This window comes from Salmo salar, chromosome 07 (genome assembly GCF_965601325.2).
Source record: "Salmo salar chromosome 07, fSalSal1, whole genome shotgun sequence".
In the NCBI taxonomy this organism is placed as follows: Eukaryota; Metazoa; Chordata; class Actinopteri; order Salmoniformes; family Salmonidae; genus Salmo; species Salmo salar.
In genome coordinates this window covers 7,505,985-7,574,975 of record NC_138297.1, presented here as the reverse complement: position 1 = coordinate 7,574,975, position 68,991 = coordinate 7,505,985, and the positions used below count along the sequence as shown (strand labels likewise).

General features: G+C 41.6%; 2 protein-coding genes and 21 non-coding genes across 24 annotated transcripts; 21 read left to right on the top strand and 2 right to left on the bottom strand.

The window, feature by feature from the left end:
- Positions 1–534: 534 nt before the first annotated feature.
- On the top strand, positions 535–607 carry trnar-ucu (transfer RNA arginine (anticodon UCU)). Its single transcript has one exon. It is a non-coding gene; the product is annotated as a tRNA-Arg (tRNA).
- Positions 608–1,414: 807 nt separating this feature from the next.
- trnar-ccu (transfer RNA arginine (anticodon CCU)) lies at positions 1,415–1,487 on the top strand. Its single transcript has one exon. It is a non-coding gene; the product is annotated as a tRNA-Arg (tRNA).
- Positions 1,488–2,201: 714 nt separating this feature from the next.
- On the top strand, positions 2,202–2,274 carry trnar-ucu (transfer RNA arginine (anticodon UCU)). The gene has a single exon. It is a non-coding gene; the product is annotated as a tRNA-Arg (tRNA).
- An 807-nt stretch (positions 2,275–3,081) lies between these two features.
- On the top strand, positions 3,082–3,154 carry trnar-ccu (transfer RNA arginine (anticodon CCU)). Its single transcript has one exon. It is a non-coding gene; the product is annotated as a tRNA-Arg (tRNA).
- A 714-nt stretch (positions 3,155–3,868) lies between these two features.
- trnar-ucu (transfer RNA arginine (anticodon UCU)) lies at positions 3,869–3,941 on the top strand. Its single transcript has one exon. It is a non-coding gene; the product is annotated as a tRNA-Arg (tRNA).
- An 807-nt stretch (positions 3,942–4,748) lies between these two features.
- On the top strand, positions 4,749–4,821 carry trnar-ccu (transfer RNA arginine (anticodon CCU)). Its single transcript has one exon. It is a non-coding gene; the product is annotated as a tRNA-Arg (tRNA).
- Positions 4,822–5,535: 714 nt separating this feature from the next.
- trnar-ucu (transfer RNA arginine (anticodon UCU)) lies at positions 5,536–5,608 on the top strand. The gene has a single exon. It is a non-coding gene; the product is annotated as a tRNA-Arg (tRNA).
- Positions 5,609–6,415: 807 nt separating this feature from the next.
- trnar-ccu (transfer RNA arginine (anticodon CCU)) lies at positions 6,416–6,488 on the top strand. The gene has a single exon. It is a non-coding gene; the product is annotated as a tRNA-Arg (tRNA).
- A 714-nt stretch (positions 6,489–7,202) lies between these two features.
- trnar-ucu (transfer RNA arginine (anticodon UCU)) lies at positions 7,203–7,275 on the top strand. Its single transcript has one exon. It is a non-coding gene; the product is annotated as a tRNA-Arg (tRNA).
- Positions 7,276–8,082: 807 nt separating this feature from the next.
- trnar-ccu (transfer RNA arginine (anticodon CCU)) lies at positions 8,083–8,155 on the top strand. Its single transcript has one exon. It is a non-coding gene; the product is annotated as a tRNA-Arg (tRNA).
- Positions 8,156–8,869: 714 nt separating this feature from the next.
- trnar-ucu (transfer RNA arginine (anticodon UCU)) lies at positions 8,870–8,942 on the top strand. The gene has a single exon. It is a non-coding gene; the product is annotated as a tRNA-Arg (tRNA).
- An 807-nt stretch (positions 8,943–9,749) lies between these two features.
- On the top strand, positions 9,750–9,822 carry trnar-ccu (transfer RNA arginine (anticodon CCU)). Its single transcript has one exon. It is a non-coding gene; the product is annotated as a tRNA-Arg (tRNA).
- A 714-nt stretch (positions 9,823–10,536) lies between these two features.
- On the top strand, positions 10,537–10,609 carry trnar-ucu (transfer RNA arginine (anticodon UCU)). The gene has a single exon. It is a non-coding gene; the product is annotated as a tRNA-Arg (tRNA).
- An 807-nt stretch (positions 10,610–11,416) lies between these two features.
- On the top strand, positions 11,417–11,489 carry trnar-ccu (transfer RNA arginine (anticodon CCU)). Its single transcript has one exon. It is a non-coding gene; the product is annotated as a tRNA-Arg (tRNA).
- A 714-nt stretch (positions 11,490–12,203) lies between these two features.
- Positions 12,204–12,276, top strand: trnar-ucu (transfer RNA arginine (anticodon UCU)). Its single transcript has one exon. It is a non-coding gene; the product is annotated as a tRNA-Arg (tRNA).
- Positions 12,277–13,083: 807 nt separating this feature from the next.
- trnar-ccu (transfer RNA arginine (anticodon CCU)) lies at positions 13,084–13,156 on the top strand. The gene has a single exon. It is a non-coding gene; the product is annotated as a tRNA-Arg (tRNA).
- Positions 13,157–13,870: 714 nt separating this feature from the next.
- Positions 13,871–13,943, top strand: trnar-ucu (transfer RNA arginine (anticodon UCU)). The gene has a single exon. It is a non-coding gene; the product is annotated as a tRNA-Arg (tRNA).
- An 807-nt stretch (positions 13,944–14,750) lies between these two features.
- On the top strand, positions 14,751–14,823 carry trnar-ccu (transfer RNA arginine (anticodon CCU)). Its single transcript has one exon. It is a non-coding gene; the product is annotated as a tRNA-Arg (tRNA).
- A 714-nt stretch (positions 14,824–15,537) lies between these two features.
- trnar-ucu (transfer RNA arginine (anticodon UCU)) lies at positions 15,538–15,610 on the top strand. Its single transcript has one exon. It is a non-coding gene; the product is annotated as a tRNA-Arg (tRNA).
- Positions 15,611–16,417: 807 nt separating this feature from the next.
- trnar-ccu (transfer RNA arginine (anticodon CCU)) lies at positions 16,418–16,490 on the top strand. Its single transcript has one exon. It is a non-coding gene; the product is annotated as a tRNA-Arg (tRNA).
- A 4,548-nt stretch (positions 16,491–21,038) lies between these two features.
- Positions 21,039–21,111, top strand: trnar-ccu (transfer RNA arginine (anticodon CCU)). The gene has a single exon. It is a non-coding gene; the product is annotated as a tRNA-Arg (tRNA).
- Positions 21,112–34,304: 13,193 nt separating this feature from the next.
- On the bottom strand, positions 34,305–45,711 carry LOC106608484 (uncharacterized). Of its 2 annotated transcripts, XM_045721463.2 has the most exons (18): positions 45,516–45,711; positions 45,209–45,231; positions 44,595–44,652; positions 43,911–44,104; positions 43,719–43,799; positions 43,503–43,571; positions 43,176–43,346; positions 41,371–41,526; positions 39,043–39,097; positions 38,767–38,857; positions 38,390–38,531; positions 37,994–38,098; positions 37,682–37,772; positions 37,356–37,554; positions 37,143–37,217; positions 36,196–36,295; positions 35,715–35,827; positions 34,305–35,472 (listed from the first exon to the last, which is right to left on the bottom strand). In XM_045721463.2, the coding sequence occupies exons 1-18, from the start codon at positions 45,556–45,558 to the stop codon at positions 35,355–35,357; spliced, it is 1,884 nt and encodes a 627-aa protein (XP_045577419.2). In that variant the 5' UTR covers positions 45,559–45,711; the 3' UTR covers positions 34,305–35,354. The 2 variants fall into 2 exon arrangements, with proteins under 2 accessions (XP_045577419.2, XP_082833471.1); XM_082977345.1 differs by lacking the exons at positions 34,305–35,472; positions 35,715–35,827; positions 36,196–36,295 and adding an exon at positions 36,546–36,600.
- Positions 45,712–56,264: 10,553 nt separating this feature from the next.
- On the bottom strand, positions 56,265–68,643 carry mfsd8 (major facilitator superfamily domain containing 8). The gene is made up of 12 exons (XM_014206421.3): positions 68,221–68,643; positions 67,996–68,078; positions 67,701–67,744; positions 66,969–67,209; positions 66,300–66,413; positions 65,296–65,440; positions 65,050–65,108; positions 64,688–64,796; positions 64,328–64,462; positions 63,259–63,362; positions 61,495–61,721; positions 56,265–58,212 (listed from the first exon to the last, which is right to left on the bottom strand). Exons 1-12 carry the CDS (start codon positions 68,277–68,279, stop codon positions 58,006–58,008), a joined length of 1,527 nt encoding a protein of 508 aa, XP_014061896.3. The 5' UTR covers positions 68,280–68,643; the 3' UTR covers positions 56,265–58,005.
- Positions 68,644–68,991: the final 348 nt, after the last annotated feature.

Genomic DNA, 68,991 nt, shown 5'->3' with positions numbered 1-68,991 from the left:
GGTCATGCTATAACACCATGCCCCAGATGCCTAAAAAACTGGCCTCCCATGCCAGGGATTGTGAGTTTAATTCTTGTCAGGGGTGGCTGAAAACAGAGTGTCCCAGCGGAAGCGTGCTGGGCCCATAACCCAGAGGCCTATAGATTGAAACCATCCTCTGCAATCCATTTTTATTTTCAGAAGTGAACTGCAACCAGGGATAAAAAAAAGCATAATATCAATGGCATGTCTCAGTGCCCTCCGTGGGTTGAAGCAGAGTGGCGCTGCGGAAACGTGATGGGCCCAGAGGTTGATGGATGAAACCATCCTCTGCAATCCATTTTTATTTTTAGAAATTAATTGCAACCATAAATAAAAAATAGCATAATTTCATGGGCATGTCTCAGTGCCCTCTGTGATTCTTTGTTTGACTGCTTCTGTCAGTTTGTATAGGTCACACTGATTACAGAGGTGCAGCGGTAGCGTGATGGCCCCGTAACCCAGAGGTCGATGGATCGAAACCACTCTCTGCTATCAAGATAGATTTTGGCAAGTACCCTAGTGGCCTAATGGATAAGGCACTGGCCTTCTAAGCCAGGGATTGTGGGTTCGAGTCCCATCTGGGGTGGATGAAGGCAGTTTGGGAAAGAAGAAGAGAGTTCATGTAACAAAGATGTTGAAGCTATTGAATTTTTAGAAAGGAAGTGCAAATAGAGATTAACAAAAAGTATACTTTCATGGGCATGTCTCTCTGCCCTTCGTGATTCTTTTTTTGAATCTGCTTCTATCAGTTCGTAGAGGTCATGCTGATCACACAGTGCCACAGTGGCCTAAGAAACTGGCCTCCTAATCCATGTATTGTGAGTTCAAGTATTATTTTGGGGTGCCTGAAAGTGGAGTGATGAAGTGCAAGTATGCTGAGCAGTTAACCCAGTGATTTATGGATCGAAACCATCCTCTTCTATCCAGTTTGTTTTCAGCAAACAGAAATATAAAAACTGCTAACAATCTTTCTTTTTACAAATTAATTGCAACCAGCGTTCAAAAAAAGCAAAATATCATGGGCATGTCTCAGTGCCCTACGTGATTCTTTTTTTTACTGTTTCTATAAGTTCGTATAGGTCATGCTATAACACCATGCCCCAGATGCCTAAAAAACTGGCCTCCCATGCCAGGGATTGTGAGTTTAATTCTTGTCAGGGGCGGCTGCAGAGTTTCCCAGCGGAAGCGTGCTGGGCCCATAACCCAGAGGTCGATGGATGGAAACCATCCTCTGCTATCCAGTTTTATTTTTAGCAATGAAGTGCAACCATAAATCAAAAAAAGCATAATTTCATGGGCAAAGCATAATTTCATGGGCATTTCTCATTGCCTTCCATTATATATTTTCCTTACTGCTTCTATCAGTTCGTATAGGTCATTCTATCTTCGCAGTGCCCCAGTGGCCTAATGGATAAGGCACTGGCCTCCTAAGCCAGGGATTGAGGGTTCGAGTCCCTTCTGGGGTGGGTTGTGGCGCTGTGGAAACGTGCTGGGCCCAGAGGTCGATGAACTGAAGCCATCCTCAGCTAACAATTTTTATTTTTAGAAATTAATTGCAACCAGCGATCAAAAAAAGCATAATATCTTCGGCATGTCTCATTGCCCTTGGTGATTCTTTTTTTTTACTGTTTCTATCAGTTCGTATAGGTCATGCTATAACACCATGCCCCAGATGCCTAAAAAACTGGCCTCCCATGCCAGGGATTGTGAGTTTAATTCTTGTCAGGGGTGGCTGAAAACAGAGTGTCCCAGCGGAAGCGTGCTGGGCCCATAACCCAGAGGCCTATAGATTGAAACCATCCTCTGCAATCCATTTTTATTTTCAGAAGTGAACTGCAACCAGGGATAAAAAAAAGCATAATATCAATGGCATGTCTCAGTGCCCTCCGTGGGTTGAAGCAGAGTGGCGCTGCGGAAACGTGATGGGCCCAGAGGTTGATGGATGAAACCATCCTCTGCAATCCATTTTTATTTTTAGAAATTAATTGCAACCATAAATAAAAAATAGCATAATTTCATGGGCATGTCTCAGTGCCCTCTGTGATTCTTTGTTTGACTGCTTCTGTCAGTTTGTATAGGTCACACTGATTACAGAGGTGCAGCGGTAGCGTGATGGCCCCGTAACCCAGAGGTCGATGGATCGAAACCACTCTCTGCTATCAAGATAGATTTTGGCAAGTACCCTAGTGGCCTAATGGATAAGGCACTGGCCTTCTAAGCCAGGGATTGTGGGTTCGAGTCCCATCTGGGGTGGATGAAGGCAGTTTGGGAAAGAAGAAGAGAGTTCATGTAACAAAGATGTTGAAGCTATTGAATTTTTAGAAAGGAAGTGCAAATAGAGATTAACAAAAAGTATACTTTCATGGGCATGTCTCTCTGCCCTTCGTGATTCTTTTTTTGAATCTGCTTCTATCAGTTCGTAGAGGTCATGCTGATCACACAGTGCCACAGTGGCCTAAGAAACTGGCCTCCTAATCCATGTATTGTGAGTTCAAGTATTATTTTGGGGTGCCTGAAAGTGGAGTGATGAAGTGCAAGTATGCTGAGCAGTTAACCCAGTGATTTATGGATCGAAACCATCCTCTTCTATCCAGTTTGTTTTCAGCAAACAGAAATATAAAAACTGCTAACAATCTTTCTTTTTACAAATTAATTGCAACCAGCGTTCAAAAAAAGCAAAATATCATGGGCATGTCTCAGTGCCCTACGTGATTCTTTTTTTTACTGTTTCTATAAGTTCGTATAGGTCATGCTATAACACCATGCCCCAGATGCCTAAAAAACTGGCCTCCCATGCCAGGGATTGTGAGTTTAATTCTTGTCAGGGGCGGCTGCAGAGTTTCCCAGCGGAAGCGTGCTGGGCCCATAACCCAGAGGTCGATGGATGGAAACCATCCTCTGCTATCCAGTTTTATTTTTAGCAATGAAGTGCAACCATAAATCAAAAAAAGCATAATTTCATGGGCAAAGCATAATTTCATGGGCATTTCTCATTGCCTTCCATTATATATTTTCCTTACTGCTTCTATCAGTTCGTATAGGTCATTCTATCTTCGCAGTGCCCCAGTGGCCTAATGGATAAGGCACTGGCCTCCTAAGCCAGGGATTGAGGGTTCGAGTCCCTTCTGGGGTGGGTTGTGGCGCTGTGGAAACGTGCTGGGCCCAGAGGTCGATGAACTGAAGCCATCCTCAGCTAACAATTTTTATTTTTAGAAATTAATTGCAACCAGCGATCAAAAAAAGCATAATATCTTCGGCATGTCTCATTGCCCTTGGTGATTCTTTTTTTTTACTGTTTCTATCAGTTCGTATAGGTCATGCTATAACACCATGCCCCAGATGCCTAAAAAACTGGCCTCCCATGCCAGGGATTGTGAGTTTAATTCTTGTCAGGGGTGGCTGAAAACAGAGTGTCCCAGCGGAAGCGTGCTGGGCCCATAACCCAGAGGCCTATAGATTGAAACCATCCTCTGCAATCCATTTTTATTTTCAGAAGTGAACTGCAACCAGGGATAAAAAAAAGCATAATATCAATGGCATGTCTCAGTGCCCTCCGTGGGTTGAAGCAGAGTGGCGCTGCGGAAACGTGATGGGCCCAGAGGTTGATGGATGAAACCATCCTCTGCAATCCATTTTTATTTTTAGAAATTAATTGCAACCATAAATAAAAAATAGCATAATTTCATGGGCATGTCTCAGTGCCCTCTGTGATTCTTTGTTTGACTGCTTCTGTCAGTTTGTATAGGTCACACTGATTACAGAGGTGCAGCGGTAGCGTGATGGCCCCGTAACCCAGAGGTCGATGGATCGAAACCACTCTCTGCTATCAAGATAGATTTTGGCAAGTACCCTAGTGGCCTAATGGATAAGGCACTGGCCTTCTAAGCCAGGGATTGTGGGTTCGAGTCCCATCTGGGGTGGATGAAGGCAGTTTGGGAAAGAAGAAGAGAGTTCATGTAACAAAGATGTTGAAGCTATTGAATTTTTAGAAAGGAAGTGCAAATAGAGATTAACAAAAAGTATACTTTCATGGGCATGTCTCTCTGCCCTTCGTGATTCTTTTTTTGAATCTGCTTCTATCAGTTCGTAGAGGTCATGCTGATCACACAGTGCCACAGTGGCCTAAGAAACTGGCCTCCTAATCCATGTATTGTGAGTTCAAGTATTATTTTGGGGTGCCTGAAAGTGGAGTGATGAAGTGCAAGTATGCTGAGCAGTTAACCCAGTGATTTATGGATCGAAACCATCCTCTTCTATCCAGTTTGTTTTCAGCAAACAGAAATATAAAAACTGCTAACAATCTTTCTTTTTACAAATTAATTGCAACCAGCGTTCAAAAAAAGCAAAATATCATGGGCATGTCTCAGTGCCCTACGTGATTCTTTTTTTTACTGTTTCTATAAGTTCGTATAGGTCATGCTATAACACCATGCCCCAGATGCCTAAAAAACTGGCCTCCCATGCCAGGGATTGTGAGTTTAATTCTTGTCAGGGGCGGCTGCAGAGTTTCCCAGCGGAAGCGTGCTGGGCCCATAACCCAGAGGTCGATGGATGGAAACCATCCTCTGCTATCCAGTTTTATTTTTAGCAATGAAGTGCAACCATAAATCAAAAAAAGCATAATTTCATGGGCAAAGCATAATTTCATGGGCATTTCTCATTGCCTTCCATTATATATTTTCCTTACTGCTTCTATCAGTTCGTATAGGTCATTCTATCTTCGCAGTGCCCCAGTGGCCTAATGGATAAGGCACTGGCCTCCTAAGCCAGGGATTGAGGGTTCGAGTCCCTTCTGGGGTGGGTTGTGGCGCTGTGGAAACGTGCTGGGCCCAGAGGTCGATGAACTGAAGCCATCCTCAGCTAACAATTTTTATTTTTAGAAATTAATTGCAACCAGCGATCAAAAAAAGCATAATATCTTCGGCATGTCTCATTGCCCTTGGTGATTCTTTTTTTTTACTGTTTCTATCAGTTCGTATAGGTCATGCTATAACACCATGCCCCAGATGCCTAAAAAACTGGCCTCCCATGCCAGGGATTGTGAGTTTAATTCTTGTCAGGGGTGGCTGAAAACAGAGTGTCCCAGCGGAAGCGTGCTGGGCCCATAACCCAGAGGCCTATAGATTGAAACCATCCTCTGCAATCCATTTTTATTTTCAGAAGTGAACTGCAACCAGGGATAAAAAAAAGCATAATATCAATGGCATGTCTCAGTGCCCTCCGTGGGTTGAAGCAGAGTGGCGCTGCGGAAACGTGATGGGCCCAGAGGTTGATGGATGAAACCATCCTCTGCAATCCATTTTTATTTTTAGAAATTAATTGCAACCATAAATAAAAAATAGCATAATTTCATGGGCATGTCTCAGTGCCCTCTGTGATTCTTTGTTTGACTGCTTCTGTCAGTTTGTATAGGTCACACTGATTACAGAGGTGCAGCGGTAGCGTGATGGCCCCGTAACCCAGAGGTCGATGGATCGAAACCACTCTCTGCTATCAAGATAGATTTTGGCAAGTACCCTAGTGGCCTAATGGATAAGGCACTGGCCTTCTAAGCCAGGGATTGTGGGTTCGAGTCCCATCTGGGGTGGATGAAGGCAGTTTGGGAAAGAAGAAGAGAGTTCATGTAACAAAGATGTTGAAGCTATTGAATTTTTAGAAAGGAAGTGCAAATAGAGATTAACAAAAAGTATACTTTCATGGGCATGTCTCTCTGCCCTTCGTGATTCTTTTTTTGAATCTGCTTCTATCAGTTCGTAGAGGTCATGCTGATCACACAGTGCCACAGTGGCCTAAGAAACTGGCCTCCTAATCCATGTATTGTGAGTTCAAGTATTATTTTGGGGTGCCTGAAAGTGGAGTGATGAAGTGCAAGTATGCTGAGCAGTTAACCCAGTGATTTATGGATCGAAACCATCCTCTTCTATCCAGTTTGTTTTCAGCAAACAGAAATATAAAAACTGCTAACAATCTTTCTTTTTACAAATTAATTGCAACCAGCGTTCAAAAAAAGCAAAATATCATGGGCATGTCTCAGTGCCCTACGTGATTCTTTTTTTTACTGTTTCTATAAGTTCGTATAGGTCATGCTATAACACCATGCCCCAGATGCCTAAAAAACTGGCCTCCCATGCCAGGGATTGTGAGTTTAATTCTTGTCAGGGGCGGCTGCAGAGTTTCCCAGCGGAAGCGTGCTGGGCCCATAACCCAGAGGTCGATGGATGGAAACCATCCTCTGCTATCCAGTTTTATTTTTAGCAATGAAGTGCAACCATAAATCAAAAAAAGCATAATTTCATGGGCAAAGCATAATTTCATGGGCATTTCTCATTGCCTTCCATTATATATTTTCCTTACTGCTTCTATCAGTTCGTATAGGTCATTCTATCTTCGCAGTGCCCCAGTGGCCTAATGGATAAGGCACTGGCCTCCTAAGCCAGGGATTGAGGGTTCGAGTCCCTTCTGGGGTGGGTTGTGGCGCTGTGGAAACGTGCTGGGCCCAGAGGTCGATGAACTGAAGCCATCCTCAGCTAACAATTTTTATTTTTAGAAATTAATTGCAACCAGCGATCAAAAAAAGCATAATATCTTCGGCATGTCTCATTGCCCTTGGTGATTCTTTTTTTTTACTGTTTCTATCAGTTCGTATAGGTCATGCTATAACACCATGCCCCAGATGCCTAAAAAACTGGCCTCCCATGCCAGGGATTGTGAGTTTAATTCTTGTCAGGGGTGGCTGAAAACAGAGTGTCCCAGCGGAAGCGTGCTGGGCCCATAACCCAGAGGCCTATAGATTGAAACCATCCTCTGCAATCCATTTTTATTTTCAGAAGTGAACTGCAACCAGGGATAAAAAAAAGCATAATATCAATGGCATGTCTCAGTGCCCTCCGTGGGTTGAAGCAGAGTGGCGCTGCGGAAACGTGATGGGCCCAGAGGTTGATGGATGAAACCATCCTCTGCAATCCATTTTTATTTTTAGAAATTAATTGCAACCATAAATAAAAAATAGCATAATTTCATGGGCATGTCTCAGTGCCCTCTGTGATTCTTTGTTTGACTGCTTCTGTCAGTTTGTATAGGTCACACTGATTACAGAGGTGCAGCGGTAGCGTGATGGCCCCGTAACCCAGAGGTCGATGGATCGAAACCACTCTCTGCTATCAAGATAGATTTTGGCAAGTACCCTAGTGGCCTAATGGATAAGGCACTGGCCTTCTAAGCCAGGGATTGTGGGTTCGAGTCCCATCTGGGGTGGATGAAGGCAGTTTGGGAAAGAAGAAGAGAGTTCATGTAACAAAGATGTTGAAGCTATTGAATTTTTAGAAAGGAAGTGCAAATAGAGATTAACAAAAAGTATACTTTCATGGGCATGTCTCTCTGCCCTTCGTGATTCTTTTTTTGAATCTGCTTCTATCAGTTCGTAGAGGTCATGCTGATCACACAGTGCCACAGTGGCCTAAGAAACTGGCCTCCTAATCCATGTATTGTGAGTTCAAGTATTATTTTGGGGTGCCTGAAAGTGGAGTGATGAAGTGCAAGTATGCTGAGCAGTTAACCCAGTGATTTATGGATCGAAACCATCCTCTTCTATCCAGTTTGTTTTCAGCAAACAGAAATATAAAAACTGCTAACAATCTTTCTTTTTACAAATTAATTGCAACCAGCGTTCAAAAAAAGCAAAATATCATGGGCATGTCTCAGTGCCCTACGTGATTCTTTTTTTTACTGTTTCTATAAGTTCGTATAGGTCATGCTATAACACCATGCCCCAGATGCCTAAAAAACTGGCCTCCCATGCCAGGGATTGTGAGTTTAATTCTTGTCAGGGGCGGCTGCAGAGTTTCCCAGCGGAAGCGTGCTGGGCCCATAACCCAGAGGTCGATGGATGGAAACCATCCTCTGCTATCCAGTTTTATTTTTAGCAATGAAGTGCAACCATAAATCAAAAAAAGCATAATTTCATGGGCAAAGCATAATTTCATGGGCATTTCTCATTGCCTTCCATTATATATTTTCCTTACTGCTTCTATCAGTTCGTATAGGTCATTCTATCTTCGCAGTGCCCCAGTGGCCTAATGGATAAGGCACTGGCCTCCTAAGCCAGGGATTGAGGGTTCGAGTCCCTTCTGGGGTGGGTTGTGGCGCTGTGGAAACGTGCTGGGCCCAGAGGTCGATGAACTGAAGCCATCCTCAGCTAACAATTTTTATTTTTAGAAATTAATTGCAACCAGCGATCAAAAAAAGCATAATATCTTCGGCATGTCTCATTGCCCTTGGTGATTCTTTTTTTTTACTGTTTCTATCAGTTCGTATAGGTCATGCTATAACACCATGCCCCAGATGCCTAAAAAACTGGCCTCCCATGCCAGGGATTGTGAGTTTAATTCTTGTCAGGGGTGGCTGAAAACAGAGTGTCCCAGCGGAAGCGTGCTGGGCCCATAACCCAGAGGCCTATAGATTGAAACCATCCTCTGCAATCCATTTTTATTTTCAGAAGTGAACTGCAACCAGGGATAAAAAAAAGCATAATATCAATGGCATGTCTCAGTGCCCTCCGTGGGTTGAAGCAGAGTGGCGCTGCGGAAACGTGATGGGCCCAGAGGTTGATGGATGAAACCATCCTCTGCAATCCATTTTTATTTTTAGAAATTAATTGCAACCATAAATAAAAAATAGCATAATTTCATGGGCATGTCTCAGTGCCCTCTGTGATTCTTTGTTTGACTGCTTCTGTCAGTTTGTATAGGTCACACTGATTACAGAGGTGCAGCGGTAGCGTGATGGCCCCGTAACCCAGAGGTCGATGGATCGAAACCACTCTCTGCTATCAAGATAGATTTTGGCAAGTACCCTAGTGGCCTAATGGATAAGGCACTGGCCTTCTAAGCCAGGGATTGTGGGTTCGAGTCCCATCTGGGGTGGATGAAGGCAGTTTGGGAAAGAAGAAGAGAGTTCATGTAACAAAGATGTTGAAGCTATTGAATTTTTAGAAAGGAAGTGCAAATAGAGATTAACAAAAAGTATACTTTCATGGGCATGTCTCTCTGCCCTTCGTGATTCTTTTTTTGAATCTGCTTCTATCAGTTCGTAGAGGTCATGCTGATCACACAGTGCCACAGTGGCCTAAGAAACTGGCCTCCTAATCCATGTATTGTGAGTTCAAGTATTATTTTGGGGTGCCTGAAAGTGGAGTGATGAAGTGCAAGTATGCTGAGCAGTTAACCCAGTGATTTATGGATCGAAACCATCCTCTTCTATCCAGTTTGTTTTCAGCAAACAGAAATATAAAAACTGCTAACAATCTTTCTTTTTACAAATTAATTGCAACCAGCGTTCAAAAAAAGCAAAATATCATGGGCATGTCTCAGTGCCCTACGTGATTCTTTTTTTTACTGTTTCTATAAGTTCGTATAGGTCATGCTATAACACCATGCCCCAGATGCCTAAAAAACTGGCCTCCCATGCCAGGGATTGTGAGTTTAATTCTTGTCAGGGGCGGCTGCAGAGTTTCCCAGCGGAAGCGTGCTGGGCCCATAACCCAGAGGTCGATGGATGGAAACCATCCTCTGCTATCCAGTTTTATTTTTAGCAATGAAGTGCAACCATAAATCAAAAAAAGCATAATTTCATGGGCAAAGCATAATTTCATGGGCATTTCTCATTGCCTTCCATTATATATTTTCCTTACTGCTTCTATCAGTTCGTATAGGTCATTCTATCTTCGCAGTGCCCCAGTGGCCTAATGGATAAGGCACTGGCCTCCTAAGCCAGGGATTGAGGGTTCGAGTCCCTTCTGGGGTGGGTTGTGGCGCTGTGGAAACGTGCTGGGCCCAGAGGTCGATGAACTGAAGCCATCCTCAGCTAACAATTTTTATTTTTAGAAATTAATTGCAACCAGCGATCAAAAAAAGCATAATATCTTCGGCATGTCTCATTGCCCTTGGTGATTCTTTTTTTTTACTGTTTCTATCAGTTCGTATAGGTCATGCTATAACACCATGCCCCAGATGCCTAAAAAACTGGCCTCCCATGCCAGGGATTGTGAGTTTAATTCTTGTCAGGGGTGGCTGAAAACAGAGTGTCCCAGCGGAAGCGTGCTGGGCCCATAACCCAGAGGCCTATAGATTGAAACCATCCTCTGCAATCCATTTTTATTTTCAGAAGTGAACTGCAACCAGGGATAAAAAAAAGCATAATATCAATGGCATGTCTCAGTGCCCTCCGTGGGTTGAAGCAGAGTGGCGCTGCGGAAACGTGATGGGCCCAGAGGTTGATGGATGAAACCATCCTCTGCAATCCATTTTTATTTTTAGAAATTAATTGCAACCATAAATAAAAAATAGCATAATTTCATGGGCATGTCTCAGTGCCCTCTGTGATTCTTTGTTTGACTGCTTCTGTCAGTTTGTATAGGTCACACTGATTACAGAGGTGCAGCGGTAGCGTGATGGCCCCGTAACCCAGAGGTCGATGGATCGAAACCACTCTCTGCTATCAAGATAGATTTTGGCAAGTACCCTAGTGGCCTAATGGATAAGGCACTGGCCTTCTAAGCCAGGGATTGTGGGTTCGAGTCCCATCTGGGGTGGATGAAGGCAGTTTGGGAAAGAAGAAGAGAGTTCATGTAACAAAGATGTTGAAGCTATTGAATTTTTAGAAAGGAAGTGCAAATAGAGATTAACAAAAAGTATACTTTCATGGGCATGTCTCTCTGCCCTTCGTGATTCTTTTTTTGAATCTGCTTCTATCAGTTCGTAGAGGTCATGCTGATCACACAGTGCCACAGTGGCCTAAGAAACTGGCCTCCTAATCCATGTATTGTGAGTTCAAGTATTATTTTGGGGTGCCTGAAAGTGGAGTGATGAAGTGCAAGTATGCTGAGCAGTTAACCCAGTGATTTATGGATCGAAACCATCCTCTTCTATCCAGTTTGTTTTCAGCAAACAGAAATATAAAAACTGCTAACAATCTTTCTTTTTACAAATTAATTGCAACCAGCGTTCAAAAAAAGCAAAATATCATGGGCATGTCTCAGTGCCCTACGTGATTCTTTTTTTTACTGTTTCTATAAGTTCGTATAGGTCATGCTATAACACCATGCCCCAGATGCCTAAAAAACTGGCCTCCCATGCCAGGGATTGTGAGTTTAATTCTTGTCAGGGGCGGCTGCAGAGTTTCCCAGCGGAAGCGTGCTGGGCCCATAACCCAGAGGTCGATGGATGGAAACCATCCTCTGCTATCCAGTTTTATTTTTAGCAATGAAGTGCAACCATAAATCAAAAAAAGCATAATTTCATGGGCAAAGCATAATTTCATGGGCATTTCTCATTGCCTTCCATTATATATTTTCCTTACTGCTTCTATCAGTTCGTATAGGTCATTCTATCTTCGCAGTGCCCCAGTGGCCTAATGGATAAGGCACTGGCCTCCTAAGCCAGGGATTGAGGGTTCGAGTCCCTTCTGGGGTGGGTTGTGGCGCTGTGGAAACGTGCTGGGCCCAGAGGTCGATGAACTGAAGCCATCCTCAGCTAACAATTTTTATTTTTAGAAATTAATTGCAACCAGCGATCAAAAAAAGCATAATATCTTCGGCATGTCTCATTGCCCTTGGTGATTCTTTTTTTTTACTGTTTCTATCAGTTCGTATAGGTCATGCTATAACACCATGCCCCAGATGCCTAAAAAACTGGCCTCCCATGCCAGGGATTGTGAGTTTAATTCTTGTCAGGGGTGGCTGAAAACAGAGTGTCCCAGCGGAAGCGTGCTGGGCCCATAACCCAGAGGCCTATAGATTGAAACCATCCTCTGCAATCCATTTTTATTTTCAGAAGTGAACTGCAACCAGGGATAAAAAAAAGCATAATATCAATGGCATGTCTCAGTGCCCTCCGTGGGTTGAAGCAGAGTGGCGCTGCGGAAACGTGATGGGCCCAGAGGTTGATGGATGAAACCATCCTCTGCAATCCATTTTTATTTTTAGAAATTAATTGCAACCATAAATAAAAAATAGCATAATTTCATGGGCATGTCTCAGTGCCCTCTGTGATTCTTTGTTTGACTGCTTCTGTCAGTTTGTATAGGTCACACTGATTACAGAGGTGCAGCGGTAGCGTGATGGCCCCGTAACCCAGAGGTCGATGGATCGAAACCACTCTCTGCTATCAAGATAGATTTTGGCAAGTACCCTAGTGGCCTAATGGATAAGGCACTGGCCTTCTAAGCCAGGGATTGTGGGTTCGAGTCCCATCTGGGGTGGATGAAGGCAGTTTGGGAAAGAAGAAGAGAGTTCATGTAACAAAGATGTTGAAGCTATTGAATTTTTAGAAAGGAAGTGCAAATAGAGATTAACAAAAAGTATACTTTCATGGGCATGTCTCTCTGCCCTTCGTGATTCTTTTTTTGAATCTGCTTCTATCAGTTCGTAGAGGTCATGCTGATCACACAGTGCCACAGTGGCCTAAGAAACTGGCCTCCTAATCCATGTATTGTGAGTTCAAGTATTATTTTGGGGTGCCTGAAAGTGGAGTGATGAAGTGCAAGTATGCTGAGCAGTTAACCCAGTGATTTATGGATCGAAACCATCCTCTTCTATCCAGTTTGTTTTCAGCAAACAGAAATATAAAAACTGCTAACAATCTTTCTTTTTACAAATTAATTGCAACCAGCGTTCAAAAAAAGCAAAATATCATGGGCATGTCTCAGTGCCCTACGTGATTCTTTTTTTTACTGTTTCTATAAGTTCGTATAGGTCATGCTATAACACCATGCCCCAGATGCCTAAAAAACTGGCCTCCCATGCCAGGGATTGTGAGTTTAATTCTTGTCAGGGGCGGCTGCAGAGTTTCCCAGCGGAAGCGTGCTGGGCCCATAACCCAGAGGTCGATGGATGGAAACCATCCTCTGCTATCCAGTTTTATTTTTAGCAATGAAGTGCAACCATAAATCAAAAAAAGCATAATTTCATGGGCAAAGCATAATTTCATGGGCATTTCTCATTGCCTTCCATTATATATTTTCCTTACTGCTTCTATCAGTTCGTATAGGTCATTCTATCTTCGCAGTGCCCCAGTGGCCTAATGGATAAGGCACTGGCCTCCTAAGCCAGGGATTGAGGGTTCGAGTCCCTTCTGGGGTGGGTTGTGGCGCTGTGGAAACGTGCTGGGCCCAGAGGTCGATGAACTGAAGCCATCCTCAGCTAACAATTTTTATTTTTAGAAATTAATTGCAACCAGCGATCAAAAAAAGCATAATATCTTCGGCATGTCTCATTGCCCTTGGTGATTCTTTTTTTTTACTGTTTCTATCAGTTCGTATAGGTCATGCTATAACACCATGCCCCAGATGCCTAAAAAACTGGCCTCCCATGCCAGGGATTGTGAGTTTAATTCTTGTCAGGGGTGGCTGAAAACAGAGTGTCCCAGCGGAAGCGTGCTGGGCCCATAACCCAGAGGCCTATAGATTGAAACCATCCTCTGCAATCCATTTTTATTTTCAGAAGTGAACTGCAACCAGGGATAAAAAAAAGCATAATATCAATGGCATGTCTCAGTGCCCTCCGTGGGTTGAAGCAGAGTGGCGCTGCGGAAACGTGATGGGCCCAGAGGTTGATGGATGAAACCATCCTCTGCAATCCATTTTTATTTTTAGAAATTAATTGCAACCATAAATAAAAAATAGCATAATTTCATGGGCATGTCTCAGTGCCCTCTGTGATTCTTTGTTTGACTGCTTCTGTCAGTTTGTATAGGTCACACTGATTACAGAGGTGCAGCGGTAGCGTGATGGCCCCGTAACCCAGAGGTCGATGGATCGAAACCACTCTCTGCTATCAAGATAGATTTTGGCAAGTACCCTAGTGGCCTAATGGATAAGGCACTGGCCTTCTAAGCCAGGGATTGTGGGTTCGAGTCCCATCTGGGGTGGATGAAGGCAGTTTGGGAAAGAAGAAGAGAGTTCATGTAACAAAGATGTTGAAGCTATTGAATTTTTAGAAAGGAAGTGCAAATAGAGATTAACAAAAAGTATACTTTCATGGGCATGTCTCTCTGCCCTTCGTGATTCTTTTTTTGAATCTGCTTCTATCAGTTCGTAGAGGTCATGCTGATCACACAGTGCCACAGTGGCCTAAGAAACTGGCCTCCTAATCCATGTATTGTGAGTTCAAGTATTATTTTGGGGTGCCTGAAAGTGGAGTGATGAAGTGCAAGTATGCTGAGCAGTTAACCCAGTGATTTATGGATCGAAACCATCCTCTTCTATCCAGTTTGTTTTCAGCAAACAGAAATATAAAAACTGCTAACAATCTTTCTTTTTACAAATTAATTGCAACCAGCGTTCAAAAAAAGCAAAATATCATGGGCATGTCTCAGTGCCCTACGTGATTCTTTTTTTTACTGTTTCTATAAGTTCGTATAGGTCATGCTATAACACCATGCCCCAGATGCCTAAAAAACTGGCCTCCCATGCCAGGGATTGTGAGTTTAATTCTTGTCAGGGGCGGCTGCAGAGTTTCCCAGCGGAAGCGTGCTGGGCCCATAACCCAGAGGTCGATGGATGGAAACCATCCTCTGCTATCCAGTTTTATTTTTAGCAATGAAGTGCAACCATAAATCAAAAAAAGCATAATTTCATGGGCAAAGCATAATTTCATGGGCATTTCTCATTGCCTTCCATTATATATTTTCCTTACTGCTTCTATCAGTTCGTATAGGTCATTCTATCTTCGCAGTGCCCCAGTGGCCTAATGGATAAGGCACTGGCCTCCTAAGCCAGGGATTGAGGGTTCGAGTCCCTTCTGGGGTGGGTTGTGGCGCTGTGGAAACGTGCTGGGCCCAGAGGTCGATGAACTGAAGCCATCCTCAGCTAACAATTTTTATTTTTAGAAATTAATTGCAACCAGCGATCAAAAAAAGCATAATATCTTCGGCATGTCTCATTGCCCTTGGTGATTCTTTTTTTTTACTGTTTCTATCAGTTCGTATAGGTCATGCTATAACACCATGCCCCAGATGCCTAAAAAACTGGCCTCCCATGCCAGGGATTGTGAGTTTAATTCTTGTCAGGGGTGGCTGAAAACAGAGTGTCCCAGCGGAAGCGTGCTGGGCCCATAACCCAGAGGCCTATAGATTGAAACCATCCTCTGCAATCCATTTTTATTTTCAGAAGTGAACTGCAACCAGGGATAAAAAAAAGCATAATAGCAATGGCATGTCTCAGTGCCCTCCGTGGGTTGAAGCAGAGTGGCGCTGCGGAAACGTGATGGGCCCAGAGGTTGATGGATGAAACCATCCTCTGCAATCCATTTTTATTTTTAGAAATTGATTGCAACCATAAATAAAAAATAGCATAATTTCATGGGCATGTCTCAGTGCCCTCTGTGATTCTTTGTTTGACTGCTTCTGTCAGTTTGTATAGGACACACTGATTACAGAGGTGCAGCGGTAGCGTGATGGCCCCGTAACCCAGAGGTCGATGGATCGAAACCACTCTCTGCTATCAAGATAGATTTTGGCAAGTACCCTAGTGGCCTAATGGATAAGGCACTGGCCTTCTAAGCCAGGGATTGTGGGTTCGAGTCCCATCTGGGGTGGATGAAGGCAGTTTGGGAAAGAAGAAGAGAGTTCATGTAACAAAGATGTTGAAGCTATTGAATTTTTAGAAAGGAAGTGCAAATAGAGATTAACAAAAAGTATACTTTCATGGGCATGTCTCTCTGCCCTTCGTGATTCTTTTTTTGAATCTGCTTCTATCAGTTCGTAGAGGTCATGCTGATCACACAGTGCCACAGTGGCCTAAGAAACTGGCCTCCTAATCCATGTATTGTGAGTTCAAGTATTATTTTGGGGTGCCTGAAAGTGGAGTGATGAAGTGCAAGTATGCTGAGCAGTTAACCCAGTGATTTATGGATCGAAACCATCCTCTTCTATCCAGTTTGTTTTCAGCAAACAGAAATATAAAAACTGCTAACAATCTTTCTTTTTACAAATTAATTGCAACCAGCGTTCAAAAAAAGCAAAATATCATGGGCATGTCTCAGTGCCCTACGTGATTCTTTTTTTTACTGTTTCTATAAGTTCGTATAGGTCATGCTATAACACCATGCCCCAGATGCCTAAAAAACTGGCCTCCCATGCCAGGGATTGTGAGTTTAATTCTTGTCAGGGGCGGCTGCAGAGTTTCCCAGCGGAAGCGTGCTGGGCCCATAACCCAGAGGTCGATGGATGGAAACCATCCTCTGCTATCCAGTTTTATTTTTAGCAATGAAGTGCAACCATAAATCAAAAAAAGCATAATTTCATGGGCAAAGCATAATTTCATGGGCATTTCTCATTGCCTTCCATTATATATTTTCCTTACTGCTTCTATCAGTTCGTATAGGTCATTCTATCTTCGCAGTGCCCCAGTGGCCTAATGGATAAGGCACTGGCCTCCTAAGCCAGGGATTGAGGGTTCGAGTCCCTTCTGGGGTGGGTTGTGGCGCTGTGGAAACGTGTTTGGCCCAGAGGTCGATGAACTGAAGCCATCCTCAGCTAACAATTTTTATTTTTAGAAATTAATTGCAACCAGCGATCAAAAAAAGCATAATATCTTCGGCATGTCTCATTGCCCTTGGTGATTCTTTTTTTTTACTGTTTCTATCAGTTCGTATAGGTCATGCTATAACACCATGCCCCAGATGCCTAAAAAACTGGCCTCCCATGCCAGGGATTGTGAGTTTAATTCTTGTCAGGGGTGGCTGAAAACAGAGTGTCCCAGCGGAAGCGTGCTGGGCCCATAACCCAGAGGCCTATAGATTGAAACCATCCTCTGCAATCCATTTTTATTTTCAGAAATGAACTGCAACCAGGGATAAAAAAAAGCATAATAGCAATGGCATGTCTCAGTGCCCTCCGTGGGTTGAAGCAGAGTGGCGCTGCGGAAACGTGATGGGCCCAGAGGTTGATGGATGAAACCATCCTCTGCAATCCATTTTTATTTTTAGAAATTGATTGCAACCATAAATAAAAAATAGCATAATTTCATGGGCATGTCTCAGTGCCCTCTGTGATTCTTTGTTTGACTGCTTCTGTCAGTTTGTATAGGACACACTGATTACAGAGGTGCAGCGGTAGCGTGATGGCCCCCGTAACCCAGAGGTCGATGGATCGAAACCACTCTCTGCTATCAAGATAGTTTTTGGCAAGTACCCTAGTGGCCAAATGGATAAGGCCCTGGCCTTCTAAGCCAGGTATTGTGGGTTCGAGTCCCATCTGGGGTGGATGAAGGCAGTTTGGGAAAGAAGAAGAGAGTTCATGTAACAAAGATGTTTAAGCTATTGAATTTTTAGAAAGGAAGTGCAAATAGAGATTAACAAAAAGTATACTTTCATGGGCATGTCTCTCTGCCCTTCGTGATTCTTTTTTTGAATCTGCTTCTATCAGTTCGTATAGGTCATGCTGATCACACAGTGCCACAGTGGCCTAAGAAACTGGCCTCCTAATCCATGTATTGTGAGTTCAAGTATTATTTTGGGGTGCCTGAAAGTGGAGTGATGAAGTGCAAGTATGCTGAGCAGTTAACCCAGTGATTTATGGATCGAAACCATCCTCTTCTATCCAGTTTGTTTTCAGCAAACAGAAATATAAAAACTGCTAACAATCTTTCTTTTTACAAATTAATTGCAACCAGCGTTCAAAAAAAGCAAAATATCATGGGCATGTCTCAGTGCCCTACGTGATTCTTTTTTTTACTGTTTCTATAAGTTCGTATAGGTCATGCTATAACACCATGCCCCAGATGCCTAAAAAACTGGCCTCCCATGCCAGGGATTGTGAGTTTAATTCTTGTCAGGGGCGGCTGCAGAGTTTCCCAGCGGAAGCGTGCTGGGCCCATAACCCAGAGGTCGATGGATGGAAACCATCCTCTGCTATCCAGTTTTATTTTTAGCAATGAAGTGCAACCATAAATCAAAAAAAGCATAATTTCATGGGCAAAGCATAATTTCATGGGCATTTCTCATTGCCTTCCATTATATATTTTCCTTACTGCTTCTATCAGTTCGTATAGGTCATTCTATCTTCGCAGTGCCCCAGTGGCCTAATGGATAAGGCACTGGCCTCCTAAGCCAGGGATTGAGGGTTTGAGTCCCTTCTGAGGTGGATGAAGGCAGTTTGGGAAAGAAGAAGAGAGTTCATGTAACAAAGATGTAGAAGCTATTGAATTTTTAGAAAGGAAGTGCAAATAGAGATTAACAAAAAGTATACTTTCATGGGCATGTCTCTCTGCCCTTCGTGATTCTTTTTTTGAATCTGCTTCTATCAGTTCGTAGAGGTCATGCTGATCACACAGTGCCACAGTGGCCTAAGAAACTGGCCTCCTAATCCATGTATTGTGAGTTCAAGTATTATTTTGGGGTGCCTGAAAGTGGAGTGATGAAGTGCAAGTATGCTGAGCAGTTAACCCAGTGATTTATGGATCGAAACCATCCTCTTCTATCCAGTTTGTTTTCAGCAAACAGAAATATAAAAACTGCTAACAATCTTTCTTTTTACAAATTAATTGCAACCAGCGTTCAAAAAAAGCAAAATATCATGGGCATGTCTCAGTGCCCTACGTGATTCTTTTTTTTACTGTTTCTATAAGTTCGTATAGGTCATGCTATAACACCATGCCCCAGATGCCTAAAAAACTGGCCTCCCATGCCAGGGATTGTGAGTTTAATTCTTGTCAGGGGCGGCTGCAGAGTTTCCCAGCGGAAGCGTGCTGGGCCCATAACCCAGAGGTCGATGGATGGAAACCATCCTCTGCTATCCAGTTTTATTTTTAGCAATGAAGTGCAACCATAAATCAAAAAAAGCATAATTTCATGGGCAAAGCATAATTTCATGGGCATTTCTCATTGCCTTCCATTATATATTTTCCTTACTGCTTCTATCAGTTCGTATAGGTCATTCTATCTTCGCAGTGCCCCAGTGGCCTAATGGATAAGGCACTGGCCTCCTAAGCCAGGGATTGAGTGTTCGAGTCCCTTCTGAGGTGGGTTGTGGCGCTGTGGAAACGTGTTTGGCCCAGAGGTCGATGAACTGAAGCCATCCTCAGCTAACAATTTTTATTTTTAGAAATTAATTGCAACCAGCGATCAAAAAAAGCATAATATCTTCGGCATGTCTCATTGCCCTTGGTGATTCTTTTTTTTTACTGTTTCTATCAGTTCGTATAGGTCATGCTATAACACCATGCCCCAGATGCCTAAAAAACTGGCCTCCCATGCCAGGGATTGTGAGTTTAATTCTTGTCAGGGGTGGCTGAAAACAGAGTGTCCCAGCGGAAGCGTGCTGGGCCCATAACCCAGAGGCCTATAGATTGAAACCATCCTCTGCAATCCATTTTTATTTTCAGAAATGAACTGCAACCAGGGATAAAAAAAAGCATAATAGCAATGGCATGTCTCAGTGCCCTCCGTGGGTTGAAGCAGAGTGGCGCTGCGGAAACGTGATGGGCCCAGAGGTTGATGGATGAAACCATCCTCTGCAATCCATTTTTATTTTTAGAAATTGATTGCAACCATAAATAAAAAATAGCATAATTTCATGGGCATGTCTCAGTGCCCTCTGTGATTCTTTGTTTGACTGCTTCTGTCAGTTTGTATAGGACACACTGATTACAGAGGTGCAGCGGTAGCGTGATGGCCCCGTAACCCAGAGGTCGATGGATCGAAACCACTCTCTGCTATCAAGATAGCTTTTGGCAAGTACCCTAGTGGCCTAATCGATAAGGCCCTGGCCTTCTAAACCAGGGATTGTGGGTTCGAGTTCCATCTGGGGTGGATGAAGGCAGTTTGGGAAAGAAGAAGAGAGTTCATGTAACAAAGATGTTGAAGCTATTGAATTTTTCGAAAGGAAGTGCAAATAGAGATGAACAAAAAGTATACTTTCATGGGCATGTCTCTCTGCCCTTCGTGATTCTTTTTTTAAATCTGCTTCTATCAGTTCTTATAGGTCATGCTGATCACACAGTGCCACAGTGGCCTAAGAAACTGGCCTCCTAATCCATGTATTGTGAGTTCAAGTATTATTTTGGGGTGCCTGAAAGTGGAGTGATGAAGTGCAAGTATGCTGAGCAGTTAACCCAGTGATTTATGGATCGAAACCATCCTCTTCTATCCAGTTTGTTTTCAGCAAACAGAAATATAAAAACTGCTAACAATCTTTATTTTTACAAATTAATTGCAACCAGCGTTCAAAAAAAGCTAGAAGAAGAGAATTCATGTAACAAAGATGTTGAAACTATTGAATTTTTAGAAATGAAGTGCAAATAGGGATTAACAAAAAGTATACTTTCATGGGCATGTCTCTCTGCCCTTCGTGAATCTTTTTTTTAATCTGCTTCTATCAGTTCGTATAGGTCATGCTGATCACACAGTGCCACAGTGGCCTAAGAAACTGGCCTCCTAATCCATGTATTGTGAGTTCAAGTATTATTTTGGGGTGCCTGAAAGTGGAGTGATGAAGTGCAAGTATGCTGAGCAGTTAACCCAGTAATTTATTGATCGAAACCATCCTCTTCTATCCAGTTTGTTTTCAGCAAACAGAAATATAAAAACTGCTAACAATCTTTATTTTTACAAATTAATTGCAACCAGCGTTCAAAAAAAGCAAAATATCATGGGCATGTCTCAGTGCCCTACGTGATTCTTTTTTTTACTGTTTCTATAAGTTCGTATAGGTCATGCTATAACACCATGCCCCAGATGCCTAAAAAACTGGCCTCCCATGCCAGGGATTGTGAGTTTAATTCTTGTCAGGGGCGGCTGCAGAGTTTCCCAGCGGAAGCGTGCTGGGCCCATAACCCAGAGGTCGATGGATGGAAACCATCCTCTGCTATCCAGTTTTATTTTTAGCAATGAAGTGCAACCATAAATGAAAAAAAGCATAATTTCATGGGCAAAGCATAATTTCATGGGCATTTCTCATTGCCTTCCATTATATATTTTCCTTACTGCTTCTATCAGTTCGTATAGGTCACTCTATCTTCGCAGTGCCCCAGTGGCCTAATGGATAAGGCACTGACCTCCTAAGCCAGGGATTGAGGGTTCGAGTCCCTTCTGGGGTGGGTTGTGGTGCTGTGGAAATGTGCTGGGCCCAGAGGTCGATGAACTGAAACCATCCTCAGCTAAGAATTTTTATTTTTAGAAATTAATTGCAACCAGCGATCAAAAAAAGCGTAATATCTTCGGCATGTCTCATTGCCCTTGGTGATTCTTTTTTTTTACTGTTTCTATCAGTTCGTATAGGTCATGCTATTACACCATGCCCCAGATGCATAAAAAAACTGGCCTCCCAAGCCAGAGATTGTGAGTTTAAGTCTTGTCAGGGGTGGCTGAAAACAGAGTGTCCCAGCGGAAGCGTGCTGGGCCCATAACCCAGAGGCCTATAGATTGAAACCATCCTCTGCAATCCATTTTTATTTTCAGAAATGAACTGCAACCAGGGATAAAAAAAAGCATAATAGCAATGGCATGTCTCAGTGCCCTCCGTGGGTTGAAGCAGAGTGGCGCTGCGGAAACGTGATGGGCCCAGAGGTTGATGGATGAAACCATCCTCTGCAATCCATTTTTATTTTTAGAAATTGATTGCAACCATAAATAAAAAATAGCATAATTTCATGGGCATGTCTCAGTGCCCTCTGTGATTCTTTGTTTGACTGCTTCTGTCAGTTTGTATAGGACACACTGATTACAGAGGTGCAGCGGTAGCGTGATGGCCCCGTAACCCAGAGGTCGATGGATCGAAACCACTCTCTGCTATCAAGATAGCTTTCGGCAAGTACCCTAGTGGCCTAATCGATAAGGCCCTGGCCTTCTAAGCCAGGGATTGTGGGTTCGAGTTCCATCTGGGGTGGATGAAGGCAGTTTGGGAAAGAAGAAGAGAGTTCATGTAACAAAGATGTTGAAGCTATTGAATTTTTCGAAAGGAAGTGCAAATAGAGATGAACAAAAAGTATACTTTCATGGGCATGTCTCTCTGCCCTTCGTGATTCTTTTTTTAAATCTGCTTCTATCAGTTCTTATAGGTCATGCTGATCACACAGTGCCACAGTGGCCTAAGAAACTGGCCTCCTAATCCATGTATTGTGAGTTCAAGTATTATTTTGGGGTGCCTGAAAGTGGAGTGATGAAGTGCAAGTATGCTGAGCAGTTAACCCAGTGATTTATGGATCGAAACCATCCTCTTCTATCCAGTTTGTTTTCAGCAAACAGAAATATAAAAACTGCTAACAATCTTTATTTTTACAAATTAATTGCAACCAGCGTTCAAAAAAAGCAAAATATCATGGGCATGTCTCAGTGCCCTATGTGATTATTTTTTTTACTGTTTCTATCAGTTCGTATAGGTCATGCTATTACACCATGCCCCAGATGCCTAAAAAACTGGCCTCCCAAGCCAGAGATTGTGAGTTTAAGTCTTGTCAGGGGTGGCTGAAAACAGAGTGTCCCAGCAGAAGCGTGCTGGGCCCATAACCCAGAGGCCTATAGATTGAAACCATCCTCTGCAATCCATTTTTATTTTCAGAAATTAACTGCAACCAGGGATAAAAAAAGCATAATATCAATGGCATGTCTCAGTGCCCTCCGTGGGTTGAAGCAGAGTGGCGCTGCGGAAACGTGATGGGCCCAGAGGTTGATGGATGAAACCATCCTCTGCAATCCATTTTTATTTTTAGAAATTAATTGCAACCATAAATAAAAAATAGCATAATTTCATGGGCATGTCCCAGTGCCCTCTGTGATTCTTTGTTTGACTGCTTCTGTCAGTTTGTATAGGTCACACTGATTACTGGCCTCCCATGCCAGGGATTGTGAGTTTAATTCTTGTCAGGGGCGGCTTAAAGCAGAGTGGCGCAGCTGAAGTGTGCTGGGTCCATATCCCAGAGGTTGATGTATTGAAGCTATCCATTTTTATTTTTAGAAATTAATTGCAACCAGAAATTTTTTTAAATCATTAATTTCATTGTTATTTCTGTCATGACGTTGGCCTGTTGGGGAGGTTTATGACCCCCATAAATACCTTTCCCCTTTTTCCTCTCTCTACTCTAACGATGTAACTATTGAAAATCCCTTTGTTATCATAGAGTCTGGTAACATCAAAAGGTGGGAAACTGATCCAAATTTCGGTACTCCAACCAGTTGAAAAATAGCTTTGGTAGTTAATGTTGTCAGATCAGTTGGCGTCTGAGACATTATTACTGATGATAGGATGACATAAACTCTATCTTGGAAAGTCTACACATTCTAGTTATCAAATTCACATGGAATTGTTGTGCAATTTAAATGTTTAAATATGAAACTGTATGAGAAAAGATTAAATGTAATTTTAGCTTCTTTAAATGAGAGAACGGTTTGTCATAGAGAAACTCTGCTCACTCAGAGGCCCCGCCCAAGTGAACAGACACTGGTTGTAAACTATGAAACATGCCCTTCTTTCACCACTATATAAACCCGTTGACAAAATTTCAACTTCCGGTTCCGAGGACGTGAGGACGACGGTCCTACGTGAAAAGGGCTCAGATAATAACCTAACGAAATTAGCATCGTGTTCAGTGTGAAGGTGACAATCGACACACCGAAAGGATGAATTTTGACTATACCAGCTAGAATATAGCACGAGCTTAAAAGTATGGCAACTTGGTATGAACTTTGAACTCTTTACTCCAAAAGTGATCCTTCCTAGCTGTTGAGTTAGCAGCAGTCGCTGTAAACCTGGGCTAGGAAAGGACGGATGACGTGTCCAGTCTAACACACACAACGATACTACAACGTATCCAGTTTACCACCAGAGACATTCTTCAAAGGACAAGAGATCCCTGCTGGGCATCCCAGCCTTCCATATACGACCAACCTATTGAAGCACAGCTCAGAGTAAATATTTATTGCATTTTCCTTTTTCCAAATGGGCGGTTATTTAGAATGCATAAGATTCTGTATTTACGATAGCATAGCTTCTCCCTTTGTTACTCAGTCTTGCCGCTCTCATTCAAAACCCAACCCCCTTTCTTTGTGTAACCAGCCGTCATATCTGTTCCATCCGCTAGGGACCTTTTCCTTTATGACATCATTTGTAATCAATGGATGATCCATTCTGTGCAGATGTAATTCTGTGTGATTATTTAGGTATTTAGTAAATAAATAATTAAACCAAATTTTGTATTGCTGATTCAACTCGTTAGCCAGGGTTCGTGAAGATAACCAAGAATTTACAACTTTCAGATGAGACTAAATAAGGTGACGATTAAATATTGACTGCTATTGAGGTAAAAGCTGATCAGGTCTTTAAGAGTTTATTCGAAAGATAACAGCTCTATAAACATTATTTTGTGCTGCCCCGACTTTCTAGTTAATTACATTTACATGATTAGCTTAATCAGGTAATATTAATTACAGAGAAATTATTTTATAGAATAACATGTCATATCACTTAATCCGGTATAGCCAAAGACACTACATTTCTCAGTGCCTTCCATTGTATATTTTTCTTACTGCTTCTATCAGTTCGCATAGGTCATGCTGATTTCACAGTGCCCTAGTGGCCTAATGGACAAAGAACAGGCAACCAAAGCCAGGGATTGTGTATTTGAGTCCCATCCGGTGTGGTTGAAAGCAGAGTGGCATAGTGGAAGCGTGCTAGGCCCATAACCCAGAGTTTGATGCATCAAAACCATCCTCTGCTATGCAGTTTTATTTAGAGAAATGAAGTGCAAACAGGGCTAAAAAAAAAAAAAAACATAATTTCATGGGCATGTCTCAGTGCCCTATGTGATTCTTTTTTTTTTACTGCTTCAATCAGTTCGTATAGGTCATGCTGATTATACAGTTCCCTGGTGGCCTAATGGAAAGGGCACTGTCCTCTTAACAGGTATTGTCTTCAAGTCCCATCTGTGGAGAGTGGTGCAGTGGATGTGTGCTGGCCCAGAACGCAGTGGTCAATGGATTGAAACCATCCTCTGCTAAAAGAGATTGGTTTTAGCTAGCTTACTTAAACTGGCATTGAAGCCATTGAACATTAAAAACCCACTTTCCCTGCTATTTTCCTCATTCCTCAGCTGAAGATGTGGAAAGCAGCAGAAGCGTACTGGGCCCAAAACCCAGAGGTCTGTCACAAATACAGCCGTCGTGCTGAAGGGAGGACCAATATGCAGCGAGAATGTCGATGCTCATCTTTATATTTATTAAATAAAGAGACCACGAAAAAACAACAAAACAGTTAGAACGACGAAGGACAGTTTCACAGGCTAAATGAATACTAGCAGTGCAAAATACAACTACCCACAAAACCCAAACCAAACACACACCTAATTATAGGACTCTCAATCAGAGGCAACTAGAAACACCTGCCTCCAATTGAGAGTCCAACACCCAAACCTAAACATAGAAAAACTAAACTAGACAGAACGTAGAAATACATACAAAAACACAAACCCTCTGCCACGTCCTGACCAAAAATAATACAATTACTCCCTCTGCTGGTCAGGACGTGACAAGGTCGATGGATCGAAACCATCGTCTGCTTTAGCTAGCACGTTGAAACATCCGTTGAAACAATTGAATATTAAAAACCAACCTTCCCTGCTATATTCCTCCTTCCTCACCTGAAGACATGGGAAGCAGAGTGGTGCAGCGTATGCATGATGGGCACAGAGGTCGATGGATCTAAAACTGTCTTCTGCTATCCAGTTTGTTTTTAATTATAAAGTGCAAAAATTATTTTAAAAATCCTCATTTCATGGGCTTCTCTCAGTCCCTTCCATGCTGAATTTTATTAACTTCTTCTTGCAGTTCGTATTAGACAGTACCCCAGTGGCCTAATGGATACGGCACTGTCCTTCTAAACCAGGGATTGTGGATTCGTAGTCCCATCTGGAGTGGTTAAAAACAGAGTTGCGCAGAGGAAGCGTGTTGGGCCCATAACCCAGAGGTCGAGGTACCTGACAGTAGCTGGTTAGAGCGTTGGGCCAGTAACTGAAAGGTTGCTGGATTGAATCCCTGAGCTGACTTGGTAAAAATCTGTCATTCTGTCCCTGAATATGGCAGTTAACCCATTGTTCCCCGGTAGGCTGTAATTGTAAATAAGAATTAGTTCTTAACTGACTTGCCTAGTTAAATAAAGGTAAAAAAAATATATAATACCACATTTATAAATAATTATTTGAATTCCTTAATCAATAAATACGGGCCTGCGCTAGTATACCTGCATGGAGCCTACCATCAACAATGCCATTTCTTTTTAAAATTGTGCTTTACACTTGAAGTGTAAAGCAGACACATCGATGGCCCTGAACGAACTTCATTTGAAACCACATATCCCGAGGCTGCATTCATTGTAGCTGGGGATTTTAACAAGGCTAATCTGAAAACAAGACTCCCTAAATTCTATCAGCATATCGATTGTGCAACCAGGGCTGGTAAAACCCTGGATCATTGTTATTCTGACTTCCGCGACGCATATAAGGCCCTCGCCCGCCCTCCTTTCAGAAAAGCTGACCACGACTCCATTTTGTTGCTTCCAGTCTATAGACAGAAACTAAAACAGGAAGCTCCCGCACTCAGGTCTGTTCAACGCTGGTCCGACCAATCTGATTCCACGCTTCAAGAGGCAGGGCCAACCAGGCAAGAGGCAGGGCCAACCAGGCAGGATATAACCCCACCTGCTTTGCCAAAGCACAGCCCCCACACCACTAAAGGGATATCTTCAAACCACCAACTTACTACCCTGAGACAAGGCAGAGTAAAGGCAGTTCGTCCCTCCAGTGCCTTTCCGTTCACCTTCACACCCCTGGGCCAGACTACACTCAATCATAGGACCTACTGAAGAGATGAGTCTTCAATAAAGACTTAAAGGTTAAGACCGAGTCTGCATCTCTTACATGGATAGGCAGACCATTCCATAAAAAATGGAGCTCTATAGGAGAAAGTCGCTGCCTCCAGCTGTTTGCTTAAAAATTCTAGGGACAATAAGGAGGCCTGCGTCTTGTGACCGTAGTGTACATGTTGGTATGTACTGCAGGACCAATTGGGAAAGATAGGTAGGAACAAGCCCATGAAATGCTTTGTAGGTTAGCAGTAAAATCTTGAAATCGGCCCTTGACTTAACAGGAAGCCAGGCTAGCACTGGAGTAATATGATCACATTTTTTGGTTCTAGTCAAGATTCTAGCAGCCGTGTTTAGCACTAACTGGAGTTTATTTAGTGCTTTATCCGGGTAGCTGGAAAGTAGAGCATTGCAGTAGTCTAATCTAGAAGTGACAAAAGCATGGATTAATGTTTCTGCATCATTTTTGGACAAAAAGTTTCACATTTTTGAAGTGTTACGAAGATGGAAAAAAGCTGTCCTTGTAACAATCTTGATATGTTCGTCAAAAGAGAGATCAGGATCCAGAGTAACACAGAGGTCCTTCACAGTTTTATTTGAGACAACTGTACAACCATCAAGATTAATTGTCAGATCCAACAGAAGATCTCTTTGTTTATTGGGACCTAGAACTAGCATCTCTGTTTTGTCTGAGTTTAAAAGTAAAAACATTTCCTCGATCCACTTCCTTATGTCTGAAACACAGGGAGGGCAATTTGTGTCATCCGCATAGCAGTGAAAGTTAACATTATGTTTCCGAATGACATCGCCAAGAGGTGAAATATATTGTGAAAACAATAGTGGTCCAAAAACGGAACCTTGAGGAACACCGAAATTTACAGTTGATTTGTCAGAAGACAAACCATCCACAGAGACAAACTGACATCATTCCGACAGATAAGATCTAAACCAGGCCAGAACTTGTCCGTGTAGACCAATTTGGGTTTCCAATCTCTCCAAAAGAATGTGGTGATCGATGATATCAAAAGCAGCACCAAGGTCTAGGAGCATGAGAACAGATGCATAGGCTTGGTCTGACACCATTAAAAAGTAATTTACGACCTTTGCGAGTGCAATCTCAGTGCTATGATGGGGTCTTAAACCAGACTGAAGTGTTTCATATACATTGTTTGTCTTCAGGAAGGCAGTGAGTTGCTATGTAACAGCTTAACATTATTGAGAGGAATGGGAGATTCAATATAGGCCGATAGTTTTTTATATTTTCTGGGTCAAGGTTTGGCTTTTTCAAGAGAGGCTTTATTACTGCCACTTTTAGTGAGTTCGGTACACATCCGGTGGATTGGGATGCATTTATTGTGTTCAACATAGGAGGGCCAAGCACAGGAAGCAGCTCTTTCAGTAGTTTAGTTGGAATAGAGTCCAGTATGCAGCTTGAAGATTTAGAAGCCATGACCATTTTCATCAATGTGTCAAGAGATATATTATTAAGAAACTTGAGTGTCTCCCTTGATCCTAGGTCCTGGCAGTGTTGTACAGACTCAGGACAACTGAGTTTTGGAGAAATATGCAGATTTAAAGTGGAGTCCGTAATTTGTTTTCTAATGATCATGATCTTTTCGTCAAAGAAGTTGATATATTTATTACTGCTGAAGTGGAGGGGATTGTTCTTATTCTCCTCAATTAAGTTGGAAAAATAGGATGATCGAGCAGCAATGAGGGCTCTTCGATACTGCATGGTACTGTCTTTCCAAGCTAATCGGAAAACTTCCAGTTTGGAGTAGCGCCATTTCCATTCCAATTATCCTCTGCCTTTGCTGGGATGTGCGCTGGATATGGTCAGTAGTGTAAGCAAGAAGAGAGGCCTCATTTAACATTTAATTCATCAGGCTTAAGCCATCTTTCAGTCAGGCCAATTACATCAAGATTATGATCAGCGATTAGTTCATTGACTATAACTGCTTTGGAAGTGAGGGATCTAACATTAAGTAGCCCTATTTTGAGATGTGAGATATCACAATCTTTTTCAATAATGATAGGAATGGAGGAGGTCTTTATTCCAGTGAGATTGCTAGAGCGAACACCGCCATGTTTAGTTTTTCCCACCCTAGATTGAGGCACAGACATGGTCTCAATTGGGATACCTGAGCTGACTACACTGACTGTGCTAGTTGCAGATTCCACTAAGCAGGGAGGCTGGCTGCTGCCTGGCCTGCACCTTATTTCATTGTGGAGCTAGAGGAGTTTGAGCCCTGTCTATGTTCATAGATAAGATGAGAGCACCCCTCCAGCTAGGATGGAGTCCGTCACTCCTTCAGGCTTGGTCCTGTTTGTGGGTGAGTCCCAGAAAGAGGGCCTATTATCTACAAATTCTATCTTTTGGGAGGCGCAGAAAACAGTTTTCAACAAGCGATTGAGTTGTGAGACTCTGCTGTAGAGCTCATCACTTCCCCTAACTGGGAGGGGGCAAGAGATAATTACTTGATAATGACACATCTTTCTAGCTGATTTACACGCTGAAGCTATGTTGCGCTTGGTGAACTCTGACTTTCATCCTAACATCGTTGGTACCGACGTGGATAACAATATCTCGATACTCTACACTCGCCAGTTTAGCCTTAGCCAGCACCATCTTCAGATTAGCCTTAACGTCGGTAGCCCTGCCCCCTGGTATACAGTGTATGATCGCTGGATGATTCTTTTTAAGTCTAATACTGCGTGTAATGGAGTTGCCAATGGCTAGGGTTTTCAATTTGTCAGAGCTAATGGTGGGAGGCTTCTGCATCTCAGACCCTGTAACGGGTGGAGAGACCAGAGAAGGCTCGGCCTCTGACTCCAACTTGCTGCTTAATGGGGAAAACCGGTTGAACGTTTCTGTCGGCTGAATGAGCGACACCGGTTGAGCATTTCCTTCCAGAAGCCATGAGAAAATTGTCTGGCTGTGGGGACTGTGCGAGGGGATTTATACTACTACTATCTGTACTTATTGGTGGCACAGATACTGTTTCATCCTTTCCATTGCCCTTGCCTAACGATTGCGTCTGAAGCGAGGCTTGGAGCACAGCTATCCTCACCATAAGGATCGTTCTCCTGTATATTATGAGTACAGCGATTGCAATTAGAAGGCATAATGTTAATGTTACTACTTAGCTTCGGCTGGTGGAGGTCGTGAAGAACCATGTCCAGATAAAGCGTCCGGGGTGAAAAAGTTGAAAGAAAAAAGTTGAGCGGGGGAAAGAATCTAAATATAAAATGGTAATTAAAAAGTAAAAACCGTAAAGTTGGCAGGTAGCAAAGCAACAAACCGCACAGCAACACGTAAACAAGTCCACAAGTTGTGGACGGAAATGAGGTAGATTCACTCCATTCCAGCCATTAGTACCAGCTGTCCTCCCCTCAGCAGGCTCCTGTGCTGTACTGTTACTTCCTCTATTTCCTATGAAATCTTTTGACCTAAATTGTTTATGCTTTAAAGATGAGTATCTCAATCACCCTATATCTCTGTTGTGACGTGACTACCATTAATGTGATGATGGCTTTTTTATCAAATCAATTAACTATGTTTAATTATTACGTGATTAAATTAATCATGTAACAATTAACTCATTAGTAACTTGGGGCAGGGAAATGTTGTTTAATGAGCTACCGTTTCCCGAATTAACTCAAGAATATATCAGAATATATCATTATCATACCAGTGATCCATTCATCATTATTACCTCATATCAGTCTCATTCTGAACGTCACAAAATTCTTGGATGACTGCACGAACCCTAATAATGATTCAGCGATACACAAATTGGCTTAATTATTTATTTACTAACTAATTAAAATTTCACACAGAAATACATAAACACACACACACGGTATATGTTGATAACCTGTTGGGGGTAGGGGGCAGTATTTGCACGGCCGGATAAAAAACGTACCCGATTTAATCTGGTTATTACTACTGCCCAGAAACTAGAATATGCATATAATTATTGGCTTTGGATAGAAAATACCCTAAAGTTTCTAAAACTGTTTGAATGGTGTCTGTGAGTATAACAGAACTCATATGGCAGGCAAAAACCTGAGAAGATTCCAAAGTCAGATTTACTATAAGAAAAATGTTATCACCTTTGCTGTTCTTCGTCAGAATGCACTCCCAGGACTTCTACTTCAATAACAAATGTTGGTTTGGTCCCAAATAATCCATTGTTATATCCAAATAGCGGCGTTTTGTTCGTGCGTTCAAGACACTATCCGAAAGGGTAAATAAGGGTGACGAGCATGGCGCAATTCGTGACAAAAAAATTCTAAATATTCCATTACCGTACTTCGAAGCATGTCAACCGCTGTTTAAAATACATTTTTATGCCATTTTTCTCATTAAAAAGCGATAATATTCCGACCGGGAATCTGCGTTTAGGTAAACAGACGAAAGAAAATAAAGCATGGGGTCGACTCGGGCACGCGCCTAAGCCCATAGTACTCTGATCGGCCACTTGCCAAACGCGATAGTGTGTTTCAGCCAGAGGCTGCCTCGATATCGTTCAGCTTTTTCCCGGGCTCTGAGAGCCTATGGGAGCCGTAGGAAGTGTCACGTTATAGCAAAGATCCTCAGACTTCAATAAAAAGAGCCAAGATAAACAACAACTTGTCAGACAGGCCACTTCCTGCATGGAATCTTCTCAGGTTTTGGCCTGCCATATGAGTTCTGTTATACTCACAGACACCATTCAAACAGTTTTAGAAACTTTAGGGTGTTTTCTATCCAAAGCCAATTATATGCATATTCTAGTTACTGGGCAGGAGTAGTAACCAGATTAAATCGGGTACGTTTTTTATCCGGCCGTGTCAATACTGCCCCCTAGCCCTAACAGGTTAAAGTCATAAAACTTCCTCTCTGGTGGGAGAGAGGGTGTGCTCTCTTTGATCCTCACCCAGGAGGGAAAGTCATGACAGCCCATTGAGGTATTTAAAACCTTATTATAACATCCCACCATAATAATAGAGTCGTGTATTGTTTGTAAGCTCAATAAATTATTATATATATTTTTGAAGAAGCATTTACCATCATTATTTGGACCGTATAGATTAATAAGCCAAATCTGTTTAGGATCCAATAGCATATTTAAAAGGATCCACCTTCCTTGCGGATCTGTTTGGACAGTCTGCACATTAGGATCTAATTATTGTTCATTAATATCATCACCCTTTTGTTCCTTTTTCCACACAACTTCATCTAAAGATGTAGAATGATTTTCCTGTAAACAATAAATATTCCTTCTCTTTTAACCAGGTAAAATGCTGATCGTCTTTTTAAAATCTGCTAGGCCATTACAATTATAACTAGCTATACTTATTTCACCACTTACCATAATGAGATACAAGTTTCAATTAAAATGTAATTGATTTGAAGCTAGAGACACTGTATCTCTCAGATATAGGACACTTCAGAACAAACTTCCTTTCAGTTTTTGTTATTCATTGTGTTTGTATGGACTTTTTTTTCACCATCAAATATACAGTACCAGTCAAAGTTTGGACACACCTACTCATTCAAGGGTTTTTATATATTTTTACTATTTTCTACATGGTAGAATAATAGTGAAGACGTCAAACTATGAAATAACACTTATGGAATCATGTAGAAACCAAAGAAGTGTTAAACAAATCAAAATATATTTTATATTTGAGATTCTTCAAAGTAGCCACCCTTTGCCTTGACGACAGCTTTGCACTCTTGGCATTCTCTCAACCAGCTTCATGAGGTAGTCACCTGGAAGGCATTTCAATTAACAGATGTGCCTTGTTGAAAGTTAATTTGTGGAATTTCTATCCTTCTTAACGCTTTTGAGTCAATTAGTTGTGTTGTGACACGGTAAGGGTGGTATGTAGAACATAGCCCTATTTGGTAAAAGACAAGGTCCGTATTATGTCAAGAACAGCTCAAATAAGCAAAGAAACGACACTCCATCATTTCTTTAAGACATGCAGGTCAGTCAATATGGAAAATGTAAAGAACTTTGAAAGTTTCTTCAAGAGCAGTCGCAAAAACCATCAAGTTCTATGATGAAACTGGCTCTCATGAGGACCGCCACAGGAAAGGAAGACCCAGAATTACCTCTGTTGAAGAGGATAAGTTCATTTGAGTTACCAGCCTCAGAAATTGCAGCCCAAATAAATGCTTCACAGAGTTCAAGTAACAGACACAACTCAACATCAACTGTTAAGAGGAGACTGCGTGAATCAAGCCTTCATGGTCGAATTGCTGCAAATAAACCCCTACTAAAGGACACCAATAAGAGACTTGCTTGGGCCAAGAAACACGAGCAACGGGCATTAGACCGGTGGAAATCTGTTCTTTGGTCTGAGATTTTTGGTTCCAACCACCGTGTCTTTGTGAGACGCGGAGTAGGTGAACGCATGATTTCCGCATGTGTGGTTCCCAGCGTGAAGCATGGAGGAGGATGACGTGTGATGGTGCTTTTCTGGTGACACTGTGATTTATTTATAATTCAAGGCACACTTAACCAGCATGGCTACCACAGCATTCTGCAGCGATACACCATTCCATTTGGTTTGCACTTAGTGAGACTATTATTTCATCTTCAATAGGACAATGACCCAACATACCTCCAGGCTGTGTAGGGGCAAAATGATCAAGGAGAGTGATGGAGTGCTGCATCAGATGACCTGGCAGCCAACAAGTGCTCAGCATAAGTAAGAACTCCTTCAAAACATTTGGAAAAGCATTCCAGGTGAAGCTGGTTGAGAGAATGCCAAGAGTGTGCAAAGCTGCCATCAAGGCAAAGAAAGGGTGGGTACTTTGAAGAATATAAAATCTATTTGGATTTAACACTTTTTTGGCTACTACATAATTCCATATGTATTATTTCAGTGATGATGTCTTCACTATTATTCTACAATGTATAAAAAAAGTACAAATAAAGAAACCCTAGAATGAGTAGGTGTGTCCAAACTTTTGACTGGTACTGTATGTTTTATACTTCAAGGAGTCTTAAAATTCCAAATCAAAAACCCAAATTACCCTTCATATAACCATAAAACAATTCCATATAGCTTAGTAGAACCCCCCCAGACTCTTATGGACTAAAGTGACATCAAATCAGGTTGTTAAAATTGGTTACCACAAAATGTAGAATCATGCAGTAACTTGATCAACTTCCTCAGTATTTCCTCCTGTGGATGCCAAGCCTGTGCTGCCACCTACTGGTTGACTTGCCGGAGTTCAATACCATTGCTAGTAAGCGCTCTTCCTTCTGCATAGTGACTGTCAAGCTCTTAGCACCGTCAACATCAGTACAAACCATGAAGCACTTTGTTTTCAATGTTATAGGAAAGATCGTAAAATCACCTGTCATAAAGACATGTTAATGTCACAAAAGAAAATGCATGAAAACTTTAATATTTTCAAAAATATAAGTTCGAAAGAAATGACCAAGCGAAATGTAATTTATTGAACCAATTCAACCGAAGATTACAAAAAAAATCTTAATTTGAAGATTACATTTTCACCATAGACAGCAAGGTTTAGTGATCAGTACAAAATATTTGAGAAACAAAAAACATTTGAAATTACTACCCACTGGGCACAGATTTCAGTTACATGTCTAGTTTTGATTTACCAGATATTGCTGAAACGTGAAATCAACAAAAAACAAATCACCATGTCATTGAATTTAGAGTGGGGGAAAAAAATACAAAAATGCCCTTACTGTGATAACTTTATGCCAATGAAATCAGTTTTCCAAATTGATGCAAAGTATTCCATTTATTTTTGGGGGTTGAAATTACATTGAAACTATGATGCAACCAGTTTTTGCCCTATGGGTAAAGATTGCGTCATATAGTTGGGCCATTTTGCACTGATACCACAAAACCGTCACTCCTTGTTAAAATGCTTAATTTGTTGAACTGACTTCCTTATTTTGCGTCAGGGAATCTGTCTGTTCCACACACTATATACCGGACCATTCTGTAATGAGTCTTCCTAAATAAGACCGCAATTACAGGTACACAAAAAAAATAAAGTGTCAGGAATTGATTTGTACCAGTTAATGATTAACGCAGAATTACTTGACTTATTAGCTGTAACACGGTCCATATAAACATCTGTTGGGTTCAACGTTCATAATTAGCAGGCAACAGAGAATATAATGAGGCAAAGTCATGAGTGACATTTCTCCAATATGATCCATCATATGGGCTTTAGAAAGAGCTAACATTTGGTGTTGACAGGGTAGGGAAAAAGGTGCCAAACAAGATTGCCTGTTCCAAAACACCTAAGTTCCTTGACCAATTTACATCTGAAAAATAAACCATAAAACAAAACATTTTTGGCCTCTAAAAGCATTTTAGTCCCACTAGGAAATAGACTCAATCCAAAATTGTGTGCACTGTTTGGGAATCACTGCTTAAAAGCATAATATGAACCATCTAAAATCCTGAATGAGTTTGACTGTGGGCCAGTTGAAGTTGACGGGTTCACTGGCCTGAGGTCTTGCCCTTGCCCTTGTCAACGCCATTGTGTTCTGGGATGTGCCTGTAGGGGCAGTTTGGCCTCCTGTCGCAGCCCAGGTTCCTCCAGAAGAAGCACTCCTTTCTACAAAGGATAGAAAAGTCACAAATATCATCAACTAATAACTGCCAATAAATGTATGCCAGCCCAAAGGAGGGTGTTGCCCAAACACATTTACCTTTTCTAGTCATTTTTTACTGTGCAAAGAATTTATGATTTTCAATAGGCTACTCACTGCTAGAAGGAAGAAAACAATTTCAAGATCAAAAACCAGGGACAGTACTATATACTGCCCTTTTGCTATTTGTCCAATAGATCCTACATACGTGCTATTGGAAGGCAGGTCCTGAGCTTTCTGGGCATCCTTGGCTATGCCCAGGTGCGTTGGGTTCCTGTCGGGGTAGCGCACTAAGATCTTGGATCCATTGAGCTCCATCCCCTTTAAGATGGCAGACAGACACAATTATTACCCAAGAGGTCAGAGGCTTGCATGAAACATCCAATTAAGACCAAGACTGCTTGAAAACTATACTAGCAGTCTCAAATCCTTGCCTTCTCTGTCATTGTTTCCTCAAATCCTCTAAGTTCATTGGAGGTGGTGACCGACTGACCTTAAAGCCCATCCTCCAATAATCATCAAGAGGAATTGAAGTCTGACCACAATGAATTAAGAAACTTATGGGAACATAGTGTGTGAAACTAAACATGTTACTCAAACATACAGAATCAAGTAGAGCACAATGGGCAGACACTAGCGCATAAGACCACGGGCCTTAGTGCAAGTCTGCATATTGTAAAGACACTTACATGAAAAGTCATAGCAATCTCACAACAGTCTGGGTCCAAGTAGTTAATAAAAGCACATCGTCTGGAACGCAGAAGTTTAATACTATGGATTTTCCCAGCTCTGCAATGAAAGAGACATTGATTAGAGATGCAGAAGTTTAATACTATGGATTTTCCCAGCTCTGCAATGAAAGAGACATTGATTAGAGATGCAGAAGTTTAATACTATGGATTTTCCCAGCTCTGCAATGAAAGAGACATTGATTAGAGATGCAGAAGTTTAATACTATGGATTTTCCCAGCTCTGCAATGAAAGAGACATTGATTAGAGATGCAGAAGTTTAATACTATGGATTTTCCCAGCTCTGCAATGAAAGAGACATTGATTAGAGATGCAGAAGTTTAATACTATGGATTTTCCCAGCTCTGCAATGAAAGAGACATTGATTAGAGATGCAGAAGTTTAACAAGCAGGGGACTGATTACACAAGGATATTTTCAAGAGTGCCTAGTTCATAGCTTAGTTTTCTACTCAAGCATAGTTGTCAAACAAAATCTGGAAACCTGGGTAAGGTGATTGGCTGTTGCAGAACACTGTATATATATATATAATTAAAAAATTTATAATAAAAAAAAAAAAATATATATATATATATATATATATATATATATATATATATATATATATATATATATATATATATATATATATATATATATATATATATATATATAAATAAATATAAAACAGGGAACAGTGGGTTAACTGCCTTGTTCAGGGGCAGAACAGATGTTTACCTTGTCAGCTCGAGGATTCAGTTCAGCAACCTTTCGGTTACCGGCCCAACGCTCTAACCACTAGGCTACCTTCCGCCCCAATATCTAATGAATGGTGTGTAAAGAAAATCTTTCTTACTGCCCCACTTCCCTGAGGGCTCAATTAAAATGTATGTAGTGCATTCACTTACCCCTCAAATCTCTCTATAATCATAGCCTCCGTTGCTGAAGGGACCAAGTTTCCAACCCAAATAGGGTATAATTTACTGTAAGTAAAAGCAAATATCAAATTGCTACACCTACCAAACAACCAGTTGCAATTGACATAAAACAGACACTATCTCTAATACTTCATTTTCATGTCACTGGGAATGGAAAAACATTCAAGTTGATATCAAACTTACGTTTCTACAGGAAAGTTTTCCGACATGGACCTTGCGGGGGTGTTGGTCTTGGGTTTGTTCTGAAGGCTTTGTGAATGCTGGGCCTGATGAGGTTTTGGGGCTGAGGGGAACACTGATGTTGTAGAGGTGCTGTAGACACTGTTCACTTTGGCAGGATAGTCAACACTTGCAGTTGGATAACTGCCATTATAGAGGATTCCTAAAACAAGAACAAGTCCCTAAATGTCTGTGATGGTTTTCTCAGTTCAAATAACTCTGGACTCCAACAGTATATAATATGTGAAGTAGCCTACGTACACAGAGGAGAAACCTTCAGTTGCTCTTACCAGATATTTTGGACAGTGCCTCAAGTGATTTCTCCACGTTCCCGTGAATTATTAAGGCATTTGAGCTCTGTTCCCGAGAAAAGCCAAACCCCTGCGACAAGACCACAAAACCCAGAATCATTGTATCAGAAATATGTAACAATGTACAAATGGTATTTGACTACTATTGAGTCCAACCAGTTTTACATAATTTCTACTACAGTAACCCATAAGAGACTAAATAGTCTCCTTCCATGTTTATAAAAAAAAAAAAGGTGTCCTAATGCAGTTGGTGTGTGATAAATGTTAACTCTGCATCCTCATGTTGCTGACCATTAGCTGTGTTATCTGGACCCTCATAAGTTCCTGGGCGGCATCTGCACAGGAGCTGTCCAACTGCAGCACTTCCTTTAAGGCCTGGGCGGCTTCATCGTATCTCTGTGGGGAAATTATTGTAAATTCTCTACGCTAAAATGTAAAATTCTCAGTCTGAATAGTAAACAATAAGATAAAACGCATTCGCGACATCTGTGCATGAGGCACAAGCTCATGTACCGATTCATGATTGGCGAAATGACAGGAAATACACAACTTGGCATGGTTACAAAAAAAGGGATAGTTGACATTTCTTGTTCTCAATAGAAATTCTACAAAAAATGTAATGAAGTTTGAAAGGCATCCAGTGAGAAGATAATTGTCCAAAGCTCGATAACTGGCATCAGACATTACCTTCAACCCTGCCAGAGCTCTGCCTTTTCTGTAGAGGCCTTTGACCCAGCCAGGACTCATGTTGAGGGCTAACTCAGCATCAGCCAGAGCTTTCTCATAGTCCTGCATCTTCTCATAACAGAAGGACCGGTTGCCAAACAGCCTGAAACACAAAAGTAGTTTGTTTTAGTTGTAAAGCACACTGAAAACCTGAGAAAGTGGTGTCATTTAAACCAAATCAATTATCCCAGTTGATGGCACAGCCTAGGAACCTATCAATACTGCAAGGGGGAAAAAATCATTATGCAAATCATGAGGACAGGAAACCATTTAAAATCACATTTATTCAAAATAATTGGTGAATAGTTTGACATTTCAAGATGATTGTAGTTTCTCACCTAAACTCTGCAGGGTTGTACTTAATTGCATCCGTAAAATACTTAACAGCCATGTCAAAATGTCCACCGCTGGCAAACTGATTACCAATTACTGTGGAGAGAGAAAAAAAAGAAAGTTGCCAATTTCAAAATCAGTGTACTCCCTTCTAGGTGTTCCTTTCAAGTAACTGGTCTAGAATACTCACTTTTGTAACATTTGGACAAAATGTTCTGAAATAACGAAGGAAGTTCTTTAATAATAATATTATGTATAACCACTTCTGAAGAGAAACTCACCAGCCAGCTCTGTACTCCTTTTAACTATGTCATCTGTGTTGGGTACAGGAGAATTCTGTGCAAGGATAAACAAGACAGTCCACACATCCAGAATACTTAAAGTGGGCATGATAGATAGAACAATATTTCTACGATTTCACTTGTCGCAGATAATTTTTCTGGATTGTATTTAAATCTTGAGGCATACAGTGTCACGGGGGGGGCAATGAAGTAGATTAAAAATGTGTGGGGGGCCAACGATGAAAAGTCTCATATCCGAATGTTTTGTCGGAGCTCCTGCAGTGCGACAGGTGATGCGTTCTGATAGCCAATAGAAATGGTGCACTAGCCAATAGAAATGGTGCACTAGCCAATAGAAAATGCATGATGAGTGAATAAACTGGTTCGCTGTGAAATTGCTCAAATCAGTAGGATACATTATACAACGTTTTTCAGTCAGCTCACACTGCACTCAATCCACTTCAACAACATACCCAAATGCCTCAACTAAATATTTTATGCACTGCCATTTCTCCCTGTCAATATCCATAACGGTTTACCCATCTCTCGTTGAAATCGTATGTGTCATTTGGGGTTAAAACATCTGCTAAGTGAGGGGGCGTCCATCGTACACTCTACCGATAGCAACAGCAAGATTTAACCTCTGGTTTATCGTACAGTGTGCCATATATTTCGGGATGTTTAATATTGTACAGTGTATTCCTGGCTTTATATACTGCTCAAAAAAATAAAGGGAACACTTAAACAACACATCCTAGATCTGAATGAAAGAAATAATCTTAATAAATACTTTTTTCTTTACATAGTTGAATGTGCTGACAACAAAATCACAAAAATAATCTATGGAAATCCAATTTATCAACCCATGGAGGTCTGGATTTGGAGTCACACTCAAAATTAAAGTGGAAAACCACACTACAGGCTGATCCAACTGATGTAATGTCCTTAAAACAAGTCAAAATGAGGCTCAGTAATGTGTGTGGCCTCCACGTGCCTGTATGACCTCCCTACTACGCCTGTGCATGCTCCTGATGAGGTGGCGGATGGTCTCCTGAGGGATCTCCTCCCAGACCTGGACTAAAGCATCCACCAACTCCTGGACAGTCTGTGGTGCAACGTGGCGTTGGTGGATGGAGCGAGACTCGATGTCCCAGATGTGCTCAATTGGATTCAGGTCTGGGGAACGGGCGGGCCAGTCCATAGCATCAATGCCTTCCTCTTGCAGGAACTGCTGACACACTCCAGCCACATGAGGTCTAGCATTGTCTTGCATTAGGAGGAACCCAGGGCCAACCGCACCAGCATATGGTCTCACAAGGGGTCTGAGGATCTCATCTCGGTACCTAACGGCAGTCAGGCTACCTCTAGCGAGCACATGGAGGGCTGTGCGGCCCCCCAAAGAAATGCCACCCCACACCATGACTGACCCACCGCCAAACCGGTCATGCTGGAGGATGTTGCAGGTAGCAGAACGTTCTCCACGGCGTCTCCAGACTCTGTCACGTCTGTCACATGCTCAGTGTGAACCCGCTTTCATCTGTGAAGAGCACAGGGCGCCAGTGGCGAATTTGCCAATCTTGGCATTCTCTGGCAAATGCCAAACGTCTTGCACGGTGTTGGGCTGTAAGCACAACCCCCACATGTGGACATGGGGCCCTCATACCACCCTCATGGAGTCTGTTTCTGACCGTTTGAGCAGACACATGCACATTTGTGGGCTGCTGGAGGTCATTTTGCAGGGCTCTGGCAGTGCTTCTCCTGCTCCTCCTTGAACAAAGGCGGAGGTAGCGGTCCTGCTGCTGGGTTGTTGCCCTCCTACGGCCTCCTCCACGTCTCCTGATGTACTGGCCTGTCTCCTGGTAGCGCCTCCATGCTCTGGACACTACGCCGACAGACACAGCAAACCTTCTTGCCACAGCTCGCATTGATGTGCCATCCTGGATGAGCTGCACTATCTGAGCCACTTGTGTGGGTTGTAGACTCCGTCTCATGCTACCACTAGAGTGAAAGCACCGCCAGCATTCAAAAGTGACCAAAACATCAGCCAGGAAGCATAGGAACTGAGAAGTGGTCTGTGGTCCCCACCTGCAGAACCACTCCTTTATTGGGGGTGTCTTGCTAATTGCCTATAATTTCCACCTGTTGTCTATTCCATTTGCACAACAGCATGTGAAATTTATTGTCAATCAGTGTTGCTTCCTAAGTGGACAGTTTGATTTCACAGAAGTGTGATTGACATGGAGTTACATTGTGTTGTTTAAGTGTTCCCTTTATTTTTTTGAGCAGTGTATATACACCTTAAGCATTCAATAGGAAAGATTACCACACCTTTTGTATATCTTTCTTTTCTTTATTTGGTTTCTCTTTCGGTTGACTGGTTCTCTTTTTCTCCTTCCATTCTGGCCTAGGCTTCTGTTCAAGTTGACGCTTTGCTATATCAGCAGCCTTGGATACAAAACTGCTGGTCATATCCAGTTCCAGCTCCTGGTGGAAATAGGGGAAAAGAAAAGGGTCAAAATAGACCCCAGTCTATTTTCTCCAAGATAGAATCTTGAGTGTTTTTTTTGCTTCTGGAGTAGCAGATAAAAACCAATGACAGGGTGCTTCTGTTACACCAGTGTTACATTTAGTCAGCTATTTTAGATTTAGTTTCAGTCTTAATGACTGAAATAACTTTTAGTCTTAGTCCCATTTTAGTAAATTTGTTCTTCTTAGTTTTAGTTATTAGTTGACTTCAACTCGGGACAAGGTGTTTAGTTTTAGTCAGTGCATTTCCCCTCCCAAGAAATAACGCGTTTTCCATCATGTGAACATTCAGATAGTAGCCATGTCCAACTGGGCCTATCTCTTCGTATAGCTGATACTACAGTATGTTATTTTTAGTGCTACACTGATATTGATTAGTGCACTGTTGGGTTTTATAGCTTGCAAGAAAAGGCATTTCACTGTACTTGTGCACATGACATTAAAAACTAGAAATAATGCTATTGTGGCAGATTGTAACCAATGCCAGCCATGATTAACTACAGCCTAGGCTACAGGTTAAACAATTTAGGGATACAGCTCTTTTCATCCCACCATGACCTGAGTGAAAAAAAGTGGAGAATCTAAGCTGTCCAACAATGCCAGAAATATTACTGTAATCCCAATACTCAGCAAATAGCATGAATATTTCCCAATCAGGGGAAAAAAACTACACTCACAGTTGTGGACAGATGAAAAATCAGTGCACATGGGGAAATAGAGCTTCTGATGTGATCAAAGCAAAGATATTTTACATGAAAGTAAGAGAGTAAACATTGTTTCTAGTTTAGGTTAGTTGCAATCGAAGTGTCCTGGCTGCGCTTCAGTGACTTAAGTAACCGTTCGGGAGTTATGTGGGAGAGCCAGTTAGACCTGCTCAATCAGACTGCGCAACTGAAAGATGTTAATACTGCCAATGAGAGGATTGCATTAAATATTCTGCAAAGTAATGCATGCTTATGATTGGACAACACAGATGAAAAGGAACTTCATGTCAAATTAAAATGTTCTTTAGTCTAACGTGGAATTCTCGTCTCTTCACATTTTTGTCAACTGAAATGAAAACTAAATTTGTTCCAATCAACTTTTTTTTTTTTTTTAACTGCATCTCATCTCGTTTTATTCATTCGTTTTCACCAAGGATAATAAATACGGTGTACATTTTTTGGGTATTGTTGATTAAATGAACACTGCATTACGCCAATGCAGGGTATGACTAACTTCTAAACGACACTTGACCATCAGGCAAGTTATCCTGTTACCTACGATCACTTGCCCCGAAAATGTACCCTATGCATAGGGGAGGAGCCATATATTTGCTGCCTTTTACCTATACATAAAGGGAGAAAGTAGAAAGATCCATACTGGAAATCTTTGCATTTTGGTTGATATCAAAACATTCTCAGAAAAGGCTCAACTTTCTTGACTGCCATATATTGTCGTGTCTTTCACTTAAACAATGGGGAGGAATACATATATAATACACGTATATACACACACACACACCCTTTTTTTAAATCACAAATCCCTGCTAATGTTACGCTCCCAGTGTAGCAGCTCGATGATTCACATGTAACCAAAATGTAAAGCCACCATTTTAGTTTGGTTACCTCTGAGTTGCTGTGTATGCTCTCCTCTTCACTCTCCTCATCGTCGCTGGACTCTCCGCTGCTGTCTCCGCTATCCGTAATAGACAAGTCCTGCATGCCCTGAGCGAGAGCCCCTTTCGTGCTGGTACTAGTCTTGTTACACTTCTCATTTACTTTACTCTCTGCATCAAGCTGTGAACAGTCAACATTCATATGTCAAGAGAGAAAAATCATACATTAAATTATACTGACATACTTAAAACTGATATATAAACCCAGGTGTACTTGCTTTAGCTTTTATTAAATATAATGAACATTGTTATTCAGCTGAGTTGATATAGCACTCACCTTGACTTCTGTCACTGGGTTCTGTTTTTCTTTATCCAACTTCTCAAGCAGTCTTCTTTCTTTTTGTTTCTGTAGGACAGAAATGGAGAAAGTAGAACTTTGTTTAAATTGTCGTCTGAGCTTTCCTAAACCCACTAACCTCCTGACGAGTATGGGTAAATTGGGGGGGAGGGAGACTTAGTTGACCTCGAACCTTTCACCCCCAAAAAAACTCACAATTTTCTTAATCCGCTTCTTCTCAGCCTTGACTATGCTCTTTCGGTTGTCATTTAATAGCTCAAGAGCGCTCACGGCAGGCTGCAGAATGAAGACATATTTATTTAAATAGAATACAAGATTATTCAAAAGGTTTTGTAGCAATCAAAGCCAGATTTTATCCATTAGATTAGGAGATTGTAAAATACTGACATTATCTGGAGATGGTTTAGAGGCTGCTTTAGGTGGTTGATTGTAACGCAGAGAGGTGGGTTGGTACGAAGAGCTGGAGTTGGATAAGAAGTTTCTGGAAAATCCACAGTATGATTTTCTACTATGGTGATCTTCATAATCGCTGTCATAAAAGTCTTCACTCGAGTAATATTCATGAGTTACAAAATCCAAACCTTTGTGAAAAGAATGGGAATTGTTAGTAGCCTAATTCACAGTAACCAATAGAGCTAGACATTGGGAACAGCAAAGATTCAAACACATTATTCCAGCACATCTTGTTTAAATATGACTCATCTTTTCAGGTCCAGTGACATTATTTTTTGAATCAAGGCGACTGACGTGATACAAACATGTTATTCATCTAATAGATATTCTGATAAGTCATCTTGGTATAGAAACGCTAATAAACCTGTCATCCATGTTATTTGCATTCATACTGTGCTTCGCACTAGGCCAGCGTTTCCCCAACCTCCGTCCTCTGGACCCCCCAAGTGGTGCACGTTTAGGTTTTCGCCCTAACTCTACACAGCTGACTCAAATAATCAAAGCTAGATGATTAATTGATTATTTGAATCATCTGTGTAGTGCTAGGACAAAAAAAAGTGCACCCCTTGGGGTTTGAGAAACCCTGCACTAGGCATTGCTTTTAAGACCAGTTCTTACCAAGATATCCAATGTTTAGCCCATGAGACTTGACTCTTACAAAATCCATTACGGCATGCTGAAAAAGAAAGGAGGCAGGAAAGTATGTACAGAGATGTATTTTATGCATGGTCTTAGGGCTGCACAATTATGGGAACTTTAAATCAATTCCCTGGTTTCCCTGCTTTTTTTCCAGCACTGAGCATATTTCAGGTTTGCTAAGGCAAAGTTGAACATTGAACTCCGTGCAGCATCCAGCACACGTTTACTGGGAACACTGAGGCTGTACCCGCTTTAAATTAGTTTTACATGGCCAAGTAGGCTGTGATCATAATGTAGGCCTTCCATCAAACGGAGAACTTGCTTAAAAAAAAAAAAAAAGTAATTATTTTTGGTGAAATTGATGGAAAAAGCATAATTATAAAATAGATAAATACAGGTCCTAATCTTAGATCCAGGACATGTGAAAATGACATTTTGTTGTTTACTGTTTCGTGAGAATGACCCTTAGACCCACCCCTCCCCCTCACTTCACACTGGTCTCTCCCCCGACCTTTCCTCTAACAACGCCAGTACACAAATTCAAATGTAATCCCTACAACAGTTGCTAACTAAACATTCAGCTTGGTACTTACCATCCTATGGATGTCTCCGGGGTCTAAGAATAGCAGGAAAAAATACAAAACGTCAGCAGGACACACACATTTAATGTTAGCTAACGTTACTAGCTAATAATTAGCAGCTAGTTTAGGTTCATAAGATAAGAGATATCCAAGTTAATTCCTGAGACAGTTTAAAACGTACTCGCAGCTATACAAAAAAAAAAAAAACTGAATAGCTAGACTAAATGTTAGTTAACTTACAGAAAGTCAGGAGCTAGCTAACATTTGATACCTAGCGAGTCAAACATAGGTGTTGTTCGGAGAAAAAGAGTACTCTTACCCTGCTCCACTTCTGTAATCTTCGAAAGTCTTCTTTCAGACATGTCGAAGGAGAGCTATATATATATATATATATATATATATTATTTAAAAATTAGCTAGCTTAATGACGCTGGCGTATCCATCGAAATGTTTTGCCTCGTTTTTTTCCCCCCCACCTTTGTGTCGAATGAACTCCACTTCCCCTCCACCAAAAAGCGGGTCTCTTCTTCTGTGGTCTTTATCTGCTGTTGGCCTCCAACGTTATAGCGCATTCCCGCCACCTACTGTATTGGAGCGTGGGCCAGAGACAAGGAGGAACTAAATCCTACCCGCCAGCCCCATTTGATAAAAACATATGAGACTGTATCTGATGAGGTTTTACTCAGTTTGCTCTTTAAACTCAATTGCTGTATCCCCTTCTCCCTCATACTGGATCTCAGTCTCTCTTGCCCTCTCATACTGCCCACACTCACACTGTATCAGTACATGCTCCACTGTCTCTGTTTCCAGACAGTAATCACACCTTCCTGTTGGATGCTTTCCTATCACATTAAATGTCTCAAGCCGTTGTTTCCCAACCTTAGCCTTGTATAGATGACCTCCTCTCTTCTGTCTTTTTCTGCCATCCTCCCCTACTTTACTTTGTGTTTGTCGCAGCGGTCAAAATCAAATTTTATTGGTCACATACACACGGTTAGCAGATGTTAATGCGAGTGTAGCGAAATGCTTTTGCTTCTAGTTCTGGCAATGCAGTAATAAATCACAAATTTACAACCACTACCTTATATACACAAATGTAAGGGATGAATAGGTACATTTAAATATATGGTTGAGCGATGGCTGTGCGGCATAGGCAAGATGGAATAGAGCAGTATATACGAGATGCGTGATGTAGGATATGTAAACGTTATTTAAAGTGACTAATGATAGGCTAATGATGCTAAGGCACTACATCTCAGTCACTACAGACACCCTGGTTCGAAACCAGGCTGTATGACAAATGGCCTTGATTGGGAGTCTCATAGGGCGGCTCACAATTGGCCCAGCGTCATCTGAGTTTGGCCGGTGTAGGCCGTCATTGTAAATACAATTTGTTCTTAACTGACTGCCTAGTTAAAAATAAAAATATGCTTGACCTTAGTGTCTGTGTTCCACTGCTCCTGTCATCTCTGTACCACCACTGTCCTTATCATTCCCTTAGCCTCTGCCTTGCTCTTTGGCACCTCCACAACCACCTCCTCTCTCCTAAGGACCTGTTTAGCTAGCACATCTACAGGACTTCCACACAGGGACACACTCCTTTCACGCCGCTTTGATACAGCTACAACAGGAAGTGATTTTCGTAGCAGGTTAGGGGAGCATTTTCCTAACCTTAACCTAATTCTCCTAACATGCTACGAAAAAGACCATTCAAGTTGTAGTGTGAAGTGTGTTTCTCCTTCCACTCCCACATGGGCTGGGATCCAAGCAGAACTTATTTGCATTTGTCTCACCCGGGCATGAATTTGGAGGACCCATATAGAAGGTATTGTCTGCTCATAATCTTGATGTGATTGGCCTGACTGAAACATGGCTTAAGCCTGATGAATTTACTGTGTGAAATGAGGCCTCTCCTTCTGGTTACACTAGTGACCAAATCCCCCGTGCATCCAGCAAAGGCGGAGGTGTTGCTAACATTTACGATAGCAAATTACAATTTACAAAAACAAAATGACTGCGTTTTCGTCTTTTGAGCTTCTAGTCATGAAATCTATGCAGCCTACTCAATCACTTTTTATAGCTACTGTTTACAGGCCTCCTGGGCCATATACAGCATTCCTCACTGAGTTCCCAGAATTCCTATCAGACCTTGTAGTCATGGCAGATAACATTCTAATTTTTGGTGACTTTAATATTCACATGGAAAAGTCCACAGACCCACTCCAAAAGGCTTTCGGAGCCATCGACTTAGTGGGTTTTGTCCAACATGTCTCCGGACCTACTCACTGCCACACTCATACTCTGGACCTAGTTTTGTCCTGTGGAATAAATATTGTGGATCTTAATGTTATTCCTCATAATCCTGGACTATCGGACCACCATTTTATTACGTTTGCAATCACAACAAATAATCTGTTCAGACCCCAACCAAGGATCATCAAAAGCTGTGCTATAGATTCTCGGGAAACCTAAAGATTCCTCGATGCCCTTCGACTCCCTCCACCTACCCAAGGACGTCAGAGTACAAAAATCAGTTAACCACCTAACTGAGGAACTCAATTTAACCTTGCGTAATACCCTAGATGAGGTTGCACCCCTAAAAACATTTGTCATAGAAACGAGCTCCCTGGTATACAGAAAATACCCGAGCCCTAAAGCAAGCTTCCAGAAAATTGGAACGGAAATGGCGGTACAACAAACTGGAAGTCTTCCGACTAGCTTGGAAAGACAATACCATGCAGTATTGAAGAGCCCTCACTGCTGTTCGATTATCCTATTTTTCCAACTTAATTGAGAAGAATAAGAACAATCCATAATTTATTTGATGCTGTCGCAAAGCTAACTAAAAAGCAGTATTCCCAAAGAGAGGATGGCTTTCACTTCAGCAGTGATTAATGTATGAACTTCTTTGATGAAAAGATCATGATCATTAGAAAGCAAATTACGGACTCCTCTTTAAATCTGCATATTTCTCCAAAGCTCAGTTATCCTGAATCTGCACAACACTGCCAGGACCTAGGATCAAGGGAGACACTCAAGTTTCTTAATAATATATCTCTTGACACATTGATGAAAATGGTCATGGCTTCTAAACCTTCAAGCTGCATACTGGACCCTATTCCAACTAAACTACTGAAAGAGCTGCTTCCTGTGCTTGGCCCTCCTATGTTGAACATAATAAACGGATCCCTATCCACCGGATGTGTACCAAACTCACTAAAAGTGGCAGTAATAATGCCTCTCTTGAAAAAGCCAAACCTTGACCCAGAAAATATAAAAAACTATCGGCCTATATCGAATCTCCCATTCCTCTCAAAAATGTTAAGCTGTTGCGCAGCAACTCACTGCCTTCCTGAAGACAAACAACGTATACGAAACACTTCAGTCTGGTTTCAAACCCAATCATAGCACTGAGACTGCACTCGGGAAGGTGGTAAATTACATTTTAATGGCGTCAGACCAAGGCTCTGCATCTGTCCTCATGCTCCTAGACCTTAGTGCTGCTTTTGATACCATCGATCACCACATTCTTTTGGAGAGATTGGAAACCCAAATTGGTCTACACGGACAAGTTCTGGCCTGGTTTAGATCTTATCTCTCGGAAAGATATCAGTTTGTCTCTGGATGGTTTGTCATCTGACAAATCAACTGTAAATGTCATTGTTCCTCAAGGTTCTGTTTTAGGACCACTATTGTTTTCACTATATTTCAAACATAATGTTAACTTTCACTGCTATGCGGATGATACACAGCTGTACATTTCAATGAAACATGGTGAAGCCATAAAATTGCCGTCCCTGGAAGCCTGTGTTTCAGACATAAGGAAGTGGATGGCGGCAAATGTTTTACTTTTAAACTCGGACAAAACAGAGATGCTAGTTCTAGGTCCCAAAAATTAAGAGATCTTCTGTTGGATCTGACAATCTTTATTTTGTTTATTTCACCTTTATTTAACCAGGTAGGCTAGTTGAGAACTAGTTCTCATTTGCAACTGTGACCTGGCCAAGATAAAGCAAAGCAGTTCGACACATACAACAGCACAGTGTTACACATGGAATAAACAAACACACAATCAATAATACAGTAGAAAAAGTCTATATATAGCATTTGCAAATGAGGTAGGTTAAGGGAGGTAAGGTAATAAATAGGCCATGGTGTAATTACAATACAGCAATTAAACACTGGAATGTGCAGAAGATGAATGTGCAAGTAGAGATACTGGGGTGCAAAGGAGCAAGATGAATGAATAAATACAGTATGGGGATTAGGTAGTTGGATGGGCTATTTACAGGTGCAGTGATCTGTGAGCTGCTCTGATAGCTGGTGCTTAAAGCTAGTGAGGGAGGTAAGTCTCCAGCTTTAGTGATTTTTGCAGTTCGTTCCAGTCATTGGCAGCAGAGAACTGGAAGGTGAGGTGGCCAAAGGAAGAATTGGCTTTGGGGGTGACTAGTGAGATATACCTGCTGGAGCGTGTGCTACAGGTGGGTGCTGCTATGGTGACCAGTGAGCTAAGGCGGAGCTTTACCAAGCAGAGACTTGTAGATGACCTGGAGCCAGTGGGTTTGGCAACGAGTATGAAGCGAGGGCCAGCCAACGATAGCGTACAGGTCTCAGTGGTGGATAGTATATGGGGCTTTGGTGACAAAATGGATGGCACTGTGATAGACTGCATCCAATTTGTTGAGTAGAGTGTTGGAGGCTATTTTGTAAATGACATTGTCGAGGATCGGTAGGATGGTCAGTTTTACGAGGGTATGTTTGGCAGCATGAGTGAAGGAAGCTTTGTTGCGAAATAGGAAGCCGATTCTAGATTTAATTTTGGATTGGAGATGTTTAATGTGAGTCTGGAAGGAGAGTTTACAGTCTAACCAGACACCTAGGTATTTGTAGTTGTCCACATATTCTAAGTCAGAAGCGTCCGGAGTAGTGATGCTGGACAGGCGGGCAGGTGCGGGCAGTGATTGGTTGAAGAGCATGCATTTAGTTTTACTTGCAGTTGGAGGCCACGGAAGGAGAATTGTATGGCATTGAAGCTTGTCTGGAGGTTAGTTAACACAGTGTCCAAAGAAAGGCCAGAGGTATACAGAATGGTTTCGTCTGTGTAGAGGTGGATCAAAGAATCACCAGCAGCAAGAGCGACATCATTGATGTATACAGAGAAGAGAGTTAGACCGAGAATTGAACCCTGTGTCAACCCCATAGAGACTGCCAGAGGTCTAGACAACAGGCCGCCGATTTGAAACACTGAACTCTATCAGAGAAGATGTTGGTGAACCAGGCAAGGCAGTCATTTGAGAAGCCAAGGCTGTTGAGTCTGCCAATAAGAATGTTGTGATTGACAGAGTCGAAAGCCTTAGCCAGGTCGACGAATACGGCTGCACAGTAATGTCTCTTATCGATGGCGGTTATGATATCGTTTAGGACCTTGAGCGTGGCTGAGGTGCACCCATGACCAGCTCTGAAACCAGATTGCATAGCAGAGAAGGTACGGTGGGATTCAAAATGGTGGGTGATCTGTTTGTTAACTTGGCTTTCGAAGACCTTAGAAAGGCAAGGTAGGATAGATATAGGTCTGTAGCAGTTTGGGTCTAGAGTGTCACCCCCTTTTGAAGAGATTGGGAAGCTGCTGCGGTCATCCCACTATGGGAATTTCAGACGATACGAAAGAGAGGTTGAACAGGCCAGTAATAGGGGTTGCCACAATTTCGGCAGATAATTTTAGAAAGAGAGGGTCCAGATTGTCTAGCCCGGCTGATTTGTAGGGGTCCAAATTTTGCAGCTCTTTCAGAACATCAGCTATCTGGATTTGGGTGAAGGAGAAATGAGGAGGCTTGGGTGAGTTGTTGTGGGGGGTGGAGGGCTGTTGATCGGGGTAGCCAGATGGAAAGTATGGCCAGCTGTAGAAAAATGCTTATTGAAATTCTCAATTATAGTGGATTTATCGGTGGTGATGTTGTTTCTTAGCCTCAGTGTAGTGGGGAGCTGGGAGGAGGTGCTCTTATTCTCCATGGACTTTATAGTGTCCCAGAACTTTTTTGAGTTTGTGCTACAGGATGCAAATTTCTGCTTGAAAAAGCTAGCTTTAGATTTCCTGCCTGTGTATATTTGTTCCTAACTTCCCTGAAAAGTTGCATATCACGGGGGCTATTTGATGCTAATGCAGAACGCCACAGGATGTTTTTGTGCTTGTCAAGGGCAGTCAGGTCTGGAGAGAACCAAGGGCTATATCTGTTCCTGGTTCAATTTATTTTTTAAATGGGGCTTATTTAAGATGGTGAGGAAGGCATTTTTAAAGAATAACCGGCATGGTTGATGGTTGTACAGTCATCTCAAATAAAACTGTGAAGGACCTCGGCGTTACTCTGGACCCTGATCTCTTTTGACGAACATATCAAGAATATTTCACGGACCGCTTCTTTCCATCTTCGTAACATTGCAAAAATCTGAAACTTTCTGTCCAAAAATTGTGCAAAAAATGCATCCATACTTTTGTCACTTCAAGATTAGACTACTGAAATGTTCTACTTTCTGTCTACCATGATAAAGCACTAAATAACTTCAGTTAGTGCTAAACACAGCTGCTAGAATCTTACATTTTACCAGATGCTCTTATCCAGAGCAACTTACAGTAGTGATGCATACATTTCACACATTATTTGTAATTTTTTTCTGTACTGGTCCCCCGTGGGAATCGAACCCACAACCCTGGCGTTGCAAACACCACTCTCTACCAACTGAGCCACACTGGACCTTGAACCCCAAAATTTGATCATATTACTCCAGTGCTAGCCTCTCTAAACTGGCTTCCTATTAAGGCTAGGGCTGTTTAAGGTTTTACTGATAACCTACAAACCATTACATGGGCTTGCTTCTACCTATCTTTCCGATTTGGTCCTGCCATACATACCTACACGTACGCTACGGTCACAAGACGCAGGCCTCCTTACTGTCCCTAGAATTTCTAAGCAAACAGCTGGAGGCAGGGCTTTCTCTAGAGCTCCATTTTTATGGAATGGTCTGCCCCTCCATGTGAGAGACGCAGATTCGTTCTCGACCTTCAAGTCTTTATTGAAGACTCATCTCTTCAGTAGGTCCTTTTGATTGTGTAGTCTGGCCCAAGGGTGTGAAGGTGAACGGAAAGGCACTGGAGAGACGAACCGCCCTTTCCGTCTCTGCCTGGCCGGTTCTCCTCTTCTCACTGGGAATCTCTGCCTCTAACCCTATTACGGGGGCTGAGTCACTGGCTTACTGGTGCTCTTCCATGCCGTCCCTAGGAGGGGTGCGTCACTTGAGTTGGTTGGGTCACTGACGTGGTCTTCCTGTCTGGGTTGGCGCCCCCCCTTGGGTTGTGCCATGGGGGAGGTCTTTGTGGGCAAAACTCAGCCTGGTCTCAGGATAGTAGGTTGAAGATACCCCTCTAGTGGTGTGGGGTCTGTGCCTTGGAAAAGTGCGTGGGGTTATATCCTACCTGTTTGGCCCTGTCAGGGGGTATCGTCGGACTGGGCCACAGTGTCTCCCGACCCCCTTCTGTCTCAGCCTCCAGTATTTATGCTGCAGTAGTTTGTGTCGGGGGGCTAGGGTCAGTAAGTCTGCTATATCTGGAGTATTTATCATGTCCTATCCGGTGGCCTGTGTTAATTTTACCCTGTTGAGGGTAGGGGGCAGTATTGACACGGCTGGATAAAAAAACGTACCCGATTTAATCTGGTTACTACTCCTGCCCAGTAACTAGAATATGCATATAATTATTGGCTTTGGATAGAAAACACTCCAAAGTTTCTAAAACTGTTTGAATGGTGTCTGTGAGTATAACAGAACTCAAATGGCAGGTCAAAACCTGAGAGATTCCTTTACAGGAAGTGGCCTGTCTGACCATTTATTGTCTTTCTTTGACATCTCTTTCAAAAATGTAGGATCTCTGCGGTAACGTGACACTTCCCACGGCTCCAATAGGCTCTCAGAGCCCGGGAAAAACCTGAATGTCGTCATTCCAGCCCCAGGCTGAAACACATTATCGCCTTTCTCAAGTGGCCGATCAAGGGACTGTGGGCTTAGGCGCGTGCACTGGCCGCCCCCGTCTTTGTGTTTTTTCCTCTGTTTGCCGAAAAGGAGATTCCCGGTCGGAATATTATCGCTTTTTTGCGAGATAAATTGCATAAAAATAGATTTTAAACAGCGGTTGACATGCTTCGAAGTACGGTAATGGAATATTTAGAAATGTTTTGTCACGAATTGCGCCATGCGCACGACCCTGATTTACCATTTCGGATAGTTTCTGGAACGCACGAACAAAACGCCGCTATTTGGATATAACGATGGATTATTTGGGACCAAACCAACATTTGTTATTGAAGTAGAAGTCCTGGGAGTGCATTCTGACGAAGACAACAAAGGTAATAACATTTTTGTTATAGTAAATCTGATTTTGGTGAAGGTTAAACTTGCCGGGTGTCTAAATAGCTAGCCCGTGATGGCTGGGCTATGTACTTAGAATATTGCAAAATGTGCTTTCACCAAAAAGCTATTTTAAAATCGGACATATCGAGTGCATAGAGGAGTTCTGTATCTATAATTTTTTAAATAATTGTTATGCTTTTTGTGAACGTTTATCGTGAGTAATTTAGTAAATTGTTAGTAAATTCCCCGGAAGTTTGCGGGGGGTATGCTAGTTCTGAACGTCACATGCTAATGTGAAAAGCTGTTTTTTGATATAAATATGAACTTGATTGAACAAAACATGCATGTATTGTATAACATAATGTCCTAGGGTTGTCATCTGATGACGATCATCAAAGGTTAGTGCTGCATTTAGCTGTCTTCTGGGTTTTTGTGACATTATATGCTAGCTTGAAAAATGGGTGTCTGATTATTTCTGGCTGGGTACTCTGCTGACATAATCTAATGTTTTGCTTTCGTTGTAAAGCCTTTTTGAAATCGGACAGTGTGGTTAGATTAACGAGAGTCTTGTCTTTAAATAGCTGTAAAATAGTCATATGTTTGAGAAATTGAAGTAATAGGATTTTTAAGGTATTTGAAAATCGCGCCACTGGATTACACTGGCTGTTGCGTAGGTGGGACGAATTCGTCCCGCCTAGCCCAGAGAGGTTAAGTTCTCTCTCTCAGAACCTGAGCCCTAGGACCAGGAGTACTTGGCCTGATGACTCCTTGCTGTCCCCAGTCCACCTGGTCATGCTGCTGCGCCAGTTTCAACTGTTCTGCCTGCGGCTATGGAACCCTGACCTGTTCACTGGACGTGCTACCTTGTCCCAGACCTGCTGTTTTGGACTCTCTACCGCACCTGCTGTCTCTAACTCTGAATTTTCAGCTATGAAAAGCCAACTGACATTTACTCCTGAGGTGCTGACCTGTTGCACCCTCTACAACCACTGTGATTATTATTATCTGACCCTGCTGGTCATCTATGAACGTTTGAAGATCTTGGCCATGTTCTGTTATAATCTCCATCCGGCACAGCCAGAAGAGGACAGGCCACCCCTCAGAGCCTGGTTCTTCCTAGGTTCTGGCCTTTCTAGGGAGATTTTCCTAGCCACATCTGCATTGCTTCCGGTTTGGGGTTTTAGGCTAGGTTTCTGTACAGCACTTTGTGGCATCGGCTGATGTAAAAAAGGGCTTTATAAATAAATTTGATTGTCTGCAGACTCATTAACACGGCACGAGTCAGAGCATATAACTGCTCTGTTTGGCTTGACCCCAGTGGGTCACTTACAGGTCATGGCTTTCTAATAGGAAATGTCAAAATGAAGGTCCTTATGTCATAATAGAAAAGCGTAAAAAAAAAGAAGACATATTTAGCAATAAGGTTTCATATTTGCTCATATAGGGCAACCTGTGACTTGTCGATGCAGGGAGTATGGTTGGGAATTGTAGGTACGTGGGGGAGGGGTGGTCAGTGACTGACACCCAACAACTAAACCGTTACACCAAGAGATCCGATCCATTCATTCCTATGGCGGACTGCTCCTTCTGAGGATTCTGAGTACCAATACGGAAGGTGGTTCAAAGCCTCTCATTGGCCAGTGCATAACATCCGCAATTTAGTGTTTGTATACATCATTGAAGGTCGCTACACTACCCCCCTTCCTTCGGGAGAGCGTGTCCCCACCGTTCTTTATACTAAGTCCCTCACACGCCTCTCCGATGGCCTCACAGGCACCATCCCACCCGGGACTCAAACCCGGAACCATCGTCTGAATTTGAGTGGTTATATTTCTCCAGCTCAGTCCCTCTTTTTTTTTTTTTTAATAAACAAAACCAGGTGGGGTAATCATAATTGTTTGAACCTCCAGATTGCCCCTTTAAGTGACATTTGTATTAAAATTTGGTTTTAAAAACATTTCCCATGGTCAAATAAAGAACACATACTGTATTAAAGCACAACATTTGGCTGTAAAGTGTCAAAAGAAAAGTTACACCTATATATCCCTAGTATCCAAAATGACTGTTTGAACTGCGTCATGTGTTATGGTGCTCCAGTTTGACTGGTTAAATGATACAGAACAAAACAATTGATTTATAGAAATTATAATGTTAACTGTCAATATATACTGTATGTATTTTGATGACAGAATCGTGAAAATTATACAGGCTGATGAAGACATACGATCATCTCCATGGGTGTCTGAGAAAAGGGAGGGGAAAGCAGCAGAGAAGCTACCAGAGTAAAATAGCACATGAAAGGACAGAATGGGTTTTTTTTAATTTTTTTAATCACAACCAATTTTGGACAAATCTGTCAAGACGCCAACCATGATAAAGGCTTAAACACAGATTTTAAATCAACTTGTGAATTTTGATCACCACCTTTATATCTTAATGTAATGACATAGTTTTTTTTTTTTTTTGCTGATTATTATCAATGACTTAACAGCTGTAACAAGTTGTCCAGCTTAGGAAATCCTCACTGGTCCCCTAGTTTATAAAAAAAGACCCCTGTGCACAAGACACTTTTTGTTCGGCCATCGGGAAGAGGCATCCAGAGTCCAGTCACGCAGCCACTCAGAATAATATATAATAGACCTTTCCTTTTTCAATCAATACAACAGGTCCATTTTGATATGTGACTGCATTTATTCTTATCACATAAAACATGGATTCATACTGTAGGCATTATCAATGTATAGTAAAAATTACAATCTCATGACAGCAAATAATTATCAGGATGTAAGACAGCTTCAAAGAGCAACAAAGTCAAGATGTGGTAGAAATGTTCCTACCAGTCTGTGATAAAGAGGCAGGACTCTTGTTAGTATAACAAATAATGTTTCTAAATACTCTTTTTTATATTTTTAAACATTCATTAAGATTCACAAGCAAGAGTTGCACCTCTTCTTATAACATATTTCAATATAAACTCAGCAAAAAAAAAAAGAAACGTCCTCTCACTGTCAACTGCGTTTATTTTCAGCAAACTCAACGTGCAAATATTTGTATGAACATAAGATTCAACAACTGAAACATAAACTGAACAAGTTCCACAGACATGTGACTAACAGAAATGGAATAATGTGTCCCTGAACAAAGGATGGTCAAAATCAAAAGTAACTGTCAGTATCTGGTGTGGCCACCAGCTGCATTAAGTACTGCAGTGCATCTCCTCCTCATGGACTGCACCAGATTTGCCAGTTCTTGCTGTGAGATGCTACCCCACTCTTCCATCAAGGCACCTGCAAGTTCCCGGACATTTCTGGGGGGGGAATGGCCCTAGCCCTCACCCTCTGATCCAACAGGTCCCAGACGTACTCAATGGGATTGAGATCCGGGCTCTTCGCTGGCCATGGCAGAACACTGACATTTCTGTCTTGCAGGAAATCACACACAGAACGAGCAGTATGGCTGGTGGCATTGTCATGCTGGAGGGTCATGTCAGGATGAGCCTGCAGGAAGGGTACCACATGAGGGAGGAGGATGTCATCCCTATAACGCACAGCGTTGAGATTGCCTGCAATGACAACAAGCTCAGTCCGATGATGTTGTGACACACCGCCCCAGACCATGAAGGACCCTCCACCTCCAAATTGATCCCGCTCCAGACTACAGGCCTCGGTGTTAGTGTCCTAAGTGTTCATAACTGTGACCTTAATTGCCTACCGTCTGTAAGCTGTTAGTGTCTTAACGACCGTTCCACAGGTGCATGTTCATTAATTGTTTATGATTCAATGAACAAGCATGGAAAACAGTGTTTAAACCCTTTACAATGAAGATCTGTGAAGTTATTTTGATTTTTACGAATTATCTTTGAAAGACAGGGTCCTGAAAAAGGGAAGTTTCTTTTATACCCACAATATCACATAAAACAGGTTTTCCATTATTTCAATAACAAGTGACTCTGTTGGAATCAGTCACTTCAACTACATGCATGTACATATTTTTCAATACTAAAAGTTACCATTATTCAAACCAGTTACAACATCAAATGTAACAAATTAACCGATGTTTAAATCAGTGGTCCCCCAAACAAGCCAAGTACACTTTCAAAAAAGAGAGAGAGAGAGAGAGCACATTTTGAAATGGCTTTTCCATACAAAATCAGAGAAGTAGCAGTTACTGCAGTACGTTCAGTGGTAGAAGCAGTAGTTCCTTTTCAACTAGAGAAGTGACTCTGAACTCAGCTGAAAATAAATGGCCCTACCGTTTTGTTCTTGACCAAACATCTTCAAAATCAAACCTGAGTGACAAACTATAAGGCATCGTGAAACAGTCACCACATCCCCGGCAGCAACTTCATTAGTGAAAGCTTCTCATTTTAGGATGAAAGTCGACAAAAAGTCCCCCCCCCCAGTCTATATTTGTTACTCCAGGATCCTGCCGTGACGCACGGCGAAGGAGATGAGTTTGTGGTAGAGGGCCCCCAGGAGAAGTATGGCCCCCAGCACCATGCTACAGATGAGACTGAAAGCCCAACGTGGACCCAGGATTGTGTACACCTGGGAGACGAACACGGGCCCCAGGGTCCGGGCCCCGCTACCAGAGGCTGTCAACCACCCCATGTACACACCCTGGGGGACAGGGGGGAAAAAAAAGAGACCCACATGCTGTTTATTCCATTCTGTGCACTTTTACACACACTGTACCAGTCTAGTCTTTTACACACACTGTACCAGTCTAGTCTTTTACACACACTGTACCAGTCCAGTCAGCTGAGAACTTTTTTTTTTTGGAAACGTTACACCTGGCATAGTAGAATAATATGATATACACACTTGAGAATACCGGTGCTGGGTTGAAATAATATGAAGGAATGAGAGACCTGTGGTTGACCTGATGAAGATTTCTGGGAAGTCTAAACCAGACCTGGGTTCAAATATTCAATACATTTACATACAGTAAGTACTAGGATATATATTTTTCTTTGAATATTTGGACATTTTATTTGTAAATACTCAAATACAAGTGTATTTTTCAAATACAAATATTTAAACACTCCCACGCATTTGAAGCCAGAGCCCGTATCCACAAAGCATCTCATAAAAAGGTCCTAAGAATCCTGTTAAAACCTGTTTTTAAGACTAAAAAAACTCCCAGCTCACAGTAGGTTTTAGGATGTTAAGACACTGACCAGACAAACTCTGAGCCAGGAGTAACATCAACTCCTAAAAAGGTTATCTCAGCTGGTCATCACGACAGTTTGAGGTACCGATGGTGATGACACTCATCGTTGTAAATTATGGGAACTAACCAATCACGAAGAGGCATGGCCAGCTGTGAACTGTATAGCACGTTTCAGACACCCAGATGAATGTGACTGTACATCAAATGTTGTAATGGTAAAACACTTGATACAATTTGTCTACTCTTAATTATAACCTAATATGTTGGCATGCATAACCTTTTTTTTAACCAATTCTAATGTTTGTTAAAAATAAAATGTTGACAATATTACCGTTATATCAACACACTCATCACTCCTGTTGAACAAATAAATCGCTTTGGCAGTACACAGTAGGCATCAAGTCATTTGCCGACAATGTTGCTGTTGCAAAGGCTCATGGTAGAAACCAGGTTTTTCCCTCTACACTGGCCACGCCCCTCCCTTGCAACTTTCCTGTCTCCACTCTGCTCATTATCACGACTATATAAGCAGCAGTTTCTCTCTCCAGTCTTCCTTATTCCTGTTGGTGAATGCATGGGGTGGCCAACTTATGTTTTCTTTTCCCGTGTTGTGCGTGACTGACAAAGCACACAACATTATCCTGCAGCCTTTCTACATGTTCAGTAAATCCCCTCTATTTGGATTGTCCTCTGCAGCCTTTCCCCATGTGCAGTAAATCCCCTCTATTTGGATTGTCCTCTAATCATCTGGATTCTTATAACACGAAATGGTGGCACTGAACTCTGAACCAGTCAAAAACCCTCCTGCTAGAGTCCACTGTTTCTATAGTTGTATACCATGTTGCATACAAATGTTTGAAAGATCTATCATTTTCATTGAACACAGTCAGAGTTAAAGCTAGACTGACATTACCACCACAAGCAGCACCGGAGAGGATATTGAGATGAGCGAGACGCAACACTTCGCTCTCCCACAGTATGTGTACGGGTTAGCTTCACGCTGTGTACAGCATGGAAGCCACAGGACCAAAAACAGCAGTGAAGTAGAGCCTCTCGCTGAGTCTACCTTTTAACATAAGCCCTAGATGCTTTCAATTTCCCAACTTATAAGCATGACCAAAGGGATAACCTAATATGATCTCTCAGGGGTCTCTAACAGGTCGATTGCGAACTACCAGTAGCTCACAGCCCACCTATGATTAGCTCGCCAAACAATTCTGAAAGAATCAGGACAACGCAAGCTCCCATCTAAATCAACGCAATATTGACATTATCCCACTATTGGTTTAAAAAGACAAAACCTAACACAATAACTGTCAATACATTTCCAGATATATTGCCCATGTCTGTGTGTTGCGTGCGCATTCATTTATCACTCTGTGTGTAGCCAGTTGATGTCTTGTGGGTTGACAGAACCTTTCCCCAAAACCCTCTCAATTAAATTGCTAGAGGGCCAGATGGGCAATTAAAGGGGAATTCGAATTACACTTTTTTTTTTTTACCTGAACAACACTGTCTTATGATGTGATTTATGCATTGATATGGACTCAAAACATCAACTTTAGTTATTGTTTATGAACCATTATTTTCTATCAGCTTTATTGACAAAAAAAAAAAACACAGTGCACTACTTTCGCTTGTACACTAAGGACCCGGGGAATAGTTTGAGAGGAGAAGAATGTGCCTATTTGAAAGCTAGAAGAAAAAGAAAAAAAAGTACCTCTCAACATGTTACATTTTTTTAGGCGTTGTGAGAAATCATTGTCAAAAGAGCAATAGACACTGTTGCATGTAGGTATGGATTATTTATGGATTGATCATATAGAAATATCAAAATAAATCTTTTAACAACTCCTAAACAAATTCCATGTGGCGCAGGAACCACTGAATCACTGTATTTTTCTACTATCAAGACACCTGCTGGTAACTCTTAACTGGTGAGGTCAACTCATGAGGTCTCCTCAGTACCTGTCAACTAGGTTAGGACTCTTATGACTAAAGAGGTTTAAAGCCTAGCTTTTATTTTAACCCTTAACACTTCAGCACTTACGAACAATTTCCTACTCTGAGACGCTTTGTGGATACAGGCCCGAGTCTGATTGGTCCTAGGGGTATTTTAAATGTACTTGGAAACAAGTATTACAAATATATATATATATATATATATGAAAAAAAATTAAAATTGTATTTATAGGACATTTTTGAAAATACAGTACTTTCAAATAGAAGTAGTTGATTCGGGAACATTATTTGAAAATACCCTAATACACAGAATAAGTATTTTAAAAAACAAATACTTCAACAAGCATATATTTGAATCCAGGTCTAAATATTGCCTAATTATGTTGCATGAATAAAGCACTCGGCAGCAGCAATATTCTGTGTGCCAGCCTCTCATTCCTTTATGAAAACCTGGCATAGAATATTAAAACACAAAGCAATAGGAGTCCAGAGAGTCACAATGGAGGTACGGGTACATACAAGCAATAAGATAATAAAAAAATCCGCTCTCATTCCAATGAAAATATGGCCTATGAGAGCCCCATTCATGACAATGGACGTACTATCATTCGGAACACACGGCCACAGTGGATGAATGAGTTGGAATGCTAAAAACGCTAACAGAGGCGTCTTGGATCTCTCAATGCCCCTTTAATTGGTTCAGTATGATAGCGTTAGAATTAGATATGCGTCAACGGTGAAGCTTTGTTCTGAACACGTGAACATACCTGAGGCTTGGACCCTAGGATTTTGGAGTAGAGCGTGTAGGATATCACGTTGCAGGCCGGGTAGCCCGCTCCAATGAGGACGTCGGCGGTAAGGAACTGTGCCAGGTGAATGGCGGGGGTATACTGGCACCATGTCTGTTCAGCAGGGCAGCCTGTCGGCTCGAAGGAGCTGTTGGAGACCGAGGTTGGGGCAAACGTCTCGTGGATGACAGTGTTATTCTTGAGGTCTGTGTTTTTTTGAGAGATAGTGCGTTCAGAAAGTATTCACACCCCTTGATTTTTTTCCACATTTTGTTGTGTTACAGCCTGAATTTAAAATGGATTACATTGCGATTGTGTGTGTCTGGCTTACATACAATATCCCATAATGGAATCATGTTTTTATACATTTTTACAAATTCATTCAATATTAAAACGCGGAAATGTCTTGAGTCAATAAGTATTCAACCCCTTTGTTACGGCAAGCCTACATCATTTAGGTGTAAAAATCTGCTTAACAAGTCACATAATAAGTTGCATTGACTCACTCTGTGTGAAATAGTGTTTTATAGTTGTCATTATTTTGTAATGACAACCTCATCTCTGTACCCCACACATACAATTATCTGTAAGGTCCCTCAGTCGAGCAGTGAATTTCAAACACAGATTCAACCACAAAGACCAGAGAGGTTTTCCAATGCCTCGCAATGAAGGGCACCTATTGGTAGATGGGTAAAATTTAAAAAAGACATCGAATATCCCTTTGAGCATGATGAAATTATTAATTATACTTTGGCTGGTGTATTAATATACCAAGTCACTACAAAGATACAGGTGTCCTTCCTAACTCAGTTGCCGGAGAGGAAGGAAACTGCGCAGGGATTTCACTGAGGCCAATGGTGATTAAAACAGTCGGAGTACCACTCTTCATATTTTCAAGCATGGTGGTGGCTGCATCATGTTATGGGTATGCTTGTCATCAGCAAGGACTATGGGAGTTTTTTTATGATCAAAAGAAACAGACTAGAGCTAAGCACAAGCAAAATCATAGAGGAAAACCTGGTTCACTCTGCTTTCCAACGGACACTGGGAGACAAATTCACCTTTCAAATATACACTGGAGTTGCTTACCAAGGCGGCATTGAATGTTCCTGAGTGGCCTCTATGGCAAGACTTGAAATTGCTTTCTATCAATGATCAAACCCCAACTTGACAACGTTTGAATAATTATTTTAATAATAATGTGCAAATATTGTACAATCCAGGTGTGCAAAGCTCTTACACTTACCTAGAAAGACTCACAGCTGTAATCGCTGCCAAAGGCGATTCTAACATGTATTGACTCAGGGGTGTGAATACTTATGTAAATGTGATATTTTTGTATTTCATTTTTCAATAAATTAGCAAACATTTCTAAAAACATGTTTTCACTTTGTCATTATGGGGTACTGTGTAGATGTGAGAAAAACTAAACAATTTAATCCACTTTGAATTCAGGCTGTAACAACAAAATGTGGGGGTATGAATACAACAAAAAGTCAAGGGGTATGAATACTTTCTGAAGGCACTGTAAGTATAACGCAAACTGTCTCAGTACCGGTATCTTCATTCCTGCAGTCCTATAGCTCAGTCTATGCTGCTAACATACTGTATTTACAGTTGAATTTGAACCCCCCCCCCCCCAAAAAAACTAGAAGAATTGTGAAGATGGCTAAAATGTCATATCACTGACGTTAAACAACCTCTCAGGTAAGGGGACGGGTCAAAAAGCCATCGATTCCATACCTGCCCACTGGATCGCAGGGTAATGGTTCCCCCATGGGAGCAGGACAAAGAAGCCACAGAATATGATGGCCAAGCCTCCAAGGAGCACAGGACGATCCCCAATCCTGGAAGACAACAGTGCCTTTCATACATTCATTCATTTAATTCCCCCCCCCCCCCCCGCATGATGAACCCACGATGGCGTAGCAGTCAGACGTCTGTCTTTGTCCTGTCGTGTCCAATGTATATAACTATTTTTCTTCACATATCACTCACTGGATATAGACTTTTTGTTTTCTTTTGTTCTACTGTATTATTGACTGTATGTTTTGTTTATTCCATGTGTAACTCTGTGTTGTTGTATGTGACGAATTGCTATGCTTTATCTTGGCCAGGTCGCAGTTGCAAATGAGAACTTGTTCTCATCTAGCCTACCTGGTTAAATAAAGGTGAAATAATAATAAAAAAAAATAAAAACAATACTCAATGCACAGTCAATTAAACTCTCAATACTATATCCTGACAGTGGCATTCACAATTAACATTGTTTTTTCCCCCCCTCACAGTCAGTACCTGTGTTCATTGTTTTCATTATTATGAAATGAACAGTGAAGTGTTCTACTGTATCTTAGTCTATGCTGCTCCGACATTGCTCATTCAAATATTAATATATTCTTAATTCCATTATTTTACTTTGGATTTGTGTGTATTGTGGTGAAATTGGTATATATATATATATATATATATATATATAAATTAATTGTTAGATATTACCGATATTACTGTCTCAGTACCGGTATCTTCATTCCTGCAGTCCTATAGCTCAGTCTATGCTGCTAACATAGTGTATTTACAGTTGAATTGCTCATTCAAATATTAATATATTCTTAATTCCATTATTTTACTTTGGATTTGTGTGTATTGTGGCGAAATTGGTATATATATATATATAAATTACTTGTTAGATATTACCGATATTACTGTCTCAGTACCGCACTGTTGGAGCTAGAAACACAAGCATTTCGCTACACCCGCAATAACATCTGCTAAACACTTGTGTGACCAATAAAATTTGATTTGAACGGCTTACCTTTGAGAGAGAACCTTCACAAGTAGAAACACCAGGATGGACTCAAAGCCGACGCAGGACAGTATGATACCGTTGTACATCACTGCATCCTTCCTAGTCCAAGAGAACATGTCCATAGATAGGGGTGTGGCTATGCTGAAAATCAACCATTAAAGCATAAGTGTAGAAACCCTCCACAGATGACACGTGTGAAAAACAATGGGATGAAATTAGCAAATACAACTTGCACTGGGTTTACTCGTGACTTCCGACAGTCGTGTGTTTCTAAATGAGCTTCAAGTATTCAACAAATACTGATATTATTCTTATGCATTGCCGATGATACTACATTATTGGCACGCGACTATAAATAGTACATACGTCTCAAAGACCGCAAAAATGAACATGATGATGAAAAATAGAACATTGGAGGTCAAAACAGCAACTTGATCAATATCCCCTTCTGTTTCCTGACTGATATCCATTCTTTCTGTAAGAGAAGAGAGAAGATATGGCACTCAACAACTTACAAGCCAAAGCAAACATATTAATTTATCTTGTTTCAGCTACAGAAACAAAAGATGCTTAATCTATCCACAACCACTCAATGTCCAAAACTTGTTTAAAAAGGTATGTCCTATAGGTCTTCATGCAAGCCGTTACTGGTTAAATACAAGGTAATATCAACTACATAACAGACAAAGCTCCAATTTATTCAACCAGTCTTTTGGAAAAGTATTTACCTTCAGACACATAATTGATGGCTCTGATATGTCTTCCATAGTCGTCAACTTGGTGTTCCCTGTTGAACAGAAATGGGTGAGTGCCTGCTCCCAGCATGGCAGTAAAGAGACCAGTGGTACTATTCACGTCAACATCGTCAGATGAACATAAACTTAAACAGATGGTAAATTTACTTGGTGAAATCCCAAGATGTTATTTGGATAAAATCCAAGATGTCAGTAAAAGTTGAAAATGTAACCACTCACCTTAGTACTAATACGACGAGAAGGATATTGATGAGGCCAAATAATGCAGCCAGTAGAGCTGGGGCGGTGTACATATTCAGCTGTAGGTCAATGACCTTCACGCTAACACCTTGTTCACCAATAAATGACAAACCGGCCTGGAGAGCTGAAAAAAACAAAATCAAATATATTACACTTTAGCTGCTGTCTAAATGAGCTTTTTCCACTATGACGTCACATTGTAAACAATGATCTGTTTTGGGGGAGGGTCAATACAGTTACATATCAGAATATTGTTTTTAATGATTTATCATATCGACAACGTCGCAATATTATTTTTGTGCTAGTCGGCTTTAGCTGCACCAAAACTCCAGTATTTATTCTTCATAGCTTGTTCTCCATCTTCTTTTTAAAAAACAGGGAGCTAATTTATTTTCAGCACTTTATTTCCCTGCTTGATCAAAAATGCATTCTCATGGCTCTCTCTCGTCTCTCTGCAGCAGGCGTATAGTGAGCAATATGTTTAGAAGATCAAAATCTCAATAAAATCACAGTATCGAATCACAGTACATATAGTAGAATCGTGAGAATAGCTATACATATCGTATCGGCACCGAAGTATGGTGATAATATCGTATCGTGAGGTCCCTGGCAATTTCCAGTCCTAGTAAACACTGCTGCTAGTACAAAGATTAGCGTGGTACAATGTCAAAACTGAACAAATTGGTTCCGTTTTTTGTTGTTGTTCCGATTGTTGTATTATAAACTTATGTCATAGTTCAGTTTAACCGTAGATCATCACACACGCTAGTCAACTGCTGAATCCCTATCTGTTGACTAGTCGTCACACCGCTCTCAACTGACGTAGCCTTATCGCGAAATAGGCTCATTGTGACTGAACATACTTGTATAGTTAATACCTAATGCTGACAATGTGCCACGTCAGCATACAGTGCTCCAATGTAGAAAGACAGCCAACGCTCACTATGAGACTGAGTAATGGGGAAAAGGGAGAACAACCATACCTGGACCCAGAATGAACCCCAGAGCCTGACAGGCACTTGTGTTAGCCATAGCACTGTTCCTCTCCTTCAGTGAGGTGGCTCCAGCAACATAGGACCTCACAACAGCTACGTTCCCTATCAAAGCAAAAAAAAACAGGACCAACAACCAAATATTAGACAGGCACGTCCAAATTAGATTTGTTCAACAATACAGGTGGGAGAAAAAGGGCAATGTTCCTGGAGTGTCGCAGGTACTGCATGGTCCCATGTGGCTCAGTTGACAGACCACGGCGCTTGCAACGCCAGGGTTGTGGGCTTGATTACCACAGGGGACCAGTTCAGAGAAAAAAAAAGTATGAAAATGTATCAAGTCGCTCTTATCTAGAGCGTCTGCTAAATGACTAAAATGTAAATGTAATAATTTTGTTACAACTAGGCACCAGACCTGACCAACTGAGCTAATTGATAAGTTCAATGATTGCCAAAATTCAACACACCTTGGTCTTCCACAACGGTTAAATCAAAAATATGAAGTGCCTGTGGCACTCCGGGATCAGGGTTGCCTACCCCTGATTTAGCAAATCAACAAAACAAAAGGAAATCTGCAAGCACAAGTGTGTAGTGAAAGAGCCCCTTGACTTCAACTGGTGATACTGTTTTACATCTGACTAAACCAGAGACATAGCCTACCTGCTCCAAAACCTACTAAAGCTCGGGACATGAGCATGTGGTATTTGTTCTGTGATGTGGGTAGGTAGATGTAGGAGTAGTAGATGTTGGCTGTGACGTTGATGAAAATAGAGCAGGCCAGCGGTTCTCTCCTGGGTCTGTGATTGGACCAGAGCCCAAAGAGGGGGGACGCCAGCATCTGGCCCAAGCTGTAGGCCGCCACCACCCAGCCCAGGAAGCTAGCATTGGCACTGTCATCAATCTAGACGGGCAGATAGAGTAGATTTGAGATTTGACAGGCGATAACGGTATCAAAACCGCATGACGATGTCTTTGTGGTCAACCACCGTGTCAGTCATGCTGTAGATTGTGGTTTGGACATGAGCTATGTGCGACATTATCTCTTATTTAACCATTATAATTTCTGTTTTTTTGTTGTTGTTGCATGCACTATGATACTGTCACAGTTTTGAGGATTATTTCAAGAGCTACACATGTATATTTCAAAAGGGAGAGGGTAAAATAGCATACGAACAACTTCAACAAAAACATGGCTTATACAGTGTTCTGACATTTCTAAGAAATAAAGCAGGGAGATTCTTCTTTGCTATTTTTTTCTTTCTCACTTCTCCTTTTCAGCTCTAAAATTGGACTTAGGTGAAATTAAAAGTATTGAGTATGAACAAGTTAGTTGGTTCTTATATTCAACCAAAAAGTTATAAGACAAGAGCAGGAAAACAACATCAACTTCACCTTTTGCAGATACGGCCATACTGACGTGATGACAATAGTGAAACCTAGAGGAAGTCACAAATAATTAAGCCTAGGCTATATCCATCATTAAACATGTTGCACAGCATAAACACAGACTAATCAATGTCACATACCATTAATAGTTTTGGGCTATGGTTGAAGCTATGACTCACACATTCACGAATAACAACTTTCCCAGGGGCAGATACTGGTAACCTTTCAGTCTTTCACTTTTAAAAAGGTAACGTTAGGCCATGTGACTAGGATAAAATAAAATTGTATCAAATTTGCTTACCAACACTGCTTAGAAACATTGTGAAGTACATTACACGAATTGACCGCCATCTACTCTTGTATTCATCATTTTGGGAGTCATCACTAGACGGAAAGGACAAACTACATAAGTTCGACAATGATAGAACAACACGATTGAGGCAAGTGACAAAATGTGAACTTTGTGAGCATAAACAGTAAAGCTGTATGGAATAATAACTTAACGTTAGTCTGTGCTATAACCCACCTGCCAGAATCATCTTTGAGCAATGGAGTATTCTCCTCGGAATCCATTAGTTGAGACATCGCTGATTTTACGTTGTGCTGTCACCGAATTTGAAGGTGTCCGGACGTGTGGTGGGTCATTTTAAGTCGCCATGTCTCCGGGAGATAACGTTAGATAGCTAGCTAGTCCTACTTGGATGACAGCTACTGTAGCTAGAATGCTAGATTCACGAATTAAACGACATCACATAATTGAACAATTTGTACGATTAAATAATGATGTTAAATTAAAAGATGAGTCTGACAAATTATGCTATGGTGAAGAAAAAAAAAATCGACTACAGTATCATTGATTGCAAACAAGATTTATATTCGCTCTCCATTGACGTGAAACTGTATTATTTGTCAACACTTCCCACGGCTCTTCTTCTTCGTCTTTTTCCTTCCTCGGTGGGGTTTATCGGCAGTTGGCCTCCAACGTTATGGTGCATTACCGCCACCTACTGTACTGGAGTGTGGGCTAGAGACAGGGATTAACTAAATCCTACCTGCCATCCCTGTTGCTCTTAAAAAAGATAACAGAATATTTGAGACTATATCTAATGACATACTACTCAATATACTCCTTAAACTAATTTCCTGTATCCCCTTCTCGCTCATACTCGATCTCTGCCTCTCTCTTTCCCTCTGATACTGCCCACACTGTAGCAATACATGGTCCACGGTCTCTGTTTCCTGGAAATAATCACACTTTGCTGTTGGATGCTTCCCTATCACATTTAATTTCTTATTC

Coding starts and splice junctions, on each gene's coding strand:
- LOC106608484 (XM_045721463.2), bottom strand. CDS start 45,558: ATGTCTGAAAGAAGACTTTCGAAGATTACAGAAGTGGAGCAGG. Junction 44,105..44,594: donor GCTAAACATTGGATATCTTG/GTAAGAACTGGT, acceptor CTTTTCACAAAG/GTTTGGATTTTGTAACTCAT. Junction 37,218..37,355: donor GAAAACTTTCCTGTAGAAAC/GTAAGTTTGATA, acceptor TTTTACTTACAG/TAAATTATACCCTATTTGGG.
- mfsd8 (XM_014206421.3), bottom strand. CDS start 68,279: ATGTCTCAACTAATGGATTCCGAGGAGAATACTCCATTGCTCAAAGAT. Junction 64,463..64,687: donor ATTTTTGCGGTCTTTGAGAC/GTATGTACTATT, acceptor GTTGATTTTCAG/CATAGCCACACCCCTATCTA. Junction 58,213..61,494: donor TCCTAGGGTCCAAGCCTCAG/GTATGTTCACGT, acceptor CCTGTCCCCCAG/GGTGTGTACATGGGGTGGTT.